The sequence below is a fragment of the Lepidochelys kempii genome, chromosome 11 (assembly GCF_965140285.1).
Source record: "Lepidochelys kempii isolate rLepKem1 chromosome 11, rLepKem1.hap1, whole genome shotgun sequence".
Lineage (NCBI taxonomy): Eukaryota > Metazoa > Chordata > Testudines > Cheloniidae > Lepidochelys > Lepidochelys kempii.
Window position 1 is genome coordinate 81,031,024 of NC_136390.1, and position 69,303 is coordinate 81,100,326.

Here is a 69,303-nt window from a genome sequence, read left to right on the forward strand (position 1 = left end):
TGACTCCTGACTCCAGCTCCAACCCTTGGCTCCCCTCGGCTCGACCTCCACCACTCTGAGCACGCGGCCCCAGCGCCCTTGCTCCAACCACTGGGCCCAGCCAGCCGTGCTTTGGCTTCTGAACCCAGCGACATGGAGGAGTCGTTCACCGCACTGCTTTCCATGTGTATGGCCCTGCCCTGGTCAGCGCTGGTTTTCATCCACCATGGTGCTGCCCAGTCACATGGCTTGATTAGATCCCTTTGAACTTCTTCAAAGTCTCCTCTAGGCTGATTAATCTGCATAATCTTGTGTCATCTGCCAATATCCACCTCGTTGTTCAGCCCCAGTTCCAAACATAAGAACATGAGAAAGGCCAGACTGGGTCAGAGCAAAGGTCCATCTAGCCCAGTATCCTGTCTTCCGACAGTGGCCACTGCCAGGTGCCCCAGAGGGAGTGAACAGACAGGAATCCTCCAGTGCTCTATGCCCTGTCACCCATTCCTAGCTGCTGGCAAACAGAGGCTAGGGACACCAAAAAGTTGATAAGCGCCTGGTGTACGTACCATAGCAGGACAAAGAGCTCTTCTGTGTCGGTCCCGGTTCCCTAGTCAAATGCAGAACCCGACACGAGATTTACAAGCTTCTGCAACCATTTATAATGTCTGTTGAGGATGTACCACGTGGTCCTGTCAGATTTCAAAGGCACTTCCTGAAAAGCTGAAACCAAGAGGAAACGGGTTGAAAAGCCTCTGGTGCTGATGTGCCTGGTGCCTAGGAAATCTCCACTCCCGATGGCCATCGCCCCCTGCTATTAGCTCCCCAAGAGTCTAAGGGCACAAGAACAACAACTCCGCTCCTCCCAAAATAGCCCTGCACAGAGAGGAGACCCCGTTCTTGTCACTTCCCCCTCCGCCGGCCTACACCCGTACACACACCCCTACACACAGATGGTTGGGGGCACTTGTTCTTTCGATGGAACAGGAAAGTGACAGCCGCAGCGACATTAAACCATCCAACATTTAGGCCGAGATCCACAAAGGGATTTAGGCTCCTAATGTCTACTGAAATCTTTTGTGGCCCTGTGCCTTCATTCCTCAAGAGGTCACAGGGAGAAGTGTTTCCCATGTGCCCTCATGGGATTTCCTGTGAGCTGATGACCAATCTCGGAGGGAATCTCCCTGGCCTGCAATCACTCCATTACAGGGAGGGCAGGTGATGAGGGTAATTGTCATCATCATCATCATCCTTAATAACTACGGCTCTTTTCAATACTGTCAGGCCTTCCATTACAGACTTTCAGACCTTTATGAAGACACTTTCCCCACACAGCTTTAAGGCAACGTCTAGACTAGGAGCTAGAGATGGAATTCCCCTGCTCCCATACACATATTGTGGTAGCTCGATGACGCTCGCATGACCATCCTTCTTCCTTAAATGCTGTTCTCAGACAGAGAGGGACCTGTGTCCACATTCAAACCTGTGTTCGGGCCCTGTGCTGCACCCCTGTACTTCCCACAGAGGCACAAACACACAGAGATCTTTCCTTACCTTCATACAGGCGGAAGATGCCATCTTCATTCACTGTTTCAGACAACAAATCACAGTAATGGTGGATAGTATTTCCTAGACATACAATGAATACAATGGATCTCATTACTTTTCAAATCCTTCGCTGAAAACTGCTGAAGATGCAGCCATTTCCCCAAGACAGCCCTTCGGAAAATTAAATACATTCCTTACATCTCTTCACAAAGCACATTAGATAAAGCATCAGATGCCCAGCAGTTACTGAGAAGCTGATTTCTAAAGGAGACTGAATTCACATCAAACCAGCATGATGTGAATTCAATCTCCCCTAGGTGCAGCCAAAGAGCTGTTGTGGGCAGGGGAAGTTGGTGCAGTCGATACAGCTAAGTTGCTCCCTTCATCTTGGAATACATGTTAATTCTCTCTCTCTCTCTCACACACACACACACACACACACACACCGTTTTAGGATTCTGGTGCTGTCGGAGGGAACAGAGCAGCTGTCTAGAAAAGGGCTTTGAAGGAAACATTTAAGAAAGCTGAAGTGAATTTGCTCTGCTTACCAATGAACAAGGCTGCAGAGTGTCGTATTGTTGTCTGTGAGCTTTCCAGGTAGTCTAGGGCCTGGAACAGGAATTTGGGGATGTGGCTCTCGTTGTTCTGCATCTGGAAAGAAAGAAGGAAGAAATGCACAATATACAAATGGCATATTCTCCCCACAGCGAATAGTCCAGGAAAGCCAAAGCATATAGCCAGGGCATGGCAACCGCCAATACGAACCCATACACCAGAGCAGCACCTCTCTGAAGTCACTGTTGTGTTCTCCAGAACCTCCGCTTTCATTTGAAAAGACAAAAGTTTGGAGGTCTGACAGTTGTGGAGGAAACTGTCAACAATGGGAACGGATTGTAACTCCTGCAGAAATGAACCAGCAGAGAGCCTGGAACAGAGTCTTGCAACCCGACCGAAGCGGATGGGTCCTCAGGCTGTGGGGTTAGAAAGGTCTCTCTCAAGTCCCCATTCACCCCTCTCAAGGCACAAGGAATTCACCTACCAGGCACTTCCCGACACTCTTCAAGAGCTGTGAGGAGCCATCCCAGGCCATGCTGCGGAACAGCGTCTTCAAATGAGCCCAGCCGAGAAACACTGCGCAGCGGAAGAGCGTCAGTTTACATCGCTGCAAGAGAAGGGGAGACCAAGAGGGTTCTCACTGAGAGAGGGATAGTGTGGGGGACACTGGACCTTCTCCACCCCTTGTGCTGTGTGCTGTGAGGATGGATGAGGCACGAGGCTCCAGCATGGAGTGAAGCCGGGAGGAGAAGACTCTGCTTGGGCAAGGGGCTCTGGCGATGACTGGAGTGGGGGCCCCAGGGGATTCTGGCTCTTTGCTCTGAAGGAAATAATGTCCGTGGCACTTACCAGTGTCACACTCTCCTCCTGGTCTGCAAGATGCAGCAGCAGCGGGAGCAAGCAGTGGATGATTTCCTGCTGCACGAGGGCTTTGTCCGGGTCCTGCACCCTGCTCACCACGTTGCCAAGCAGTGAAATGGCAGCTGAGCGCACACTGCCCCTCTCCTGGCAATGACACACGGGGGGTGGGGACGCCCGGTTAAAGCCAGGCAGTATCAGAGCAGAACGCGACAGAGTCATAATCCGCCCGCTGCTCCGGTTCCCCCGTGTGAACTGACTTGGGTGGGGGGAGCAGGGCGGACACCAGGCCAGCGCCATAGACATCTTGTGCAGGGCCTGAGACCCTGGGCAGGACAGCGCAGCCCCAGGGTGTCCCAGAGGCAGTTTCTGTCTGGAGAGCCTAGAATCCTAGATAGGGAATTGGTTAAAGGGGAGACTACAACGGGTCCTACTGAAAGGTGAACTGTCAAGTTGGAGGGAGGTTACCAGTGGAGTTCCTCAAGGATCAGTTTTGGGACCAATCTTATTTAATCTTTTTATTACTGACCTGGGCACAAAAAGTGGGAGTGTGCTAATAAAGTTTGCAGATGATACAAAGCTGGGAGGTATTGCTAATTTAGAGAAGGACAGGGATACCCTACAGGAGGATCTGGATGACCTTGTAAACTGGAGTAATAGGAATAGGATGAAATTTAATAGTGAGAAGTGTAAGGTCATGCATTTAGGGATTAATAACAAGAATTTTAGTTATAAGCTAGGGACGCATCAACTAGAAGTAACGGAGGAGGAAAAGGACCTTGGAGTATTGGTTGATCATAGGATGACTATGAGCTGCCAATGTGATATGGCTGTGAAAAAAGCTAATGTCGTCTTGGGATGCATCAGGAGAGGTATTTCCAGTAGGGATAAGGAGGTTTTAGTACCGTTATATAAGGCACTGGTGAGACCTCACCTGGAATACTGTGTGCCGTTCTGGTCTCCCATGTTTAAGAAGGATGAATTCAAACTGGAACAGGTACAGAGAAGGGCTACTAGGATGATCCGAGGAATGGAAAACTTGTCTTATGAAAGGAGACTCAGGGAGCTTGGCTTGTTTAGCCTAACTAAAAGAAGGTTGAGGGGAGATATGATTGCTCTCTATAAATATATCAGAGGGATAAATACCAGAGAGGGAGAGGAATTATTTAAACTCAGTACCAATGTGGACACAAGAACAAATGGATATAAACTGGCCACTAGGAAATTTAGATTAGAAATTAGACGAAGGTTTCTAACCATCAGAGGAGTGAAGTTTTGGAATAGCCTTCCGAGGGAAGTAGTGGGGGCAAAAGATCTATCTTGCTTTAAGATTAAACTCGATAAGTTTATGGAGGAGATGGTATGATGGGATAACATGGTTTTGGTAATTAAATATTCATGGTAAATAGGCCCAATGGCCTGTGATGGGTTTTTAGATGGGGTAAGATCCAAGTTACCCGGGAAAGAATTTTCTGTAGTATCTGGCTGATGAATCTTGCCCATATGCTCAGGGTTTAGCTGATCGCCATATTTGGGGTCGGGAAGGAATTTTCCTCCAGGGCAGATTGGAAGGCCCTGGAGGTTTTTCGCCTTCCTCTGTAGCATGGGGCACGGGTCACTTGCTGGAGGATTCTCTGCTCCTTGAGGTCTTCAAACTACAATTTGAGGACTTCAATAGCACAGATATAGGTGTGAGGTCTTTTTTAGGAGTGGTGGGTGAAATTCTGTGGCCTGCATTGTGCAGGAGGTCAGACTAGATGATCATAATGGTCCCTTCTGACCTAAATATCTATGAATCTATGAATCTATGAATCCCAGAACCCGAGAAGATTTGGGGAGAGGGAGGGAAGTCTGCTGGAGACTGGTCTGGGGAAGGGGAGAAGCCGCTGCTGGAGCCTTGCAGGGATTCGCTGCTACAAAACACAGCATTTCTTTTGCTCTTCGGTGCCCCTGAGAGCTGGGCCATTCCCGACCCACCTCTTTCCTGCTGAGAATCTCCACCTCTTTGGGGGCCTGTGTTCTCCAGACAGCTGGGTATCTGCCCAGGGCCAGGCCCCCTCTCCCCCAGGCCAGGCTGCAGCAGGGGCTAGGAGCATGGCGCTGAGACTGAGCTTTGGCGAGAAGAGCTCTGACAGGGAGGTGGCTAAGCAGGACATTCCCCACCCATGGCGGGGGAGCTCCTTGGAGGCTCCATGGCAGGCCTGAGGGGCGGGAGCCAAGGAGATGGGGAGAGAGAGACAAGGGCATCAGAGACAGGTGGAGGGGGGGGAACGGGCTTCTCCTGGGGTTCCAAGCCTTACGTCATCAATGAAGGGGCGAAGGCTGACTGCAATGTCCTGGGAGATGGAGCCAAGCCCCTCCCTCTTGAGGAGGTAGATGATGTCTTGAGCTTTGTGCATGGCCTCCTTGACACACCCTCCATCCCGGTCACAAAACCTGGCAACGGTTCCTGGCAGCTGGGCCTGTAACCATCTCACCTGCAGGAATGAAGAAGGCAACTCATTACTTTCCGGGGTGACAGCCTGGAGCACGTGCTGCACCACTCCCGCCTAGGAGAAACCACGGATGGCAGAGCCCCCCAACGGGGCAGAAAGTCGTTCTCCTGTCACTCTGTGCCAGCTGCTCACTGTAACCTTTGTCGTTGCTCACCCCACCTCCCCCATTGCATCCCATCTGCAATCAGGGCTCCGCTCATGGGAGCAGGGAGCACGTCATGCCTTGATTTGCTCAGGAAAGCACCTCCACCATTTGAGGGCTGTGTGTTAAACAACAAGGGTTATGTGGGGATCTGGCTCTCGTTTCCGAGCTATTTGAGAGACATCGGCTTCCTTGGTCCCCTGGGCAATCCACGCCTCTTACCTTTTCTGGCTGGAACACAATACTGCCAAGGCCTCGCAGACTGAGCTTACATATGACGGGATTTGTGTCCTTGGTCCATTCCATGAGCTGCGCCCGGAGCTCTGATTTTGTCAGCACTGTGTCAATGGAAGGACTCTGGAGAAACTGCAAAGAGGCAAATCAACATCAGGTTGAGGAGCAGAGGTCTTCCTGGGGGGTCTGTTCCCTGGACAGTCGTCTTTACCAAAGGGCCACTTACTCCCACCCAAAGTCTCTGGTGCGTAGGGAGCCAGTTGCTGCTGTTTCAGTTGGTTCATTCCCAAAAGTTGGACCCATGCACAGCTCACAAATCAGCCCCCAGGGAAAGGGGCATCTCCAGGCCTCATTGAGCGCCATGCAGAGACCCCTGGGACAGAAGAAAAGCAGAACCTCAGAAAAAGGTGAGGAGAGAAGCATGGTCTTGGGGCACTGGAGAAACCTCTCCTCTTGTCCCATAATCCCATCGAGGCACATCCAGCCAGGAGCAATCTCACCCTGTCTCTCCCTCCCTCTCTTTGCCATGCCCCACAACCATCCTTGTGCAGAGAGGAGCTAGCTGGCGGTAAGGCTGCTGAGCTGCTGACAATGTGCCCCAGAGCTTACTGGCCTGAGCTGCTCTCCAGAAAGCCCCCTTGTGCCTATCAACTAATGTATCTCACCTCAATACAGAAAGCCATGGCAATTGTTCTCTGCTCCTCCTCCCTCTCACTCTGGACGATGGTGATTGCCTCTCTGAAAACTGCAGGGAGCTGAGGGTTCTCACACTCGATCATGGCTCTGGAACATGGAACAGAAAGTCCCTTGTGATTTTCAAGGGGGAGAGAGAGTTCCTCTCCAGTTGCTGGGCTGAGCTGGCAGCCTGGAACAGAGAAATATTTCACACGGAAATCCCATTCCCAAGAGAGACCCAGTGAGGAGGAAACTTTGGGCTCCTACCTTGCAATCAGGCCAACACCCTGTGAGTAGTAATATCGGGAGGCTATCGTGTCCCAACCCTGCTGAAACTGGATGATGGCAAATTCCTTCCAGTAGCCGGGCATGGAGAAAAGAGTCTTCACAGCCTCCACTGACGTGCTAAAGAGAAAAACCAGTCTCAGGCAACGAGATCAGCCCCAGGCATGGAAAATCTGCACAAGCCCTGGGAAACACAGCATGGTCAGCAGTAGCTAGCCTCCCCGAGGATAGATCCAGTGTGATATCATGGTGCTTCCCTGCCCAATGGGCCCTGTCTACACTGCAGTTTCGTTGAGTTTCTAACCAATTAGTGACAATGTAGCTTCTTAAGATGATTGGTGTCATCACTCCCTATGGCTGAATACTTGACTCTTTACTGTGACAGGTAACAGGACTCAAGCTGGCATGTGGGGTCGGGTCCTCAGTTGGTGTAAGCGAGCAAAGCGATGTCAGTTTACACCACCTGAGGTGTCTTCCGGCGCTCTGGTTTTCCCGTGTAGATGGAAGCCCCTCACTGTGCCCACAGAACCAGATGAACTGGTCCCTCTTCCTCCTGCCTGCCTGTGAGGCTGAGATCCTGCAGGGTCTGGCCCCATGTGCTGACGGTGTGGCTCTGTCTGCGTTCGGGGACGGAGGCCCCCAGATTTGCTCAGCAGACAGTGATGAAAGCACTGACCCTTTGGCGGGTGGCACAGGTGGATGGATGCACAAACATGGCTGCTGCCTGAGTGTGTGGGGAAAGCAGCTGGCCTGTGGACGGCGTCAGATGAGCGAGTGTGACTCACAAGAACACACGGCTCTCAACCCTTTTCCTCAAGAGAGAGCTGCACCCAACTGAGCCTGGGCCAACGACAGCACCCGAACCACCGATGGCCATGAACGGACCCCAGGTGTTTAGCAGAACAAAACTGTTCTTCCTTTTCCTTTCAGTCATTACCTTAGGAGACTGAGGCAGCTGGATCCCTCCTCGGGGCTGGATGTCTCGCTGGCCATGTAGGTCCCTGGCAAGCGCAGATCCATCACAAACTGCACTTGCCTGACACAGAGGATGAGCAGCTGGGGATACATTTCCAGGATGGCTTCTCGGTATCCCCAAAGGAAAAGGACCTCGTAAATGGTCTTCATGGCCTGGAGGGGGGAAAGAATTTCACTCAACTATCCCAATCTGCCCCCTGCCCCCATTGCCATTTGCGACTGTCCTTTTGTCATGTCTCATTTCCTCTCCAGCATGTTACAAAAGAGGATTGGCTCCTGAGAGGGGAGGAGACATTTGGAAGCTCCTAAACCTTCCCCCATTGCTGGAACGGAAGCAGGATGGAACCCTATGGAAAGATCAGAAGAGTCTGGGTGACGTTATTCCCCGTTATTTCTCTTAATGGTGCAGACCCTGCGCTTTGGCTTTCCAGCCGTGACTGGACGGGCTGAAATCATCCTGAGGAGATGCGTTCTCATAGGCCCAGTGTTTCTGGCCCAGTCAAACGTACTGGACATCTCAAGATCCCATGCTGGGAAGGTTTCTAGCCACAGTTTACAAAGCCAGAAACCTGGATACTTCCAATAGACGCCCAAACTGCACCTGCTCACTAAAGGGCCATCTAAAGCAGAAGACGACGGAGCCAGGGTACCAACAGAGAAACCACTTAAGATCTGTAACTTTTACCTGGGGGAAACTTTATTTACACCTCTTTGGTTTGATTGGAAGTGGCCAGGACACACGAAGGTCTGATCTACACGACAGAGTTAGGTCAACACAAGGCCACTTACCCAGCATCACCCTAACTATGGAATTTCCTTCCCATTGGCAGAACTGCCCCTGGGGGCCAAGTTCATAACTCCACGTCCACAAGGGGCAGAGAGTCCAAGTCAATGCAGTTCGGTCGATGCAGTGTCAGCGTGGACACCGCGTCGTTTATGTCAACTGACCCTCAGGAGCCTTCCCGCAATGCCCCACCCTGACCGAGGAATCGCGACAAGCGCTTCTGGTGAGGACGTGCGCTGCTGGCACCAGGGCTGGCTCCAGCTTTTTGGCGGCCCCAAGCGGAGAAGAGAAAGAAAAGAAAAACCCGATTGAGCTGCCCCCGAAGTGGCGCTGAAGAGGAAGAGAGGGAATGAAGGACCCGCTGCCGAATTACCGCCAAAGACCCGGACGTGCCGCCCCAACTTTCTATTGGCTGCCCCAGGTCCCTGCTTCCTTTGCTGGCACCTGGAGCCGGCCCTGGCTGACACAAGCAGCAAAGTGCAGCCGCACCCAAGGGATGGGCTTGCTGTGGCGGCTGTGAGCCGAGGGAGGTTAGGTCAGCTGAGCTGTGGAGTGGAGCTGTGGCCTGAAGCTCAGAAGGGGCGAAGCTCACACACAGACACACACACACACACACACACAAAGATGCACCATCCTCCCTGCGGTGGTGCGTTCGCAAAGTGACATCTCAAATCTCACTTACAGCCAGGGACACATAGCCGCTCTTCTCCTCCCGGCGTCTCTGCTGGAGCTTGTCCAGCAGCTGCCGCAGCACCTCCCTGGTGAGCTGGGGTTCTTCACCCAAGGCCTTCCACAGCTCAAGGGCACATCTGCAGAGTCCGAAACAGAAGTCAGACCTTCCCTGCCTGGCCACCTCTCGCCCTCCCCAGGGAGAGGCTTGCAATGTAGGCAGGAAAGGCATCTCTCACTGGAAACACCGATTGGTGTGGGGAGGCTGAGGCTGGGCAAGTCCCTTCAGAGAATGTTGTATTTATTCAACGCTGAGGCTGAGGCTCGGCAAGAAATTCAATTTCTTTCATGCTGCTCTTCAATTTGCTCTCCCATGTGACACAGATTTGTCTCTGGGCAGTGCAGAACAGCATTGCAGAAGATGCCGAGGAAAGCCGGAGTTGTGACCTCTGGCTAGGGTCCAAGTTGGGTTTCACGGCCCCTCGGGACATGGGGATTGTGTTCTAAACACCTCAGATGGATGACTCTGCAAAGTGACCAGCAATAACCAGCAGGACTCAGAGTTTACACCATATTGAGATGAAAAGAGGCACTCACCCCTCTCAGAGCTATTACTGCCGGCTGTCTGCAGACTCAGGCAGGATGCACTGCATTTACGCTCTGGTCATGTGTGGATGATGTTTTGTCTTTTTTGCAACAATAAGCCCTGGAAATTTCTGTCTTCAGAGATTTACCTCTGCTGCACAGCTCCAGAAGAATGAGTGTATTTTTTGACCTATTCCTCAGCCATGGAATAACTAGGGATCTGACGACAGGTAACAATCCTGCCCTGGTCTGCAGAGGATAGACAGATGGGGCTCATGGGCCATTTCCATCTCTGCCTTCTCTCATGCACTAAGGAGCAGCCAGACTTCATGAGCGAGGGATGTTGAGTGAGCCCCAAAGTCATTTATTGGCCCTGTACTGGATCTGAGAGGAAGTGGGTGACCCATAGAAATCAGGACAATGCTGGAATTCTCCAGAAAACTGGCACGTCTCCATCCCGGGGAGTGCAGGAGGAGGGGTTGGCTCCTCAGCGGCTGGGTTTGGCCATCTCCTCTTAGTAAGCATGGACAGCTCTCCGCACAGCAGGAAACTCCCTCCAACTGTGTGAGCCCCACGGACCCTTCCCGGCCTGTGGCCTGTCAGTGGGAGCAGGAAGAGAAATAACAGACTGAGGTGATAACAGAGCAGCTTCCTACCTGTGCGATGACAGCGTGTGAGCCACACAGGTCAGAACCACGACCTGGGGGTGGGAGCGAGCCAGCAAGGCCGTGGCCCTCAGCGCTGCTTTTCTGGCTCTGGGATCACACACGTTGTCGAGCCAGATTAAGATCCCTCCCACGACGTCTCCAACCTGAAAGAATGCCAGGAAGTTGAGGGATGGATTAATCAAAGAGTGGCCTCCTCCCAGAGAACCCCTCCTGGCAGCCCTGCAAGCCGCCTCTGACCTCAGTTTCCCATCTTGGCTCCTCCCTAATCTGAAGAAAGAGGCTTTGACAAGTCCAGGAACCCCAGTCTTCCGCAGGTCTGGTTTAGCACCTTAAAGCTCAGAAACACACACAAAAGCCTTCCCCAAAACCTAACAGGGGGCACAGCCGAAACTCCCCTGATGTCCCAGGGCCTTCCCTGCCATGGCAAACTGCTCTCAGCCCTGCTCTCAAAGGCTTCCCTGCAGGAGCCTTTCCTCAGTCTCTGCAGCTTCCTGTTGCTCTTTCTAGCACAATCAGTTCCTCCAGACCAGGGGTCTCAACCTAGTTTCCATTGTGGGCCACATCCAATCCTACCTGTTTGGCCCTGAGGATGTCCCATGGGGCGCAGCTCTGTGCTGATTGGGCCGCAGGCTGAGAACCACTGCTCCAGACCCCAGAGCCCATCCTAGAGATGGCAGGCCGGGCTAGTTGGATGGGGCGAGCCAGCTCCAGGCCCCAGCCCTAAGGAGAACCTCTGTGCTGCGGGATTGTAAAACCTGCCGTAACAAATCTTAAAGCCGGCTCTCTACCCTCGGGCTCAGGCTCTGGCACCAAGAACAGCAGTGTAGACGTGGTGACTTGGGCTGGAGCCCAGGCTCTGAAGCTCCCCTCCTCCCTGGGCTTCAGAGATCAAGGTCCAGCCCACACCCAGAAGAGTCTGCATTCCTGTTTTGGTCCCACAGTGCCAGCCCTGGGAGCCCAAGTCCATAGGGCCAGGAGGCTTTCAGGCTCCTGCTGCAGAGTTTGCAGCACAGGCTAGACAGACCCTAAAGGGACAAGGCCCCCCCGAGGGCTCTTCCATGAGGAATTGGTCATGGCTCTTGCCTCTCTCGAACAAGGAGCAGGAGTTACAGCCCTGGGTGGAGGATTCTGGTGACCTGTTCTGCTAGCGGGGTGGGAAACGGGATCAGAGCTTGGGAGAGACAGAGAGAGACGTGCAAAGCCAAATTCTTCCTGATACTTCAGCTGGAAAACAAGGCCCTGCAGCATGTCTGAGGAAACCATGTCTGCTCCTGGAGCCTAATGTGGAGGCTCGTCAGCAGACTAGGTGAGTGCTGCCTTGCCAGGGCTGGGGCTGTCACTCACCTTCAGTGTGGCTGGGCGTCCTCAGGGAAGTGTCAGAGCTCCTTCGGGCAGAGAACACTTCAAAACCTGACGCCGCGGATCCCCGCGGCCAAGCGCTGAATGGCAAGGGGCTGAGCCAACTTTCAAAGCACCATGCCAGTGTGTCCCAGGAACGGTTTCCTAGGAGAGGCGATTCTCCCGTCCCCCACTCTGCCCAGCATCCCCCTGCCCCACTGCAGGCGTCTCTTACTCTCTCCATCTTGTCTCCGTGGAGAGATACGATGGCCCTCAGCTCTTCCTCTGCGGCTCTAAATCTCTGCAGGGTGGGTGTTGTCAGACCCTGCACGGCTGTCATCAGCAGGGCGTGGAGCGGGTCTGAGGAAGGGTGCTCCTCGAGGGTCTGCAATGAACAGGGACAAAGCCTGTGGGGACTGAGTTTTTCCCTCGGGCAGCTGCCCTGGAACAGTCTGTCCCCGGGGGAGGCTGCCAGCGCCGAGGGAGCCTGGAGACTCCGGCTGAGCCCATTTCTTAAAAAGCCTCCCCAGGTGCCAAGGTTTCCTCAGCCTTTCGTCCACACTCTGTCCCCCTCTCCTGAGAAGAGACGGGAGGTTCTCGGGCAGTGCGGGGACCCCAAGGGCCACCCCATTTCCTCCCTCTCTAGCCCCTCCTCCCAGGATGCCCAGCTTTTGCTGAGAAAGCCTCAATGTCCTGCAAAGCCCATTCGAGTTGCTCCTTGAGTGTCGCCGAGGGGTCACTGGAGAACCTGCCCCATGTCCCATCCCACCCCGAGCGCCTGAGGAGATTGGCTCAGCAACTCTGGCAGCCCACAGTGTCTGCGAGGAAAGGAGTGAGAATAGGGCCCAAAGGGAAACGCCCTCTTCCTTCCCCACCCCGCAGCGTGAGGCGCTGCCAGAAAACAGGCAGGAATCGCCGGCAGGAGAGAAAGTAGCTGAGACTGAAGGAGCGAGTCTGCCTGGCTGAGGAGAACCCCAAACCGTGGGCCTCCGGGGCCAGGCTCCTGTGGGTCAGAACTCACTGGGCACAATGTTACTCCTGGGGGCCCGGTTCCAGGGTCACCTCACCCCAGGGCCTGGGGTGCTGGAGGCCTTTGCCTGGGTGTCCCAGGGCAGCCCCTGGGGATTGCTGCGGCTGGCCTGCGTGGCGCTGGATTAGCACCGTCTGTCCTGGATGCCCGCAGCTGAGGACGCAGCAGAGCACACCGGAGTGGCCGACTCGCCTCCACACTCCAGCCCCCCGGCACCTCAGGAGCTCCCAGAATTGCAGACTTTTGTACGCGCTGCAGGGTGCTCTGTCCCTGACAGCAAGAGTCACAAGGGCGTCGAGGTGCCTTTGTGACTCGGACGGAGCCCAGATGTCAGCAGGCGGGGTCGAACCTGGGATCTCAATGCAGGAGCCCCTGCCACAGGAGCTAAAACCCATGCGGCTGTTAGCTCAGGCTGGAGAGCAGACTCATCGGTTCTGTCTCGAAGTGGTCCTGGTGCCACGAGATGGGCCAGAACCCCACAGCCAGGAGATATGCGGGTCACCCCGACAAGGGCAGGGATGGGCCTGGTCTGACTTTCAGCCGTGCCTGTGGGCCATGGGAAGTGCCTCAGAATCAGGCACCTGAGCCAGGCACGTCTGCCAATCCCACGAAGCACCCCTGGGCTTCTTGAGGTGCCTAAACCCCCTTGTCAAACTGGGCCTCCTTCGACAACCCAGAGAAACTCGTAAAGACTGGCTGGAGTTGATCACACTTCAAGAGTGTTCCTTTTCAGCCCCCTGAGCAAGGGGCAGGTCGTTCTCCTGTCAGAGATCCCAGCTCCGGGAGATATGAACACACACAGCAAGGGGTGCTTTCCATGAGCACAGCCACACAGCGTCATTACCATCGTCCTAGGGGAGATGCTCGTTAATGAGGAGACGGGAGCGTGCTCTTCTTCCTGCTCTTCTGGGCTCCCTTTTTCCCACTTCTCCTTCGTCTCCGACGGCTCCTTCTTCGTCCCTGCAGCAGAAAGAAACATTCTTAACGTTAAAAGAAAAGGAGGACTTGTGGCACCTTAGAGACTAACCAATTTATTGGTGCCACAAGTCCTCCTTTTCTTTTTGCGAATAGAGACTAACACGGCTGTTACTCTGAAACCATTCTTAACGTTTTGCTTTTCCATGTCTTCTCCCTGGTTTCCAGAGGGTGGAAGCTGGGCACAGAGCCCTGAAGCGAATTGCCCCGGCTCAGACTGAAGGTTGTTGGCAGAGCTGAGCAGAGAACTCCGATCTCATGCCTCTTAGCCGGGGGCTTTTACCAAACAAGACTTCTTCTTACCTCGGGGCCGGTTTCTTTTCTTTTCTACTCTTCCTCTCCCCTTGCCCACCTTTCCCGTCAGTGACGGGCAACAGGCCTGGTTTTGCATTTAACCCCCCAAGAAGGAATGACTCAGCTCTGGTACAGTTCCCAGCTGTGACCTGCTGAGACCACGGGAGCATTTTCCTGATGAAAGGGACCCGATCCAGTGTTAGGATATAGATATTCAGGCCTGTCTGTGAAGGCCTAGACTCTAAGAATTTAGGTGTATTCTTATCGCTTGGCTAGTTCTAGAGGTATAAAAGAAAGAAATCACTGTAAGGTGTAAGGGCCTTCTCTTACTGTGACAGTTTGTGGCCCTGTGCTTAGGTTCAGGCCTTTGGCTAAGCAGCAGAGGCAGCCATAAGCTGGGAAGCGACCGGTCACATCCTCACATTCCAACCTAGTCACATTGAAATAAGGTGCTATTGGGCTGTTAGGCACTATTAGGACAGGATTGTATTCCTATCACCTCCAGAGAAAGGGAAGTGCCTAGAAAATGTAAAAGGAAACTTAGTTTGATAGCATCCTGTCTGGCAAGAACTCACTTATCAATAGCTGGGATGTGAAATCCTCACTTCTGTATTGTTTTGTCATTATAGTTCCCACTTTGCTATTGTTTGTCTGTATAATCTCTCTGGTTCTGTGATTGTTCCTGTCTGCTGTATAATTAATTTTGCTGGGTGTAAACTAATTAAGGTGGTGGGATATAATTGGTTACATAATCATGTTACAATATGTTAGGATTGGTTAGTTAAATTTCAGGAAAATGATTGGTTAAGGTATAGCGAAGCAGAACTCAAGTTTTACTATATAATCTGTAGTCAATGAGGAAGTGAGTGGGTGTGGGTGGGGGTGGGCATGTGGGTGTGTGAGATGGGAACGGGGAATGGGGGTAAGAAAATTGGAATCATGTTTTGCTAAAGGGGGAGATGGGAAAAGGGAATGGGGGTAAGAAAATTGGAATCATGTTTGGCTAAGGGTAGGAATGGGAACAGGGACACAGGTGTAAGGCTCTGTGGTGTCAGAGTTGGGAAGGAGGATACTAAGGAAGGAAACTGGAATCATGCTTGCTGGAAGTTCACCCCAATAAACATCGAATTGTTTGCACCTTTGGACTTCGGGTATTGTTGCTCTCTGTTCATGTGAGAAGGACCAGGGAAGTAAGTGGGTGAAGGAATAAGCCCCCTATCATCCAGGAGAAAAGAAATGATTTCCTACAACGTCCAGCCTCTCTGTTCCCCTTACAGCCTGGAGTAATGTTAGTACTCCCCACCCCACAGGGCCAGACCCCCAGAGGGGGGTGACCTGACATTGTCAGCTCTCCCCACCTCAGCGATGGACCTCTGCCACCCTCTCCAAGAGGATCCGGCACTAAATGGATTCCAGAGTCTGTGGTACCCATCACTGTCCCATGAGACGGCCCTGATGTGGAAGTGTAAGGGGACTGTTGGCCCCTTACTCAAACTCAGTGGGGTTTTTGGTTGGCTAGGTTCCAGTCCCAAAAGGAAGGGGAAGGGTGGATGGGAAACCAGGACTCTGATACTGACAGTCCTCAGGGGCCATGGGGCGAGGCCAACGCTCCAGGTCAGCCTGATTGACAGGGCGGGCAGGCTAATGACGGAGTCAGGGGGTCAGAAAGGTCCCCGTCCTCCGCGTGAGCTGGAATTGCCTGGCTCAGGCAGCGTGGGGCCGAGCTAACGCGAGAGCAGGGGCCCGAGCTGAGCTGGGGAGCAGAGGCAGGCCAGCCAGCGGGGCAGAGAGACAGCCCAGGGAGAGCAGACCCTGGGCTGGGAGCAGGGCTGCAGCCACAGAGCCAGCGGGGCCGGAGAAGCAGCCCCGGGGGCTGGAGGCAGAGCAGCAGCATCCGTGCTGAGGCAGGGTGGAGCCGGAGCTCGAACAGTGGGGCTGGGGCTGGGGCTGGAGCTGGGTGCGGAGAGCAACTGGGGCCAGCCAAGGGGGGACCCTGGCAAAGGGCCCAGCGCAGAGAGACACCCCCAGCCGAGGGTCCTTGCAGGCCAGACTGGGAGGGGGATCTGAACCCGGGGGGAAGGAGGGACCCACTCCCCAAAGCCCGGAGGGGTGTGGTCACCACCAGAGCAAGTGTCCGACCCGCTGCATCCCTGCGGCACAGCCAGGGCCGGAGAAGGGGCCTGGGACCTACAAGGAACCAACTGTGAATGGCCCTGACGTTCCAGAGACATGGTTTGTGACGTTCCCTGCCACAGAGCGGGGTGATGTGTTTTCCTTTCATCTTTCCCATTTTTCCTTATTCTTTTTTAAATTAATTGCTGATTAAATAAACTGTATTTGCTTTAAATCGTATGTAATGATCAGTGGGTCAGGGAAGCGCCCAGTGCAGAGAGAGCACCCCGGAGTCGGGACTCCCGAGCCTCTGTCCTAGGTGGCCACAGCAAGGTTGGGGGTCGAGCCCCCCAGGAATCCTGGGCCCAGCCTTGTTGGGGTTACGAGGACTCTGCCAGACAGGAGAGTGGAAGGGGAGTCCTCCAGGGCAGGGAGGCCTCTGGGGAAAGGAAGTGGGAGCGAGGACTCAGATCCTTCCTCTAGCCCATTTCACCGGAGAAGTGCAGAAGCCAGGAAAGTTCCCCACAATAGCGGGACCGTTCCCCCGCTTCCATAAGGCTTGTAGACTGACTGGTGAGAGTATTCCTCACATGCTCCTTGCTAACCATGTGATTTGTATCCTCACCTGTAAGATCCAGTTCAACTTGGTCTTGCTTCTCTTGCAGCTTCTCCTCCTCTGACGCCACCTGGTTCTTGGCTGCTTTCTTCTTCTTCTTCTTCTTCTTCTTCTTCTTCTTCTTCTTCTTCTTCTCCTTCTTCAGGGAAAAGCACGTCCACCTTCTTGGAGAGGAAACTGTTCTCTCCTCATCGCTATCTGCCATTGAGTTGTCAGACTGGCTACAGACACAGAGTCTTTTCATGCCTGATAGGATCTTCCACGAGCATTTGCTTCTCGTGGGCTTCTCTGGCAAGGCCTGTTCTTGCTGGCTGATGGCAGAGCATGCCTCCATGGCTGCCGGTTGGACGAACACCGTGTGCACATGGCTCTCTCTGTGCTCCCGAGAGGTGAGTCTTTGAAAAAAGGAACGAAGCCTGGAATAGAAAGACGGAGGAAATGGGTTTTTCTGTCCTACTCTAAAGGAAGGGAATTAGTCTGCCCAGGATTCCCAGATCCAAGAGAGTGGTCTTTTGAAGCCATCTGCTCCTCTAATAGCCACGACTGGTTCATACAACAAAAGAATATAAACAACAAAAGACTGGCCACACTGGGTCAAACGAAAGGTTCATCTAGCCCTGTAGCCTGTCTTTCGACAGTGGCCAGTGCCAGGTGCCCCAGAGGGAATGAACAGAGAATCATCAAGTGATCCATTCCTGTTGCTCACTCCTGGCTTCTGGCAAACAGAGGCTAGGAACACCATCCCTTCCCATCTTGGCTAACAGCGATTGATGGACCGATCCTCCATGAATTTATCTAGTTCATTTTTGAATCCTTTGTTTCTTTGAAATTTGCTGCCCCTTATTAACAAAGGCTTCAATGGGGGCACTTCGATTTGAACCAAGGACCACTTAATGTGCAGTCAAACACTCTATCACTGAGCTCTACCCGCATGACTAGACCCAGCCCCAGGTGAAGACACTTGGGACCATGGTGAAAGAGGAATTCTTCTGGGAAAGTTCCAGGGCCCGTGTTATGCAGGAGGTCAGACTTGATGATCAGGCCTGGCCTTAGAGCCGTTGAAACTGAATTTATGAACCTAAAGTTGCCTTTAACGGCTAGGATGAAAATTGCTGCTCCTGTCCAAGAGGAGATGCACTGAGGTTTCCTTGGGGAGAGGCACCAGGATCCCCGTTCCACCTTTGTCACAGCCTTTCTTGGAAACAGCACATCACAGCTTCTCCCCTTTTGCTCTATAACAAGAAACCTCCACGCACCAGATCTGTAATCCCGTCCTAGCCCAGTCACTGGCTCCAGTTCCTAGCCTGACTCTCACCCCATGGAGCTCACGCCCCCTCTGCCAATGGACAGACATGGAAACAGCCAAGGTCAATTTCTGTTTTCTTTGCTCATTGCCGGGGCCTAGTTGCAAAAATGCTTCATTATTAACCCCACTCCTTTGCACACAGAATGTTGGGACTCTGGGAACAGACAGGGCCAAGCCGAAAACCAAGACACCTCTGTTCCCAGAGAAGCCAGGAAAAGGAACAAAGGATTGTCACCTAGAAGGCTTGAGGGTCTGGGAGGATGGATTAGCAACTGCAAATATGTTGACTTATTCTCAACTATTCCAAAATCTGGACTGTATTAGCAGGGGGAAAATAACCAGTAAACTTTAAGTGAAGAATTTCCCATACGATTTATAACGTCCAATCAGAACAATAGGCCACCCAAACAATGACAAAGAAATCACAGCGAGACCCATGACAAATTTAGGCTGCAGTTTATTTAAACCCCTTTTCTGGAAAGGGATTGCAGGGGGGATTTAACACGTCTGTTTTATGTAGCCCAATGGGGGAATAGTAGAATTTGTAGAGAGTTTTGAAGTCTCTCTCCATGAGATTATTTCTGAGAGAACTACCAAGATGGCAGCCAGGGGATGGGAGTGGAGCTGGGTCACTTTCAATAGCTTCAGATTTATTTCTTCAGCATATTTGAGCTCATTTATGTGCCTTTCAATCATGTAAATTCTGAGACCGATCTTGTCTCAATACACATACATTAGACAATCATGACATGAGACAGACGGTTTCTATTCACTACTTGAAGGCAAGGAGTGCATTAGGGGCAACTCCGAGGGAAATATTATTGATGGAGCTATCAGTCTAAATTCTACACCAGTTTTTTATCTTCCCTTTAGGTTATAGCCATGGAAATTCACCCATGCTAGTCTGCTGAAAGATAAAAGCATCGAAATCTGCCTCCAAAGACCGTGACAGGCTGAAGCAGACGGAGAAGGGAGAGATGCCCACATTCAAATCAAAACGGAACGCTGAGACCTGACTGTTGCAACGCTGGCCCCCACCCGTCCCTGCACCGGGGGGGGGCCAAGCTGAGCCTGAGAAGAGCCAGAATTGACCAATGAACATTGCCAAAGAGCCCCAGTAACACGCCAGCAGCCCCCCATCCACCACCCCTTCCAGCCCCCTGCACCTCCCGCCCAGCGGCAGCCCCCCCTGTCAGCGCCTCCCCCTCCCTCCCCACTCCTCCCGCCCGCCGCAATCGGCTGTTCTGCAGTGCGCAGGAGGCTCTGGTGGGGAAGGGGCAGGAGCGAGGGCATGGCAGGCTCGGGGGAAGGGGCAGGAGACTAGGGGGAAGGGGTGGAGAGGTGGCAGGACCTGGGGCAGAGCAGGGGGTTGAGCAGTGAGCACCCCACAGCGTATTGGAAAGTTGGCATCTGTATCTCCAGCCTCGGAGTCAGCGCTGTGCAAGGAGCCGCGTATTAACCTCTGACGAGCCGCATGCGGCCCCGGAGCCCCAGGTCGGCCACCCCTGCCCGAGGGGAAGGAGGCACCAACCCATCATGTGCGATCGAAGGAGCAGGAAAAGAATCTGGGAATTACCTTCTGTAAAAACTCATCTTTTGTCGAAAACCTGTGGAAAAAGCTGATGCAAGAAGTTGTTGACAGAGGGATAGTCCGCGTCTCTCAGCAGCTCCTTGGGTCACCAGCCATTGTCAACCAAGGCAGTTGGCAGACTGAAGGCAGGGCAAGAATGCTGAGGCCGAACAGTCTTTGGTGTTGGCATCCGTGACCTCACAATCAACTTAAGCATCAACACACACAGACCCCCCACCCAGAGAGACACACACACACAGGAGCTGGTAACATTTACAACATGGAGAGATGCACCCAAAATCTCGAGGACTTTTGATTTGGGGGAGGGCATCATCGGCGCTGACTGCATGGGTGTCCCGGGGCTGGAGCACCCATGGGGAAAAATTAGTGGGTGCTTTGCACCCACCGGCAGCCAAGCTCTGCCATCCCCCAGAGCATCTCCCGCTGACCAACTCCTCCCCCACCCTTCCAGGGCCTTCTGCCCACCACAAAACAGCTGTTTGGCTGCATTCAGGATGCTCCCATTTGGTGGGGGAGGAGCAAAGCCATAACTCACCCAGAGATGTGATTTTATTAAATGGTTCAGAGGCTCAGAAACACGTAGAAAATGTTCCAAGGCCCTGAGCTAGTGAAAGTGCCAATCACCCAGAGAGCAGTGGGAGCGGGTCCAAGATGTAGCAAAGAGGGTTTCCTGCAGGGAGAAGGGAAGCAGAGAGATTGCAGCTCTTTGGGACAGAGACTGTCTGTTTGTTCTGTATGTATGCAGCACCTGGCACAATGGGGCCTGATACCTGAGTAGGGCCTGGACACAGTGCTAATAAAGCAAGGGCATTTGTTGAATTACTGAAGTGCCCTGAGTCCCCTGAGTGGAAAGGTGGCAGGTGAAGCGGGGCAAACCCTAGACAGATGGGATCTGCCCAGCCTGGGGCAGCATGTGCGGGAAGGGGGAGGGGAAAGGCCATTGGGAGTGTTTCCACAGAAGCCAAGAAATCAGGGCACCAGCCCTAGCATGGCTGAGTGAGGCTGTTTCCTGGGATAGATCTCCACAGACAGCATTCGTGGGCAGGCTGGGAGGGATGGCCTGGATTCACTTTGGAGTGGATCCAGTGTAAATGAGACTAGACTTGTCCCAGAAGGGCCCAGATACAACAGTGACAGACAGACACTGTGGGTGGAGCCTGTGAATAAATAAATGAGGTGCATTATAAAACAGTAGTAAAATAATCCCCCTGCTCTGTGACCCCAAGTCTGACCTTGTACCTGTCAATGGGGCATCATCACTGAATGGGGGAGCTGTTAATGAGGCCCCACAGGGATTGGCTGTAGCCCCCTCACGTCTCAACTTTTTAGTTAACGATCTGGAAGGAAGTATAAAATCACTGTGGCTAACACAGCTTGGAGGAGTGGTAAATAATGCTGATGATGGGGCCGTTGTATGGAGCAGCCTGGAGAGTTTGGTAAACTGGGATTAGTAAAACAAATGCAGCCAAAAGCGAGGCCCTATAGCTGGGAATGGAGACGGGTGGCCGCACCTAGAGCCTCGGGAACGGTAGCCTGGAAAGCAGTGACTAGGAGAAGGATTTACGTGTCACAGAGGACAAAGAGCTGAACACCGATTCCCATTGCTAATGTGATCCTCGGACGTAGAAACAGGGGAGCAGCGTTGGCTTCTTTGTGTATGTAATTAAATCACCTCTTCATTTCTTTAAGTAGCTGGTTGCTTGTTTGGGGGCTTTTCTGGGGGCGCGGCTTCTGCTTTGGTTTTGGTTTTGTTTAAATTTCCCGCCGGTGAGGGTGATTGGCTCCTGGTTGTGCAATCGACTCAAAAAAAAAGATTTCAAGGGCTGCTGGCTAGTTCCTCTGCTCAGGAAAGTGCAGCTGGACCATGGCTGCCGGGGACCTAGCTGGGAGCTTGCAGGACGAAGTGACTTGCTCCATCTGCCTGGAGTATTTCACAGACCCGGTGACCATTGAGTGTGGGCAGAACTTCTGCCGGGCCTGCCTCAGCCAGTGCTGGGGGGAGCCGGAGCCAAACTTCTCCTGCCCCCAGTGCAGAGAAAGCGCCCTGCAGAGAGACCTGCGTCCCCACGGGCAGCTGGGGAACCTGGCGGAGCTAGTGAAATGCCTGAGGCTGCAGGCGGGGCCAGAGCCCGAGGGGCAGAGAGTGGGTGACAGGCACCAGGAGGCTCTGAAACTCTCCTGCGAGGAGGATCAAACCCCCCTTTGCTTGGTGTGTGACTGATCCTGGGCGCACCGCACTCGCACGGTGGTTCCCATGGAGGAGGCTGCCCAGGAGCACAGGGTAGGGAACAGTTATCTGCATGGTTGGAGTTACAGGGGCAGCTTCTCTGCAGCTACAGAGCCCCCCCCGTGTGTCTGACCAGCCCTGGGTTAGAGCCAGGGAGCTGCGTAATAATGGGATTGTTGTGCAGTGGGAATTTTTCATAATAGTTTGGATGAATATTGTGTGTGCCTCAGTGTCCCCTATGTGGTGCATGTTTAACACCCACAGACCCCCGTTGTCGTCAGCTGGGATCAAAGAGGGGGACCTGTGGAGCTTAATGGACGAGCCTCTACTGCGTGAGCTAAAAGACCTGTTCTCCTGTCCAAGACTGTAGGAGGTTCACACATCTTTAGTTGGTCTAGGTGCTGCTGAAGGGGGACAGAGTGCCACACCAAGCAGGCATGGGTTACACATGGTTAAGGCTATGAGTTTTTCACAGAGGTTGCAGAAGTCACGGAATCCGTGACTTCCAGAGACCTCTGTGACTTCAGCTTGTAGCTCCAAGCGAGCCCCCACAGCTGCCCAGCCACTGTGAGAGGTGTGGGGACCCCGCAGCTGAACTCCCCGTGGACAGGTCACGGGCTTCTGTGAATTTTTCTTTATTGCCCGTGACCTGCCGTGACTTTTACTAAAAATATCCCTGACAAAATCTTAGCCTTACCCATGGTTAAGTAGGTGAGGGGAGGGGGGAAAGGTGTTACTTGTAGAGACCCAGAGATACAGGCATTAGGGACAGCTGGCTGCCTGGGGCCCCATGCCCATGGAGTGTCCCAGAAGACAATGGCCATTCCAATTGTCTGGACATTTGGCACCAAACAATAAATGACCATGGACGGCCCACCCTCCATGGGAAGCCAGCCAAGTGTGCCCAGCTGGAGGACAAAGGACTAGGCTGGGGTTCTAAGTGTGGGCAGCTGGAGGCAGGAGAGGAGCTTGTGGGCTCGGACGACAGAGGGGACAGAGGGCTCTGGGACTGACCCAGATGGACCTTTCCCTTCTCTGTCTTCACTAAGCACTGTCTGCGTTGTGTTCCAGACATGTCAAAAAACAGGGAGAGTCAATTATTTTTTATAAAGGTCCAAATTTCTTGGTCAAGGCATAGTCAAGGTCCAGATTTCAGAGAAAATAATAAAAAATGATAACAATCTTGATCATAATAAAATAATAAAAAGATTTCAGGATCTGCTGGAAAGCAGCTGGTGGTCCAGACTTGGCCCACGGTCTGCCTGTTGACTGCCCCTGTAATAACCCCCCCTGCTTTTACAGTGCAGGTTGAGAGTCACTCCAGGGTAAGGAAGTGGGGGTACATGGCTCCCTGGGGGCCTGCAAGTCTCCCTTGGGTGTCCAACTCAGGTGGACTTGCTGATGTGAAGCAGGGGTGTTGAAGGCTCTGAGATTCAGAGTCAGGAGGCGGTGAAGCCAAGTGACTTTCCTCATTGGAAAAAGTGTGACCTTAAGGGGGTTGCCACACTAAAGAGCTCCTCCCAGGGACTGTTCAAGAGCACCAGACCTATGGCAGGAAAACAGCCTGGAGATGATGGTGCTGGGCCGGAGCGGGCCAGGCCCAGCAGCTCTGCCGGGGAGCTACCTTGGAGCTGAGGTCACTTTTTCAGAGGGTTGGAGAAGGGGGACCTGCTCCCACAGCCTCACTCTGCTCAGTGACGATGTTATCGCTGGGCCCAAACCAGTGACCCCAAACCAGCCCCCAGAGCCATTGTTTGTTTGCAGGAGCAAATCCTGACCCGCCTGCAGCATCTGTGGGAGGAGACAGAAGAGCTCCTGGGCCTGAAATCCGACTGGGACAAGGAGAGGGAGAGGCTCCTGGTAGGTGCCCTGCCCTGCCCGGCCACTTTGCACAGGGGTGTCAGCAACAGCAGCAGGGGGTCTCTGCGCTGCTTGGGGTCTGGGTCATTCAGAAGGTTAAAGGGTTTCCAGGGTCGCTACAGGGAGACAGGTCAGGGCCATTTTAACCAGTGCAGGGCAGACTCTGCTCTCAGGTACCTGGTGTACATCAGGAGTGAGCCCACCGAAGTCAGTGGGGTCAGGTCAGACTCCTCTGGGACCCTGCTGTTAGTTCCCACTGGGGTCAATGGGTTTACACCAGGGTAGCTGGGAGCAGCCTCTGGCTCTGTCTCTCTCGCGCTGGGAGGGGGAAAGGGGGGGCGGAGGGAGAGGCCAGTAAAACACTGAACAGGCGCAGATGTGGCAGGGGTCAGGGCAGAGCAGGGGGAGACTTTTGCTGATCCCAGGGTTCGAGTGTCAGACGTCCCAGTGATGCCATTGGGCAGTTTGGGAAGCACCATTTGCCACGGCCTGGTCTGCACTTCACTCTGGTGCTGGGACAGTGGTGGGGACGGGCTGGGGGCTGGTGATTTTGGGTCACGTTTTTATACTAGCAAAAGCTCTCGTGTAGCCACGGTTACTCTGGCAAAGAGATGGAATGAAACGCTCTGGGGAGCCCGGACAAGGCTTTGTACCATTTCCCAAGACACCCGCTCTCCCCGGGTCCCTGCCCTGCCCCTGCGTCTCTCTGTGCACCCCAGAGGCAGACGGAAGTGGAGCGGCCGCTGGTGGTGTCCAAGTGCGAGGGGCTGCACCAGTTTCTGGCCGAACAGGAGCGCCTCCTCCTGGCCCGGCTGGGAGAGCTGGGCGAGGAGATTGGGAGGAGGAGGGAGGACAATGCCACCCACCTGGGTGAGGAGATTTCCCGGCTCAGCGCCCTGATCACGGAGCTGGAGGGGAAGCGTCAGCAGCCGGTGCTGGAATTGCTGCAGGTGAGACAGTGTCGGATGCACCCAGAGCCCAGTGCAGGGAGGGGACGGCCCCTGAGTCACTCGGGCTGACAGGGTAACTCAGTGCAGGGCGCACGGCCCGGGGCGTCTGCAGGGCCAGGGGCCCAGGGCTGCAGAGAGACAGGAGTTTGGGCTGTCGGGGAGGTGGGGGAGGCTGGTGAAAGGCTGTTCCAGCCCTGGGCTCAGCACAGAGGACCCGGCCGTCCCGTCCCTGCGGAACATCTGGTGTGAACGGGGCTCTGCTCCCTCTAGCACAGCCCTTCAGAGTCTCCACCCCACTGGGGGAGCAGCCTGTGGGGCCGGGCTGGGGTAGCAGAGTGACCCGTCTGGGGCAGGGGGCCGGCTGGGCCATGGCCACTGACTCTCTGCTCTGTCTCTCCTTCCCCTCTGGGGTGTCAGAAGTGCTGTGAGCAGATACACCCGGGCTCCGTCTGCCCCCACAGTCAGGGTATGTCTACACTATGGAATTAGGTCGAATTTATAGAAGCGGTGTTTTGGAAATCGGTTTTATATAGTCGAGTGTGTGCGTCCCCACAGAAAATGCTCTAAGTGCATTAAGTGCATTCACTCGGTGGAGTGCTTCCACAGGACCAAGGCAAGCGTCGACTTCCGGAGCGTTGCACTGTGGGTAGCTACCCCACAGTTCCCGCAGTCTCCGCTGCCCATTGGAATTCTGGGTTGAGATCCCAATGCCTGATGGGGCTAAAACATTGTCGCGGGTGGTTCTGGGCACATATCGTCAGGCCTCCGTTCCCTCCCTCCCTCCCTCCGTGAAAGGAAGGGCAGACAATGGTTTTGCGCCTTTTTTCGTGAGTTACCTGTGCAGACGCCATACCACGGCAAGCCTGGAGCCGCTCAGCTCACCGTCACCCTATGTCTCCTGGGTGCTGGCAGACGTGGTACTGCATTGCTACACAGCAGCAGCAACCCATTGCCTTGTGGCAGCGGACGGTGCAATAGGACTGGTAGCAGTCATCGTCATGTCCGAGGTGCTCCTGGTGGCCTGTGTGAGGTCGATCAGGAGCGCCTGGGCAGACATGGGCGCAGGGACTAAATTTGGAGTGACTTGATCCGGTCATTCTCTTTAGTCCTGCAGTCAGTCCTATAGAACCATCTTATGGTGAGCAGGCAAGCGATACGGATTGCTCGCAGTCCTATTGCATCATCTTCTGCCGGGCAGGCAAGCGATGAGGATGGCATGCAGTCCTATTGTACCATCTTCTGCCAAACAGCCATGAGAAGTGGATGGCATGCAGTCCTTCTGCACCGTCTGCTGCCAGCCAAAGATGTAAAAGATAGATGGAGTGGATCAAAACAAGAAATAAACCAGATTTGTTTTATACTCATTTGCAAACACCCCCCCCCACCCCGTCTAGGGGACTCATTCCTCTAGGTCACACTGCAGTCACTCACAGAGAAGGTGCAGCAAGGTAAATCTAGCCATGTATCAATCAGAGGCCAGACTAACCTCCTTGTTCCAATAAGAACAATAACTTAGGTGCACCATTTCTTATTGGAACCCTCCGTGAAGTCCTGCCTGAAATACTCCTTCATGTAAAGCCACCCCCTTTGTTGATTTTAGCTCCCTGAAGCCAACCCTGTAAGCCGTGTCCTCAGTCGCCCCTCCCTCCGTCAGAGCAACAGCAAACAATCATGCATCTGAGTTGAGAGTGCTGTCCAGAGCAGTCACAATGGAGCACTCTGGGATAGCTCCCGGAGGCCAATACCGTCGAATTGTGTCCACAGTACCCCAAATTCAACCCAGCAAGGCTGATTTAAGCGCTAATCCACTTGTCAGGGGTGGAGTAAGGAAATCAATTTTAAGAGCCCTTTAAGTCGAAATAAAGGGCTTCATCGTGTGGACAGGTGCAGGTTTACATCGATTTAAAGCTGCTAAATTCGACCTAAAGTCCTAGTGTTGACCAGGGCTCAGAGCCCAGGAAGCAGACCCAGCATCCCGACCGTGGGACGGTCTCACCCTCTGGATCCAGCCCCCCTCCATCCCCATAGCCCTGGGGCTGCTGCCGCTGTGTCTGTGTGACCCACCCTGGGAAGGGGAGTGCCCCACAGCTCTGGGCTGGAGAACCCTCCCTGGGACCAGGCTGGCTTGGGGGATCATTAATGGGGCTGAGAGCCTGTCACCCCGAGGGCCCAGCTGGGACCTGGCCCCAGCTCTGACATGGCGCAAAGCCTGTCCCGTGTGAGGGGGGCCCAAGGGCTTGTGGGGAAAGAGCTCAGTGTCCCAGCCCAGGCCCTCGTGGGGCAGTGTCCCGGTCCCAGAACCCCCACCCCACGGGGAGTGACCAGGCCCCTTGGAGGCTGAGAGGAGAAGCTGAGAAGAAGCTGGGCCTGGAGAATGAGCCCCTCGCTCATCCCTGGGAGAAGCCCCTCCAGGCCCTTGAAGGGAACGTGGGGCTGGGCCAGGTGTGAGGGGAGCTGGCCCTGCCTGGGCTGGGTTTTCTTTCTGGATGGAGAGAGGCCCCCAGTCTCCAGGCCGGCCCCGGCAGATCATGCAGGCAGTAAATTCCCTGGGCAGCAGAGGTCACGGCCCCGTTAGCCCTGCCTGTGGCCCAGCTCCCACCCACTCCCCATCTGGCTCTGGGGGGCAGGAACTTAGAGCAAAGGAGGGGGAGGAATAAACACGCTCATGTCTCTGCAGGGATGAGAAGGCCATGTCTCCGCATCCGGTGCCCGAGTCCCGAGCTGGAAAAGAGAATCCGGGATTTCCCTCGAGAGAACAATCTCCAGGAGGCTGTGACGGGATTCCTGGGTAAGGGGCGCTGCTGGGGGTTTCTCTCATTGTATTTGAGCAGGGCAGGGGGAGGGATTTGGCCCAGCAGGTTGGGTTATTATCAGTTCCTGTGTGCCCCTATTACTCGTGGATCAGAGCTTCATTCAGAGCACTGTGACTGCCCAGCCCAGAGGGGCCCAGATCCTGGGAGAGCCCTTGGGGTCCCAGCTTCCCTGGCTGCTCAGAGCAGAGCCCAAAGGGGAAGATTTCAGGAGAGCAGATAATTCATAATCATGAATCTGTGCGCCCAGTGCTGTCTCCTGCTCTCTCCCTGGCTATCTGAGCGCAGGGGCGGGTGCTCTTGGTTAACAGGAGACGTTATCACGGATTCTCAGCCTCCCTGACTGACACCAGCTGAGCCTCAGGGCCCTAGTGTTTAAGCACTTTGGGCCACACTTTCAATGGTATTTAGGTGTCTGGTGGGAACCTCCAAAGCACCTAACTCCTATGGACTTGCCTAACCTGCTTCAGCCCTTTTGAAAATCCCATTCTCCAGGCTGTTTCCCTGCCATAGGTCTGGTGCTCTTGAACAGTCCCTGGGAGGAGCTCTTTAGTGTGGCAACCCCTTAAGGTCACACTTTTTCCAGTTTTCAGAGTAACAGCCGTGTTAGTCTGTATTCGTTAAAAGAAAAGGAGGACTTGTGGCACCTTAGAGACTAACCAATTTATTTGAGGATGAGCTTTCGTGAGCTACAGCTCACTTCATCGGATGCATACCGTGGAAACTGCAGAAGACATTATATACACACAGAGAATATGAAACAATACCTCCTCCCACCCCACTGTCCTGCTGGTAATAGCTTATCTAAAGTGATCATCAAGTTGGGCCATTTCCAGCACAAATCCAGGTTCTCTCACCCCCTCACCCCCCTCCCAAAAACCACACACACAAACTCACTCTCCTGCTGGTAATAGCTCATCCAAACTGACCACTCTCCAAGTTTAAATCCAAGTTAAACCAGAACATCTGGGGGGGAGGGGGATAGGAAAAAACTAGGGGAAATAGGCTACCTTGCATAATGACTTAGCCACTCCCAGTCTCTATTTAAGCCTAAATTAATAGTATCCAATTTGCAAATGAATTCCAATTCAGCAGTTTATCGCTGGAGTCTGGATTTGAAGTTTTTTTGTTTTAAGATAGCGACCTTCATGTCTGTGATTGCGTGACCAGAGAGATTGAAGTGTTCTCCGACTGGTTTATGAATGTTATAATTCTTGACATCTGATTTGTGTCCATATATTCTTTTATGTAGAGGCTGTCCAGTTTGACCAATGTACATGGCAGAGGGGCCTTGCTGGCACATGATGGCATAGATCACATTGGTGGATGTGCAGGTGAACGAGCCTCTGATAGTGTGGCTGATGTGATTAGGCCGTGGGATGGTGTCCCCTGAATAGATATGTGGGCACAGTTGGCAACGGGCTTTGTTGCAAGGATAGGTTCCTGGGTTAGTGTTTCTGTTGTGTGGTATGTGGTTGTTGGTGAGTATTTGCTTCAGGTTGGGGGGCTGTCTGTAGGCAAGGACTGGCCTGTCTCCCAAGATTTGTGAGAGTGTTGGGTCGTCCTTTAGGATAGGTTGTAGATCCTTAATAATGCATTGGAGGGGTTTTAGTTGGGGGCTGAAGGTGACGGCTGGTGGCGTTCTGTTATTTTCTTTGTTCGGCCTGTCCTGTAATAGGTGACTTTTGGGTGCTCTTCTGGCTCTGTCAATCTGTTTCTTCACTTCCGCAGGTGGGTATTGTAGTTGTAAGAAGGCTTGATAGAGATCTTGTTGGTGTTTGTCTCTGTCTGAGGGGTTGGAGCAAATGCGGTTGTATCGCAGAGCTTGGCTGTGGACGATGGATCGTGTGGTGTGGTCAGGGTGAAAGCTGGAGGCATGCAGGTAGGAATAGCGGTCAGTAGGTTTCCAGTATAGGGTGGTGTTTATGTGACCATCGTTTATTAGCACAGTAGTGTCCAGGAAGTGGATCTTAATCGCGTCTCTGCTAAGGCTGCGTCTACACTCCCCCTTGTGTCGGTAGAACGTATGTGGCTCAGGGGTGTGAATAAGCCACCCCCCGAGTGACACAAGTTACACGGACCTAAGCGCCGGTGTGGACAGTGCTATGGTGCTGGGAGAGCTTCTCCTGCCAACATGGCTACGGCTGCTCGTTGAGGGTGGAGAGCTCCCTCCCGTCGGCTTCCAGCCGCTCCAGTAGAGACTGCCACTGGAGGCCACGTCACTCACAGCTGTGAGGGCCGAGCGGTTAAGGCGTTGGACTCGAAATCCATTCAGGTTTCCCTGTGCAGGTTCAAATCCTGCTCACAGCGAGGCCTGTGTTTTAGCCACACTTGCTCACCAGGGCAATACATCTCCACCGGCCCTGAGACACTCTCCATACACTCCCCACCCCAGGTAAACCCTGTTCTGCTCCTTTCATGGGGATGCCTGGGATGGTGCCTCACGCTGTGTCCCTGCGGTCTCAGCTCCCGAGGCCTCTGCCCCTCACCCAGCGCCTCCCGGCTCAGCCCCACCCCTGGGTGCTGCTCCTCTCCAGAGCGTGGAAGGAGCTGAGCATGGGCAGCCCGTATCAGAGGCCAGGGGAGCCTGAGCCTTCCCCAAAAGGCCGTCCATGCGGGGCGGAAACACTGGGGATGTGGGGCGGGTCTCCCATCCGGAGGCCCGTGGGCCCATGGTCATCTTTCGAGTGCTGGAAGCGAAGCTCCAGAGAAGTGGGGGCCCCGCCTGCACCCCGCTCCCCTCTGCCTCTTAGCCCGATGCCCTGCTCTTGCTCTGCCTCTTCCCATCCCCCCTCCGCCTCCTCCCCCAAAACCTGCACCCCAACCCCCCTCGGCCTTTTCCCCCGCGGCCCCATCTTCTTGTGCCTCTTCCTGTCCTGCTCCACCTCCTTCCCCAAGGACCCCCCTGCCCCCCGCTCACCAGAGACAGAGAAAAGGGACGGGTGCCTGGCCCCATGGCCCCCCGGTAGCCCCCCTTCGGGGAAAGGGGCGGAGAGGAGCAAGCAGGGGGTGAGTGGAGTCCTGGGGGAAGAGGCGGAGAGGAGCGAGGGGCAGGTAGGGGGACCTCGGGGGCCAGAGGAGTGAACAGTGGGGGGGCGGGGCCTCGGGGGAAGAGGATGACCGGGGGCGGGGCCGCTCTGGCAGGGCCATGCTCTAGGCCCCGGTGGCCCCCCAACTTCTCGGGGTCATCTGAAACCCAGGATGAAGGTGACACAGGGCCTGGTTCCTGTTTGGGCTAAGATTCCATAACACCTCTCCCTTCCTGGCAGTGTGAAGGGGCTGCACAGGGGCATAAAGCCCTCCAGACACGGCCGGAGACAGGGAAAGGGCCGTCAATGCGGAAGAGAATCAGGCCCAGAGTTAGACAAGGGGTGCAGAGAATATTCTGGATTCTGGTTATTGCACTTTGCCCTTGCTCGAAATGCTTCCTGTATTTTCTCCATTTCACTCCCTGACTCTCGATCTCTGCCCCTTTCCCCGTTTCGTCCTCAGAATTAGCACATTCAGCCAGTTAATCGCAGCAATCCCGCCATAAGACGGCAGCCTGAAATCTCAGCTCTCCCCCGCCCCTCGCACGAGACCTGCTGCCAGCTGAACTGGAGAAAGAATGGGGAACGTCTCTGGCAGAGGGTGTGAAACAGACACCCGGAAAAGGTGAGCTTTCACAGGGACTGCTGGGCACGCATGGACTGTGGCTGGGGAGGGGGCTGCCAGACCTCCCGCAGGTGACCAGACAGCAAGTGTGAAAAATCGGGACGGGGGTGGGAGGTAATTGGAGCCTATATAAGAAAAAGACCCAAAAATCGGGACTGTCCCTCTAAAATCGGGACACCTGGCCACCCTAGACCTCCCCCACAGACTGCCACTGAGTGAGTGGGGGGCAGTTGCACAGACCTGCAGTGACCACACAGATTGTGAGGTTTGCTCCCCTCCTGTCTCCAGTGGGGCTGAGGTTTCTCCCTGAGCCTGCTGAGCCCTGTGGCCCTTCCCAGCCACGCCCGTGGGAGCAGAAAACACTGAGAGACCAGGCCGGGGAGGTCATATGGTTTATTGGACCCGGTTCTGTTGGGGAGAGTGTAGCCAGACAGCCAGCCCCCCCCTGCTCAGACCAGCATTGCTGGAAACACAGGAGGAAGCCGGAACAGGGCACTTAACATATATTCCAGCACAGCCTTTGAAGCTGTGAAAGCACAGGTGTGCTGCTACAATGTGCCTCTGGGAACAGATACAAGGATTAAGCTCACAGTAGGCAGAGGCCCTGTGACAGACATGGCTCTTCGCCCCTACTAAATAGAGTGATGCACTCACACCAACATCCTAGGTGGGATAATATTTACCCTGATAAAAGAAATGTCCAGTAGTCGACACTTATTGTTTCTCTCCCTTGCAAGTGTAAACTACTCTTGCGAAAGCTGGCGTCACCCCGACAGACCAGCCTCAATTTGGCATAAGAAAGGAGAAAGAGAATAAAGGAGTACAGAGGTATAAGTAGGGGACCTACAGCACCCTGATTTTTGAGTGCTTTTCACTATCTATCTGCTGGTCAGATAAGTGACAGCCTCCCAAGGCTTCTGCAGCTAAGAGGGTCCCTACGCCTTGTCCCTTATTCATCTTTCCGCGGAATTGAGTGACCGATCCTGGCTTGGCACCGCTGGAATCGAGAGATGCAAGGAGGGTAAGAAGCACCCACACCTGATCTCCTATCTTTAGTGTACACATATTTTGAAATAGAGCTCTATACTTTGTTTTCTTTCTTTGGGATTGTGGCTTCAGTTTTGTAACTTGTTTGTGTGTGTAACATCTCTACATTTAAATAAGTAGGCACTAGCAATTTTGTAACCACATGATTAGAATGTAGCTTAATAAATTTTGGTAACCATTTATGCATAAGCCTGACTTGTTTTCTCTGGTTTACTGTAAAGCAGCCAACACAATTAAAGAACCTCAGCCGTTTTGGCTCTAAAGCCTGGCCATTAGATGAGAGTACTAAGAGCCTAGCGTTGAGTTGTGCCGCCTCCACGGGGCAAACTCTTGGGGCACCTGTCAGTCAATCCTGGCTGCCCGCTGCGAAGGAGCTCTGAGCTCTAGCAGTTAAAGTCACGGGTGTGGAGAGGCTCTTAGTGCTGCCATTGGGGCACCTGTCAGTCAGTATTGACTGCCCGCTGCGAAGGAGCTCTGAGCTCTAGCAGTTAAAGTCACGGGTGGTTAGGACCTTGGGGCATCCGTCAGCCTAGCCCGGGCTGCCCGCCGCGAAGGGACAGTGCGTCCTAGCAGTTAAAGTCACGGATGGTATAAACGGGCATAGCTGGCACCTCACCAAACATCCTTGGCCGTCGGCTAACAGAGAGAGACAGGGCCTGAGGACGAGATCTGCGGAGCTCGAAGGCTTGTCTCTCCCCAGCAGAAGTTGGAGAATGAAAGAGATCCCCTCCCTGCCTTGTCTCTCTAATCTCCTGGCACCGACCTTGCAAACAGAGAACTCTGAGGCAGTTCAGTGCTTCCCACCGAGCCCCAGGAGCCCGTATGTAACACGGACGTTGCACTCATTCAAACAGTGCCTAGCGCAGCTGGGGGACGGGCTTCAAGCTGCTGCCAGCCGCAGCCCCTTCTGTGCCCCAAACCGGGGGCGACTGCGCCTACCGGCCAGACCCCTCTGTTCCAGAACAGAGGTGCCCTTTGGTCTCTCAGCCCAGCGCTCTCACACAACCACAGCAGCTCCAGTCACCAGGTCCCCTCTTGGCGCAGTGGGAGGGGGCAGCAGGACAGAGCAGGCAGGCCTCCGAGGGGGAACTGTACTCCGGGAAGCCGTGACTCTGTCAAGGATTTAGGTGTCATACCGGGCAAGCCACTCAACATCCACTCCCGGTGCGATGCTGTGGGGAACAGGGCCAAAGCCATCGGTGATGACGGGGGGATTTTCTTGGTTTTTCAGTGGTTTGCATGCCTCAGTTTCCCTGGGTGCTGTTTGTTTAACGAGGTGGCACTGGTGGGAGAGGTAGTTTGTTGTTACAGAGGACCAGCGGTGATCTCTCCTGTCAGTTGGGCCCTCAGGCAAAGGCCTGGAGAACGGATACCCCAGCGACTGGTGAGCGGGAGGCCCAGCTTGGAAGTCACAGCCAGGTCGGGCCAGTAGTAGGACAATGGGCTGAGGAGAGAAGACCCGGTGACTGCTTCCAGCCAGGGGGAAAGAAAAGAGGGAGGAGAGGAGAGGCTGAGATAGAGGAGACCCAGGCAGCCTGTTCACCTGGGACAGAAGACAAAGGACACAGGCTTGTGGGAAGGTGATATCGGACGCTTAGCTGGAAGGAGGGGGCTTCTGGACTGGGGAGAGAAAACAGCCAGAGCCCACACGGGTGCAGGAGAGACCTAGATGGACTGTGCAGAGGGAGATTAGGCCTGAGGCCCTGAGAGTTTCCTGTGCTGTGTTCAGATGCTCAGTAAACCCCTCTCTTTTACGCTGTCTGAGAGTCACGGCAGTCTCGGGATCGGGGTTGCGTTCTTCCCTCTGGGAGTAGAGGCCCCAGGGGTCCAGAGTGAGGGGACTCCCTGAGGGGGCCCACGGCAGACAGGCATGCTCAAGGCTCAGAGAAGAGGGGTTGCAGGAGGCGGAAGGGCCTACGGCTTAACCCTTGAGAGAGTGGATCTCCAAGAAGGGCTGTCACACTGAAGGGGGTTCCTCCCAAGGACTGTACGAGGCTGAGAGAGAGCACAAGTCCTGTGAGTCCGTGACGCCATCCATGGATAGATAAAGAGAGGATGGAAAGGGAGGTGATTCAGCAGTGGGGAGACTGACACTGGAATACTGCATCCCATTCTGGTGTCCACATTTCAAAAATAACGTTAAAAAAACTGGAGAGGGTGCAGAAAAGAGCCATATTTGAGGGATGGAGAAGACTTATAAGAAGGCATTGAAAAACTCAGTCTGTTTAGTTTTTAAAAAGATGGAGAGGTGAGCTGATGGCAGCCTGCAAGTGCCTTCGCTGAGAGAAAACACCAAGTATTCAAAGGGCTCTTTAGTCTTGCAAAGAAAGGCAGAACAAGAACCAATGGCTGGAAGCAGAAATCAGAAAAATTCTCCTTAGAACAAGGCAGAGATTTGTAAGAGGGAGGGCAACTCATCACTGGAACAAACTGGCAAGAGAAGTGATGGATTCTCCATCTCTTGATGTCTTCCAGTGAAGACTAGATGCCTTTCGGGAAAGTGCTTTCATCAAAAAGCAGCTCTTGTGACACACGGGAGGGCTGGGAGATGCAGGGCATCATATTAGATGCTCCAATGGTCCCTTCTGGCCTTAAGTCGACTAATTTATGAAAAACTGGTGGTTTATTGTATAGCCGGCTCCATCCCCCGACTCACCAGTCATTGAGTGCGGAGATCCGGGGGCAACAACTCCAAGCTCCAAGAGGCTGGGCAGGGGCAGGACATCAGCTGGGAGGGGAGGGGTGGGGGGGCAGTGACATCACAAAGGCCTTTTGCAGGACCTCAGCCCATTGGGCAAAGGTGGTGGGGAGGGGGTGACCTCACAGAGAGACCCCGACATCAGCGGGGCAGGGCCGAGGGGCAGGGCCAGGGCAGTCGCTGAGACCCCCCCGGCTTTGCTGCCGCACGTCTCCTTCTCCCGGTCTCCCCTCGAGGACGGGGAGAGAATTAGGATTCACGTCGTAGCATGAGGAGGAGCCTCTGTGGAGTTTTCTCCTTTCCGACCCCTGGTTGTGCCAGAAAACGAACGTCCCTTGGACAAGGTCGGAGGCTGCGAGAGGTTTGGAACCTGTTGGGTCTGATGCACCTGCTGCAGGCAGAATTCTCGGCACAGAAAACACTGGCTTAAGGGGGCAGAATGTGATTTCCTACCGAGCGCTTTGACGCTTGGAATCACTGGGGACCTTGGGGCTTATCGTTTTTGGTTTCCCTTTTCCTCTTTCCTCCCTCCTTTCTCCTCTTCTCTTGCTTCTTTTTCCCCTGTTTCCCTCTCTCTCCCAAGGAGGGGTGTCTGTGGAGGGTGGGCAAGGGGGGGTTGCTCTCATCGCGGGAGGTCCTCACAAAGAGGTGGGTCTGGATCTGAGAGCGATCCGCTCTGATGGTGACCTGGCCGTCCTGTGGGACCTCTGGTGAGACCTCTCAGCCGCCCGCCCCTCAGAGTCTCAGGGCTGGTTGGCCGAGCGGGGGGCTATCGACAGCGAGGAGACTCAGGTCCTTTTGGTCTCGTTTCAAATCAGGCAAATAAGTCACAATCAATGCAACGTATGGGATTAATCTTGCTGCTTCAGGGGCGGAAGGAGGCAGGGTCTTGGGGGAAGGGGTGGAGCGGGGCGGGGTCTGGGGAGGAGTGGGGGTTGCCCCGAGCCCGCACCCCCCTCTGGGCGGCCTTGGCAGCAGTATTGGTCCCACCCCGCGGCAGGGCTGGGCTGGAACCAGGTATGGCCGGGGCAGGGCAGGGCAGGGGGTGGGGGAAAGCTGGGCGGGCGGGAGCTGGGGGAGGTACCTCTCTCCAAGCCAGACCTCGTAACCTGAGATCCAGAGAGGCAGGGGGGGCTCAGGACACACCCCTCCATCGGCCTTTCCCGTTGGTTGGCGTCGGTGTGGAGATGTCTCGCACACTGGGTTTTGTGGGTCCTACTTTCAGGCACCTCCTTCTTCCTGTAAGCGGGGGAATAGTCCCGCTCTTGTAGGGAACTGTCCTGGCTTCTGCATGACCCCGGTGAAGTGGGCTAGCGAAAGGATCTGAGTCCTCGCTCCCACTCCCTTTACCCAGTGGCCTCCCTGCCCTGGAGGACTCCCCTTCCACTCTCCTGTCTGGCAGAGTCCTCATAACCCCGAGAAGGCTGGACCCAGGATTCCTAGGGGGCTCGACCCCCAACCCTGCGGTGGTCACCTAGGACAGGGGCTCGGGTGTCCCCACTCCGGGGTACTCTCTCTGCACTGGGCATTTCTCTGACCCACTGACCATTCCATACAATTTAAAGCAAATGCAAGTTATTTAATCAACAATTAATTTAAAAAAGAATAAGGGAAAATGGGAAAGGTGAAAGGAAACACATCACCCCGCTCTGTGGCAGGGAACATCACAAACAGGGTCTCTGGAACGTCAGGGCAGTTCACAGTCTGCTCCTTGTGAGTCCCAGGCCCCTTCTCCGGCCCTGGCCGTGCTGCGGGGATGCTGCTGGTCGGACACTCGCTCTGGTGGTGGCCACACGCTCTCAGGCTCGAAGTGGCAGGACCCTTCTTCCCAGTGTGGCCCCCGCCCTGTTGGGGTTATGATCCAAGCCTGGCCTGCAGAGCCCCTTGGCTGAGGCGTCTCCCTGTGCGGGGCCCGCTGCCCAGGGTCCCCCTCGCTCTCCCCAGCTGCTCACCGCACCCAGCTCCGGACTGCTCCAGCCCCAGCCCCAGCCCCACCACTCGGTCTCTGCACGGCTGCTGCTCTGCCCCCAGCTCCCTGGGCTGCTTCTCTGGCCCCTCTGGCTCTGGTTGCTCCCACGACAGGTCTGCTCTCTCTGGGCTGCTTTACTGGTCCCTCTGGATCGGCACAGCTCCGCTCCCCAGCTCAGCTCGGGCCCCTGCTTTCTCCTTAGCTCGGCCCCACTCTGTCTGTCTGACCCAGGCAAATCCAGCTCTCACAGAGGACGGGACCCCCCTGGCCTCCTGACTCCCTCATTAGCCTTCTCGCCCTGACATTCAGGCTGACCTGGAGCGTTGGCCTCTCCCCATTGTTCCTGGGGACTATCAGTCTCAGGGTCCTGGTTTCCCATCGACCCTTCCCCTTTTAGTACTGGGAGCGAGCCAACCAAAACACCCCCACTGACTGTTAGTAAGGGGGCAACAGTCCCCTTACATTTAGGCTGTAGCTGTGGGGGGGGTTGAGAATCGGCAGCATCTCAGTGTCAGATTTAGGGAGCTAAAGTGAAAGTAGCAGCCAAGCCCAGCTCAGTATTTTTGTGGAGCTAGCCCCTGGTGCCTAACCTGTTTGGAACAGCCCCCTAGGCCCCCATCTGTGTGGTCAGGTGCCCGATCCCAGACCTACATTATTTTAAACAGATGCTTTTGAAAAACGTACCAAAAGTCTAACGGGCTCTAAAAATCAGCTGAATGCATTCCGGGCCTACAAGCGCTAAAATACTTTCATCAAAACAGTGTCTTGTGCTTTGAACGGTATCACGACATGGCAGGGGCTGACAGTCAGTGCTAAATGTGTGAAGACCCATTTTTCATGATTCTTGCTAAAGCCAGTCAGCAAATGTCGTCTAGGAGTAAGTGCTGTAATTATGGGGAAGAAAAATCTGCATTTTTCACACGTAACAGAAGTGGAATAACTGCATTCAAAAATAAAACGATGGAAAACTTGAAAGGCCACAAGCCCTCTCAGTCCTACTGCTTGTTCAGCCAATCGCTCAGACAAACAGGGGTTTGTTGACATTTGCAGGAGCTAATGTTGCCCACTTCTCGTTGACGTGTCACCTAAAAGGGAGACCAGGCATTCACAGGGCACTGTTGTAGCTGGCATCGCAGGATATTGACAGGCCAGATGTGCTGAAGAATCATACGTCCCTTCGCGTTTCAGGCACCGTTCCAGAGCTCATGCGTCCATGTTGATGACAGATTGAGATGTCACCAGCGGAAGGTTCATTTCCTTGTTCGGTGGTTGGGATCTTGTCGTTTCCACATTGGCGTGTTGCTCTTTTCAGACTTCTGAAACCGCGCGCCACGCCTCATCCCGCTCAAATTTTGGAGTCCAATTTCAGACTCTTAACTCTTGGGTCAAGTCCTGTGGCTGTCTCTAGAAATCTCACATTGGTCCTTCTTCGCCTTTTGTCAGATCTGCAGTGAAAGTGTTCTTAAAACGAACACCACGTGTTGGGTCATCCTCCGAGATGGCTAGGAGATGAAATCTGTGGCAGAGTGCAGGTAAAAGAGACCAGGAGAAGACAATTCTCCCCCAAGGAGCTGAGTCACCGATTTAATTCACACATTACTTTTTTTTAACGAGTATCATCAGCATGGAAGCATGTCCTCTGGACTGGTGGCAAAAGCATGCAGGGGCATACGAATGTTTAGCATGCCTGGCACATAACTACCATGCAATGCTGGCTGCAAAAGTGCCATGCGAACGCCTCTTCTCAACGTCCGGTGGCCTTGTAGGCGCGAAACGTTGACACTGTTTTCCTTTTGGGTGCAGTTCTGAACAAAACAAAAAATCTACATTTGTAAGTTGCACTTTCACGGCCAAGAGCTTGCACTGCTGCACTTTTATGAGGGGAACTGAAAAATGCTCTTTTGAAAAATGCGGTTCTCCCTGCCCCAGCCCAGAGCCTGCACCCCCACCCTCTTCCCACACCCCCTCTCCTGCACCCAAACTCCCTCCTACACCCCCACCCCTTCCCCCAGCCCAGAGCCTACAACCAAACTCCGTTCCACAGCCTGCAGCCCCTCCCTCCGCAGCCCCTCCCATCCCCAAACTCCCGTCCAGAGCCTGCACCCCTCCACCCATCCTGCACCCCCACCCTGTGCCCCAGCCCGGAGCCTGCACCCAGCACCCAAACTCCATCCCAGAGCCTGCATCCCAGACTCCATCCTAGAGTGGTGAATAGGACAGATTACTAACTCATCACGGTGGGTTTCAGCCCCCTAGGATCACCTGTCAGGATTTTTCCTTCCTTTAAAGAGGGCAGAACCCAAACCCCATTCAGAAGATGCGGGAAATCTTACAGTAAAGTCTTCCCACATAGTCCCCTCTGTAATCCCATCTGTCAGAGCTTGCCTTAGCACACGAAAATAAGGCCACAGAGTGGTAACCACACAAACAAGACTTTATTTACGATGGGGGAAAGGACTAGGACAGGCTAGAGAAGGGGTGGAGTAACAAAACTTTAACTCTGGAAATGCTCCACTCTCACAAACAATTACACCCACGAGGAAATGTTGATGTGCTTTCTACCTTCTCTTGCAGGGAGAGAGCGATGGACAGCTTCTGCTCTCTTGACATTGGACGTCAGGGACAGACTTCGATGATGGACACAGGACCGGGTGAGTAGACCTAACTAAAAACCCTCCCTATCCCTCTTTGCGTCGTCTCTGCCTGGATGTTAGACCCTATCTACGCGGATTCAATCCATGCGTGGGAGTGTGCTTCCCAACCCAAATGAATCTAGCCAATGGCAAAAGGTCACCAGATTCTTTTGCCAAGTCCAAGATGGCCACCTAATAGATAACACAAAACGTACATGCCTTTCTTCCCTTCTTTTACGAAAATTTGGCAGGGGCAAACACCATTTTACACACCCAGAGAATGCATTTGACCAATCAGGGGACGTTGCGGGGCAGGGTGACCCATCCAGAAGGGGGTTGTGTCTCCCCTCTGAGAACTCCTCCCTCTGTCCTCTACAACTGAAGTGGACGTCAGCTCTGTAGGACCACCCCGAGAGGGGATTTGACCAAATAGGGGAAGTGCCATAGTGGAGTGAGCTGCCCGCAACAGGATCCTGTGGTCCCTAAAAAGTCCTCACACCGCCCTTTACCAATTGGCGAGGGTTTCTCTCCCACCTTAGGCCATCTCAGAAGGTAAACGTGTACCAATCCAGAACAGGTTTAGCCCGCAGGCCTAGGCCACGATTTCTGCAAAAGACATCCTTGGAACGAGACGGGCTCTTCCACGCAGTGTTGTGTTGCGACTTCCAGGAGGATGCTGCCAGCCACGCAAACATGGAGCTCCAGAGATCGGCGGCTTCTGGCCTAGACCTTCGGGCACTGCCTATTCTGATCGGTACGTTACCCTTCTGGGATGGCCTATGGGGTGTGTGAAACCCTGACCGATTAGTAGAGGATAGTGGGGGGATTTCATGGAGCGGTGATGGGCCCCTCTTGCGGGCAGGTCACCCCACCACAGCACTTACCTGATTTGGTGAAATCCCCTCTCTGGCTGGTCCTAAGGGGCTGAGGCTCACCCCAACTGGGAAGAGTTCTCGGAGGGGTCACGTGACCCACTTCCGGATGGGTCACTCTGCCCCAGAACTTTCCCCCATTGGTCAAATCCATTCCTGAGGCACATGGATGGAGATAAAACACCCCCATATTGGTAGAGGAGTGGCAGGAGCTCTTAGAGAGGTCACATGCTACTCCTTGCTTCTACTCATATTTGCATCCTGATCCCGAAAGTCTTATATCATGGTGTGGGTCTTATGGTGACAGATGGGCGATGCCTTAGGGGTGAAGGGGCGAGGTCCCATGGGTGAAACTAAATAACTGTCCTTAGCCTCAGGGTGGTTTGGCCTTATGGCCAGAGCCAAAATGGCAGCCCTCCCACTCAGGGCTGTGTGGCCCAACGCCCAGAGTCCGTGCGGCCGCCCGCTCCGTCGGGGCTGTGTGGCCCAACGACCAGAGTCCGTGCGGCCGCCCGCTCCGTCGGGGCTGTGTGGCCCAACGACCAGAGTCCGTGCGGCCGCCCGCTCCATCGGGGCTGTGTGGCCCAACGACCAGAGTCCGTGTGGCCGCCCTCTCCATCTGGGGCTGTGTGGTCCAATGGCCAGAGTCCGTGCGGCTGTCCTCTCCATCCAGGGCTGTGTGGCCCAACGACCAGAGTCCGTGCGGCCGTCCTCTCCGTCGGGGCTGTGTGGCCCAACGACCAGAGTCCGTGCGGCCATACTCTCTGTCGGGGCTGTGTGGCCCAACGACCAGAGTCCGTGCGGCTGTCCTCTCCATCCAGGGCTGTGTGGCCCAACGGCCAGAGTCCGTGCGGCCGCCCTCTCCGTCGGGGCTGTGTGGCCCAACGCCCAGAGTCCGTGCGGCTGTCCTCTCCATCCAGGGCTGTGTGGCCCAACGGCCAGAGTCCGTGCGGCCGCCCTCTCCGTCGGGGCTGTATGGCCCAACGGCCAGAGTCCGTGCGGCCATACTCTCCGTCGGGGCTGTGTGGCCCAACAACCAGAGTCCGTGCGGCCGCCCTCTCCGTCGGGGCTGTGTGGCCCAACGACCAGAGTCCGTGCGGCCGCCCTCTCATCTGGGGCTGTGTGGTCCAATGGCCAGAGTCCGTGCGGCTGTCCTCTCCATCCAGGGCTGTGTGGCCCAACGGCCAGAGTCCATGTGGCCGCCCTCTCCGACCGGGGCTGTGTGGCCCAACGGCCAGAGTCCGTGCGGCCGCCCTCTCATCTGGGGCTGTGTGGCCCAATGCCCAGAGTCCGTGCGGCCGCCCTCTCCGTCGGGGCTGTGTGGCCCAACGACCAGAGTTCGTGCGGCCGCCCTCTCCGTCGGGGCTGTGTGGCCCAACGACCAGAGTCCGTGTGGCTGTCCTCTCCGTCGGGGCTGTGTGGCCCAACGACCAGAGTCAACGGCTGTGCAGTCTAGTGGCGCAATGGGGACGTGGGCAGCCACCCGAGGATGAATGGCAGCCAGGGCAGGGGGACCCAGACTCTCCTTACTCCCCCTTGCCCTAGCCCAGGGCCTTGTCCGTGGCCAATGTGTTTGCCGTTGAGTCAGTGGGGATCCAACCAGAACATGCTGACGTCACTCAGCATGACAATGGCTCGTTCACCCAGGTTACTTCAGAGGAGAAGTCTCTCGGCCACGGGCTGGGGGTCTCTGGGCTCCCGGCGTGGGAAACTCCCAGACACTCCGATCTCCCTTGCACGTCTGCAGGCACCCGGGGGTGCGGCTGGGTCTCGGCGCCTCGGGGCTTCAGCTGCTTCTGGACTGGAGCCTCCAAGGTGCATCCTCCATTTTCGGTGCTCTGCCTAGCGTGAGCTGAGCTGCTCCCTTTCACACTGGTGCTCCAGTTGTAGCGTGTCCGGCAGGGCTGGGGAGGGGCTTGGCTTCCTCCGCCTAGACTGTGGGGTTACGTGGGGCTGGTACACCCCGGCACACGCTGCTCGGCCTCTTCTGTCTCCTCCTTCCCGTGCAACAGCTGCTTTGCCATCTCACAAGAGATGGGATCAGTGGTGGGCTCAGTTGGCTCCTGTTGGCCTCTAGATGTCTGGAAGAGGGAGAAAGGGCAGGAGCACAAATTAGAAAAACAAAACCTTCAAGCACGGTGGTTTTCCACTGCACAAAACCACCCCACTTTGCTAATGTTCATTTGCAGCTTCCCGGAGAGCTGGCATTTCTTAAAGAGAGCACCCAACCCCCGGCAACCGCTACTACCCTGGGGACTGGCAATGGTTAAAGGGAGTCTGGGAGAATTTCTCCTCTCTCCGCCTGGCACTGATGAGTGAGGGAACCACATGCGAGAAGCTGTGTGAATGTCGGGCTCTGTGCGGTGGGGTGAGATGTCCTACATGGTGCCCAAAGGTGGGGTTGTGCTGACTCTGCAGTGACTTCATTCCAGGGAGAGAGATGTCAGAGATCAGCTCCAGGGTGCTGCCCTGTAACAGAGGGTGGCAATGGGGCAGAAGTGGGGCAATGGTGCACTCAGGAAAGGAGCAGGGCTAAGGGGGGCCCGAGCTGCAGCCCCTAAAGCCCCTGTGTGCTGCGTTCCAGCCGGGCCGGCTCTGCCTGGCTGGGGTGGGGGCGAGGCGGCTCCGCGCGCTGCTCTTCCTGTCCCCCCACAGCCACGTCGCCGCGATGAGCACTGCACCGGGAACCTCTGTCCCGGGGGCTGCTCTTGCCTGTCGGCTCTGCCCTCCCTCCGCGCGTTCCCCCGCAGCTCCCATGGGCCGGGAATTGTTAATCCGGCCCTGGCCCTACTCCCCAGCCTGTTCCAATCCTGCTCTTGACTCCTGACTCCAGCTCCAACCCTTGGCTCCCCTTGGCTCGACCTCCACCACTCTGAGCACGCGGCCCCAGCGCCCTTGCTCCAACCACTGGGCCCAGCCAGCCATGCTTTGGCTTCTGACCCCAGCGACATGGAGGAGTCGTTCACCGCACTGCTTTCCATGTGTATGGCCCTGCCCTGATCAGCGCTGGTTTTCATCCACCATGGTGCTGCCCAGTCACATGGCTTGATTAGATCCCTTTGAACTTCTTCAAAGTCTCCTCTAGGCTGATTAATCTGCATAATCTTGTGTCATCTGCCAATATCCACCTCGTTGTTCAGCCCCGGTTCCAAACATAAGAACATGAGAAAGGCCAGACTGGGTCAGAGCAAAGGTCCATCTAGCCCAGTATCCTGTCTTCCGACAGTGGCCACTGCCAGGTGCCCCAGAGGGAGTGAACAGACAGGAATCCTCCAGTGCTCTATGCCCTGTCACCCATTCCTAGCTGCTGGCAAACAGAGGCTAGGGACACCAAAAAGTTGATAAGCGCCTGGTGTACGTACCATAGCAGGACAAAGAGCTCTTCTGTGTCGGTCCCGGTTCCCTAGTCAAATGCAGAACCCGACACGAGATTTACAAGCTTCTGCAACCATTTATAATGTCTGTTGAGGATGTACCACGTGGTCCTGTCAGATTTCAAAGGCACTTCCTGAAAAGCTGAAACCAAGAGGAAACGGGTTGAAAAGCCTCTGGTGCTGATGTGCCTGGTGCCTAGGAAATCTCCACTCCCGATGGCCATCGCCCCCTGCTATTAGCTCCCCAAGAGTCTAAGGGCACAAGAACAACAACTCCGCTCCTCCCAAAATAGCCCTGCACAGAGAGGAGACCCCGTTCTTGTCACTTCCCCCTCCGCCGGCCTACACCCGTACACACACCCCTACACACAGATGGTTGGGGGCACTTGTTCTTTCGATGGAACAGGAAAGTGACAGCCGCAGCGACATTAAACCATCCAACATTTAGGCCGAGATCCACAAAGGGATTTAGGCTCCTAATGTCTACTGAAATCTTTTGTGGCCCTGTGCCTTCATTCCTCAAGAGGTCACAGGGAGAAGTGTTTCCCATGTGCCCTCATGGGATTTCCTATGAGCTGATGACCAATCTCGGAGGGAATCTCCCTGGCCTGCAATCACTCCATTACAGGGAGGGCAGGTGATGAGGGTAATTGTCATCATCATCATCATCCTTAATAACTACGGCTCTTTTCAATACTGTCAGGCCTTCCATTACAGACTTTCAGACCTTTATGAAGACACTTTCCCCACACAGCTTTAAGGCAACGTCTAGACTAGGAGCTAGAGATGGAATTCCCCTGCTCCCATACACATATTGTGGTAGCTCGATGACGCTCGCATGACCATCCTTCTTCCTTAAATGCTGTTCTCAGACAGAGAGGGACCTGTGTCCACATTCAAACCTGTGTTCGGGCCCTGTGCTGCACCCCTGTACTTCCCACAGAGGCACAAACACACAGAGATCTTTCCTTACCTTCATACAGGCGGAAGATGCCATCTTCATTCACTGTTTCAGACAACAAATCACAGTAATGGTGGATAGTATTTCCTAGACATACAATGAATACAATGGATCTCATTACTTTTCAAATCCTTCGCTGAAAACTGCTGAAGATGCAGCCATTTCCCCAAGACAGCCCTTCGGAAAATTAAATACATTCCTTACATCTCTTCACAAAGCACATTAGATAAAGCATCAGATGCCCAGCAGTTACTGAGAAGCTGATTTCTAAAGGAGACTGAATTCACATCAAACCAGCATGATGTGAATTCAATCTCCCCTAGGTGCAGCCAAAGAGCTGTTGTGGGCAGGGGAAGTTGGTGCAGTCGATACAGCTAAGTTGCTCCCTTCATCTTGGAATACATGTTAATTCTCTCTCTCTCACACACACACACACACACACACACCGTTTTAGGATTCTGGTGCTGTCGGAGGGAACAGAGCAGCTGTCTAGAAAAGGGCTTTGAAGGAAACATTTAAGAAAGCTGAAGTGAATTTGCTCTGCTTACCAATGAACAAGGCTGCAGAGTGTCGTATTGTTGTCTGTGAGCTTTCCAGGTAGTCTAGGGCCTGGAACAGGAATTTGGGGATGTGGCTCTCGTTGTTCTGCATCTGGAAAGAAAGAAGGAAGAAATGCACAATATACAAATGGCATATTCTCCCCACAGCGAATAGTCCAGGAAAGCCAAAGCATATAGCCAGGGCATGGCAACCGCCAATACGAACCCATACACCAGAGCAGCACCTCTCTGAAGTCACTGTTCTGTTCTCCAGAACCTCCGCTTTCATTTGAAAAGACAAAAGTTTGGAGGTCTGACAGTTGTGGAGGAAACTGTCAACAATGGGAACGGATTGTAACTCCTGCAGAAATGAACCAGCAGAGAGCCTGGAACAGAGTCTTGCAACCCGACCGAAGCGGATGGGTCCTCAGGCTGTGGGGTTAGAAAGGTCTCTCTCAAGTCCCCATTCACCCCTCTCAAGGCACAAGGAATTCACCTACCAGGCACTTCCCGACACTCTTCAAGAGCTGTGAGGAGCCATCCCAGGCCATGCTGCGGAACAGCCTCTTCAAATGAGCCCAGCCGAGAAACACTGCGCAGCGGAAGAGCGTCAGTTTACATCGCTGCAAGAGAAGGGGAGACCAAGAGGGTTCTCACTGAGAGAGGGATAGTGTGGGGGACACTGGACCTTCTCCACCCCTTGTGCTGTGTGCTGTGAGGATGGATGAGGCACGAGGCTCCAGCAGGGAGTGAAGCCGGGAGGAGAAGACTCTGCTTGGGCAAGGGGCTCTGGCGATGACTGGAGTGGGGGCCCCAGGGGATTCTGGCTCTTTGCTCTGAAGGAAATAATGTCCGTGGCACTTACCAGTGTCACACTCTCCTCCTGGTCTGCAAGATGCAGCAGCAGCGGGAGCAAGCAGTGGATGATTTCCTGCTGCACGAGGGCTTTGTCCGGGTCCTGCACCCTGCTCACCACGTTGCCAAGCAGTGAAATGGCAGCTGAGCGCACACTGCCCCTCTCCTGGCAATGACACACGGGGGGTGGGGACGCCCGGTTAAAGCCAGGCAGTATCAGAGCAGAACGCGACAGAGTCATAATCCGCCCGCTGCTCCGGTTCCCCCGTGTGAACTGACTTGGGTGGGGGGAGCAGGGCGGACACCAGGCCAGCGCCATAGACATCTTGTGCAGGGCCTGAGACCCTGGGCAGGACAGCGCAGCCCCAGGGTGTCCCAGAGGCAGTTTCTGTCTGGAGAGCCTAGAATCCTAGATAGGGAATTGGTTAAAGGGGAGACTACAACGGGTCCTACTGAAAGGTGAACTGTCAAGTTGGAGGGAGGTTACCAGTGGAGTTCCTCAAGGATCAGTTTTGGGACCAATCTTATTTAATCTTTTTATTACTGACCTGGGCACAAAAAGTGGGAGTGTGCTAATAAAGTTTGCAGATGATACAAAGCTGGGAGGTATTGCTAATTTAGAGAAGGACAGGGATACCCTACAGGAGGATCTGGATGACCTTGTAAACTGGAGTAATAGGAATAGGATGAAATTTAATAGTGAGAAGTGTAAGGTCATGCATTTAGGGATTAATAACAAGAATTTTAGTTATAAGCTAGGGACGCATCAACTAGAAGTAACGGAGGAGGAAAAGGACCTTGGAGTATTGGTTGATCATAGGATGACTATGAGCTGCCAATGTGATATGGCTGTGAAAAAAGCTAATGTGGTCTTGGGATGCATCAGGAGAGGTATTTCCAGTAGGGATAAGGAGGTTTTAGTACCGTTATATAAGGCACTGGTGAGACCTCACCTGGAATACTGTGTGCAGTTCTGGTCTCCCATGTTTAAGAAGGATGAATTCAAACTGGAACAGGTACAGAGAAGGGCTACTAGGATGATCCGAGGAATGGAAAACTTGTCTTATGAAAGGAGACTCAGGGAGCTTGGCTTGTTTAGCCTAACTAAAAGAAGGTTGAGGGGAGATATGATTGCTCTCTATAAATATATCAGAGGGATAAATACCAGAGAGGGAGAGGAATTATTTAAACTCAGTACCAATGTGGACACAAGAACAAATGGATATAAACTGGCCACTAGGAAATTTAGATTAGAAATTAGACGAAGGTTTCTAACCATCAGAGGAGTGAAGTTTTGGAATAGCCTTCCGAGGGAAGTAGTGGGGGCAAAAGATCTATCTTGCTTTAAGATTAAACTCGATAAGTTTATGGAGGAGATGGTATGATGGGATAACATGGTTTTGGTAATTAAATATTCATGGTAAATAGGCCCAATGGCCTGTGATGGGTTTTTAGATGGGGTAAGATCCAAGTTACCCGGGAAAGAATTTTCTGTAGTATCTGGCTGATGAATCTTGCCCATATGCTCAGGGTTTAGCTGATCGCCATATTTGGGGTCGGGAAGGAATTTTCCTCCAGGGCAGATTGGAAGGCCCTGGAGGTTTTTCGCCTTCCTCTGTAGCATGGGGCACAGGTCACTTGCTGGAGGATTCTCTGCTCCTTGAGGTCTTCAAACTACAATTTGAGGACTTCAATAGCACAGATATAGGTGTGAGGTCTTTTTTAGGAGTGGTGGGTGAAATTCTGTGGCCTGCATTGTGCAGGAGGTCAGACTAGATGATCAAAATGGTCCCTTCTGACCTAAATATCTATGAATCTATGAATCCCAGAACCCGAGAAGATTTGGGGAGAGGGAGGGAAGTCTGCTGGAGACTGGTCTGGGGAAGGGGAGAAGCCGCTGCTGGAGCCTTGCAGGGATTCGCTGCTACAAAACACAGCATTTCTTTTGCTCTTCGGTGCCCCCGAGAGCTGGGCCATTCCCGACCCACCTCTTTCCTGCTGAGAATCTCCACCTCTTTGGGGGCCTGTGTTCTCCAGACAGCTGGGTATCTGCCCAGGGCCAGGCCCCCTCTCCCCCAGGCCAGGCTGCAGCAGGGGCTGGGAGCATGGCGCTGAGACTGAGCTTTGGCGAGAAGAGCTCTGACAGAGAGGTGGCTAAGCAGGACATTCCCCACCCATGGCGGGGGAGCTCCTTGGAGGCTCCATGGCAGGCCTGAGGGGCGGGAGCCAAGGAGATGGGGAGAGAGAGACAAGGGCATCAGAGACAGCTGGAGGGGGGGAACGGGCTTCTCCTGGGGTTCCAAGCCTTACGTCATCAATGAAGGGGCGAAGGCTGACTGCAATGTCCTGGGAGATGGAGCCAAGCCCCTCCCTCTTGAGGAGGTAGATGATGTCTTGAGCTTTGTGCATGGCCTCCTTGACACACCCTCCATCCCGGTCACAAAACCTGGCAACGGTTCCTGGCAGCTGGGCCTGTAACCATCTCACCTGCAGGAATGAAGAAGGCAACTCATTACTTTCCGGGGTGACAGCCTGGAGCACGTGCTGCACCACTCCCGCCTAGGAGAAACCACGGATGGCAGAGCCCCCCAACGGGGCAGAAAGTCGTTCTCCTGTCACTCTGTGCCAGCTGCTCACTGTAACCTTTGTCGTTGCTCACCCCACCTCCCCCATTGCATCCCATCTGCAATCAGGGCTCCACTCATGGGAGCAGGGAGCACGTCATGCCTTGATTTGCTCAGGAAAGCACCTCCACCATTTGAGGGCTGTGTGTTAAACAACAAGGTTTATGTGGGGATCTGGCTCTCGTTTCCGAGCTATTTGAGAGACATCGGCGTCCTTGGTCCCCTGGGCAATCCACGCCTCTTACCTTTTCTGGCTGGAACACAATACTGCCAAGGCCTCGCAGACTGAGCTTACATATGACGGGATTTGTGTCCTTGGTCCATTCCATGAGCTGCGCCCGGAGCTCTGATTTTGTCAGCACTGTGTCAATGGAAGGACTCTGGAGAAACTGGAAAGAGGCAAATCAACATCAGGTTGAGGAACAGAGGTCTTCCTGTGGGGTCTCTTCCCTGGACAGTCGTCTTTACCAAAGGGCCACTTACTCCCACCCAAAGTCTCTGGTGCGTAGGGAGCCAGTTGCTGCTGTTTCAGTTGGTTCATTCCCAAAAGTTGGACCCATGCACAGCTCACAAATCAGCCCCCAGGGAAAGGGGCATCTCCAGGCCTCATTGAGCGCCATGCAGAGACCCCTGGGACAGAAGAAAAGCAGAACCTCAGGAAAAGGTGAGGAGAGAAGCATGGTCTTGGGGCACTGGAGAAACCTCTCCTCTTGTCCCATAATCCCATCGAGGCACATCCAGCCAGGAGCAATCTCACCCTGTCTCTCCCTCCCTCTCTTTGCCATGCCCCACAACCATCCTTGTGCAGAGAGGAGCTAGCTGGCGGTAAGGCTGCTGAGCTGCTGACAATGTGCCCCAGAGCTTACTGGCCTGAGCTCCTCTCCAGAAAGCCCCCTTGTGCCTATCAACTAATGTATCTCACCTCAATACAGAAAGCCATGGCAATTGTTCTCTGCTTCTCCTCCCTCTCACTCTGGACGATGGTGATTGCCTCTCTGAAAACTGCAGGGAGCTGAGGGTTCTCACACTCGATCATGGCTCTGGAACATGGAACAGAAAGTCCCTTGTGATTTTCAAGGGGGAGAGAGAGTTCCTCTCCAGTTGCTGGGCTGAGCTGGCAGCCTGGAACAGAGAAATATTTCACACGGAAATCCCATTCCCAAGAGAGACCCAGTGAGGAGGAAACTTTGGGCTCCTACCTTGCAATCAGGCCAACACCCTGTGAGTAGTAATATCGGGAGGCTATCGTGTCCCAACCCTGCTGAAACTGGATGATGGCAAATTCCTTCCAGTAGCCGGGCATGGAGAAAAGAGTCTTCACAGCCTCCACTGACGTGCTAAAGAGAAAAACCAGTCTCAGGCAACGAGATCAGCCCCAGGCATGGAAAATCTGCACAAGCCCTGGGAAACACAGCATGGTCAGCAGTAGCTAGCCTCCCCGAGGATAGATCCAGTGTGATATCATGGTGCTTCCCTGCCCAATGGGCCCTGTCTACACTGCAGTTTCGTTGAGTTTCTAACCAATTAGTGACAATGTAGCTTCTTAAGATGATTGGTGTCATCACTCCCTATGGCTGAATACTTGACTCTTTACTGTGACAGGTAACAGGACTCAAGCTGGCATGTGGGGTCGGGTCCTCAGTTGGTGTAAGCGAGCAAAGCGATGTCAGTTTACACCACCTGAGGTGTCTTCCGGCGCTCTGGTTTTCCCGTGTAGATGGAAGCCCCTCACTGTGCCCACAGAACCAGATGAACTGGTCCCTCTTCCTCCTGCCTGCCTGTGAGGCTGAGATCCTGCAGGGTCTGGCCCCATGTGCTGACGGTGTGGCTCTGTCTGCGTTCGGGGACGGAGGCCCCCAGATTTGCTCAGCAGACAGTGATGAAAGCACTGACCCTTTGGCGGGTGGCACAGGTGGATGGATGCACAAACATGGCTGCTGCCTGAGTGTGTGGGGAAAGCAGCTGGCCTGTGGACGGCGTCAGATGAGCGAGTGTGACTCACAAGAACACACGGCTCTCAACCCTTTTCCTCAAGAGAGAGCTGCACCCAACTGAGCCTGGGCCAACGACAGCACCCGAACCACCGATGGCCATGAACGGACCCCAGGTGTTTAGCAGAACAAATCTGTTCTTCCTTTTCCTTTCAGTCATTACCTTAGGAGACTGAGGCAGCTGGATCCCTCCTCGGGGCTGGATGTCTCGCTGGCCATGTAGGTCCCTGGCAAGCGCAGATCCATCACAAACTGCACTTGCCTGACACAGAGGATGAGCAGCTGGGGATACATTTCCAGGATGGCTTCTCGGTATCCCCAAAGGAAAAGGACCTCGTAAATGGTCTTCATGGCCTGGAGGGGGGAAAGAATTTCACTCAACTATCCCAATCTGCCCCCTGCCCCCATTGCCATTTGCGACTGTCCTTTTGTCATGTCTCATTTCCTCTCCAGCATGTTACAAAAGAGGATTGGCTCCTGAGAGGGGAGGAGACATTTGGAAGCTCCTAAACCTTCCCCCATTGCTGGAACGGAAGCAGGATGGAACCCTATGGAAAGATCAGAAGAGTCTGGGTGACGTTATTCCCCGTTATTTCTCTTAATGGTGCAGACCCTGCGCTTTGGCTTTCCAGCCGTGACTGGACGGGCTGAAATCATCCTGAGGAGATGCGTTCTCATAGGCCCAGTGTTTCTGGCCCAGTCAAACGTACTGGACATCTCAAGATCCCATGCTGGGAAGGTTTCTAGCCACAGTTTACAAAGCCAGAAACCTGGATACTTCCAATAGACGCCCAAACTGCACCTGCTCACTAAAGGGCCATCTAAAGCAGAAGACGACGGAGCCAGGGTACCAACAGAGAAACCACTTAAGATCTGTAACTTTTACCTGGGGGAAACTTTATTTACACCTCTTTGGTTTGATTGGAAGTGGCCAGGACACACGAAGGTCTGATCTACACGACAGAGTTAGGTCAACACAAGGCCACTTACCCAGCATCACCCTAACTATGGAATTTCCTTCCCATTGGCAGAACTGCCCCTGGGGGCCAAGTTCATAACTCCACGTCCACAAGGGGCAGAGAGTCCAAGTCAATGCAGTTCGGTCGATGCAGTGTCAGCGTGGACACCGCGTCGTTTATGTCAACTGACCCTCAGGAGCCTTCCCGCAATGCCCCACCCTGACCGAGGAATCGCGACAAGCGCTTCTGGTGAGGACGTGCGCTGCTGGCACCAGGGCTGGCTCCAGCTTTTTGGCGGCCCCAAGCGGAGAAGAGAAAGAAAAGAAAAACCCGATTGAGCTGCCCCCGAAGTGGCGCTGAAGAGGAAGAGAGGGAATGAAGGACCCGCTGCCGAATTACCGCCAAAGACCCGGACGTGCCGCCCCAACTTTCTATTGGCTGCCCCAGGTCCCTGCTTCCTTTGCTGGCACCTGGAGCCGGCCCTGGCTGACACAAGCAGCAAAGTGCAGCCCCACCCAAGGGATGGGCTTGCTGTGGCGGCTGTGAGCCGAGGGAGGTTAGGTCAGCTGAGCTGTGTAGTGGAGCTGTGGCCTGAAGCTCAGAAGGGGCGAAGCTCACACACAGACACACACAGACACACACACACACACAAAGATGCACCATCCTCCCTGCGGTGGTGCGTTCGCAAAGTGACATCTCAAATCTCACTTACAGCCAGGGACACATAGCCGCTCTTCTCCTCCCGGCGTCTCTGCTGGAGCTTGTCCAGCAGCTGCCGCAGCACCTCCCTGGTGAGCTGGGGTTCTTCACCCAAGGCCTTCCACAGCTCAAGGGCACATCTGCAGAGTCCGAAACAGAAGTCAGACCTTCCCTGCCTGGCCACCTCTCGCCCTCCCCAGGGAGAGGCTTGCAATGTAGGCAGGAAAGGCATCTCTCAGTGGAAACACCGATTGGTGTGGGGAGGCTGAGGCTGGGCAAGTCCCTTCAGAGAATGTTGTATTTATTCAACGCTGAGGCTGAGGCTCGGCAAGAAATTCAATTTCTTTCATGCTGCTCTTCAATTTGCTCTCCCATGTGACACAGATTTGTCTCTGGGCAGTGCAGAACAGCATTGCAGAAGATGCCGAGGAAAGCCGGAGTTGTGACCTCTGGCTAGGGTCCAAGTTGGGTTTCACGGCCCCTCGGGACATGGGGATTGTGTTCTCAACACCTCAGATGGATGACTCTGCAAAGTGACCAGCACTAACCAGCAGGACTCAGAGTTTACACCATATTGAGATGAAAAGAGGCACTCACCCCTCTCAGAGCTATTACTGCCGGCTGTCTGCAGACTCAGGCAGGCTGCACTGCATTTACGCTCTGGTCATGTGTGGATGATTTTTTGTCTTTTTTGCAACAATAAGCCCTGGAAATTTCTGTCTTCAGAGATTTACCTCTGCTGCACAGCTCCAGAAGAATGAGTGTATTTTTTGACCTATTCCTCAGCCATGGAATAACTAGGGATCTGACGACAGGTAACAATCCTGCCCTGGTCTGCAGAGGATAGACAGATGGGGCTCATGGGCCATTTCCATCTCTGCCTTCTCTCATGCACTAAGGAGCAGCCAGACTTCATGAGCGAGGGATGTTGAGTGAGCCCCAAAGTCATTTATTGGCCCTGTACTGGATCTGAGAGGAAGTGGGTGACCCATAGAAATCAGGACAATGCTGGAATTCTCCAGAAAACTGGCACGTCTCCATCCCGGGGAGTGCAGGAGGAGGGGTTGGCTCCTCAGCGGCTGGGTTTGGCCATCTCCTCTTTGTAAGCATGGACAGCTCTCTGCACAGCAGGAAACTCGCTCCAACTGTGTGAGCCCCACGGACCCTTCCCGGCCTGTGGCCTGTCAGTGGGAGCAGGAAGAGAAATAACAGACTGAGGTGATAACAGAGCAGCTTCCTACCTGTGCGATGACAGCGTGTGAGCCACACAGGTCAGAACCACGACCTGGGGGTGGGAGCGAGCCAGCAAGGCCGTGGCCCTCAGCGCTGCTTTTCTGGCTCTGGGATCACACACGTTGTCGAGCCAGATTAAGATCCCTCCCACGACGTCTCCAACCTGAAAGAATGCCAGGAAGTTGAGGGATGGATTAATCAAAGAGTGGCCTCCTCCCAGAGAACCCCTCCTGGCAGCCCTGCAAGCTGCCTCTGACCTCAGTTTCCCATCTTGGCTCCTCCCTAATCTGAAGAAAGAGGCTTTGACAAGTCCAGGAACCCCAGTCTTCCGCAGGTCTGGTTTAGCACCTTAAAGCTCAGAAACACACACAAAAGCCTTCCCCAAAACCTAACAGGGGGCACAGCCGAAACTCCCCTGATGTCCCAGGGCCTTCCCTGCCATGGCAAACTGCTCTCAGCCCTGCTCTCAAAGGCTTCCCTGCAGGAGCCTTTCCTCAGTCTCTGCAGCTTCCTGTTGCTCTTTCTAGCACAATCAGTTCCTCCAGACCAGGGGTCTCAACCTAGTTTCCATTGTGGGCCACATCCAATCCTACCTGTTTGGCCCTGAGGATGTCCCATGGGGCGCAGCTCTGTGCTGATTGGGCCGCAGGCTGAGAACCACTGCTCCAGACCCCAGAGCCCATCCTAGAGATGGCAGGCCGGGCTAGTTGGATGGGGCGAGCCAGCTCCAGGCCCCAGCCCTAAGGAGACCCTTTGTGCTGCGGGATTGTAAAACCTGCCGTAACAAATCTTAAAGCCGGCTCTCTACCCTCGGGCTCAGGCTCTGGCACCAAGAACAGCAGTGTAGACGTGGTGACTTGGGCTGGAGCCCAGGCTCTGAAGCTCCCCTCCTCCCTGGGCTTCAGAGATCAAGGTCCAGCCCACACCCAGAAGAGTCTGCATTCCTGTTTTGGTCCCACAGTGCCAGCCCTGGGAGCCCAAGTCCATAGGGCCAGGAGGCTTTCAGGCTCCTGCTGCAGAGTTTGCAGCACAGGCTAGACAGACCCTAAAGGGACAAGGCCCCCCCGAGGGCTCTTCCATGAGGAATTGGTCATGGCTCTTGCCTCTCTCGAACAAGGAGCAGGAGTTACAGCCCTGGGTGGAGGATTCTGGTGACCTGTTCTGCTAGCGGGGTGGGAAACGGGATCAGAGCTTGGGAGAGACAGAGAGAGACGTGCAAAGCCAAATTCTTCCTGATACTTCAGCTGGAAAACAAGGCCCTGCAGCATGTCTGAGGAAACCATGTCTGCTCCTGGAGCCTAATGTGGAGGCTCGTCAGCAGACTAGGTGAGTGCTGCCTTGCCAGGGCTGGGGCTGTCACTCACCTTCAGTGTGGCTGGGCGTCCTCAGGGAAGTGTCAGAGCTCCTTCGGGCAGAGAACACTTCAAAACCTGACGCCGCGGATCCCCGCGGCCAAGCGCTGAATGGCAAGGGGCTGAGCCAACTTTCAAAGCACCATGCCAGTGTGTCCCAGGAACGGTTTCCTAGGAGAGGCGATTCTCCCGTCCCCCACTCTGCCCAGCATCCCCCTGCCCCACTGCAGGCGTCTCTTACTCTCTCCATCTTGTCTCCGTGGAGAGATACGATGGCCCTCAGCTCTTCCTCTGCGGCTCTAAATCTCTGCAGGGTGGGTGTTGTCAGACCCTGCACGGCTGTCATCAGCAGGGCGTGGAGCGGGTCTGAGGAAGGGTGCTCCTCGAGGGTCTGCAATGAACAGGGACAAAGCCTGTGGGGACTGAGTTTTTCCCTCGGGCAGCTGCCCTGGAACAGTCTGTCCCCGGGGGAGGCTGCCAGCGCCGAGGGAGCCTGGAGACTCCGGCTGAGCCCATTTCTTAAAAAGCCTCCCCAGGTGCCAAGGTTTCCTCAGCCTTTCGTCCACACTCTGTCCCCCTCTCCTGAGAAGAGACGGGAGGTTCTCGGGCAGTGCGGGGACCCCAAGGGCCACCCCATTTCCTCCCTCTCTAGCCCCTCCTCCCAGGATGCCCAGCTTTTGCTGAGAAAGCCTCAATGTCCTGCAAAGCCCATTCGAGTTGCTCCTTGAGTGTCGCCGAGGGGTCACTGGAGAACCTGCCCCATGTCCCATCCCACCCCGAGCGCCTGAGGAGATTGGCTCAGCAACTCTGGCAGCCCACAGTGTCTGCGAGGAAAGGAGTGAGAATAGGGCCCAAAGGGAAACGCCCTCTTCCTTCCCCACCCCGCAGCGTGAGGCGCTGCCAGAAAACAGGCAGGAATCGCCGGCAGGAGAGAAAGTAGCTGAGACTGAAGGAGCGAGTCTGCCTGGCTGAGGAGAACCCCAAACCGTGGGCCTCCGGGGCCAGGCTCCTGTGGGTCAGAACTCACTGGGCACAATGTTACTCCTGGGGGCCCGGTTCCAGGGTCACCTCACCCCAGGGCCTGGGGTGCTGGAGGCCTTTGCCTGGGTGTCCCAGGGCAGCCCCTGGGGATTGCTGCGGCTGGCCTGCGTGGCGCTGGATTAGCACCGTCTGTCCTGGATGCCCGCAGCTGAGGACGCAGCAGAGCACACCGGAGTGGCCGACTCGCCTCCACACTCCAGCCCCCCGGCACCTCAGGAGCTCCCAGAATTGCAGACTTTTGTACGCGCTGCAGGGTGCTCTGTCCCTGACAGCAAGAGTCACAAGGGCGTCGAGGTGCCTTTGTGACTCGGACGGAGCCCAGATGTCAGCAGGCGGGGTCGAACCTGGGATCTCAATGCAGGAGCCCCTGCCACAGGAGCTAAAACCCATGCGGCTGTTAGCTCAGGCTGGAGAGCAGACTCATCGGTTCTGTCTCGAAGTGGTCCTGGTGCCACGAGATGGGCCAGAACCCCACAGCCAGGAGATATGCGGGTCACCCCGACAAGGGCAGGGATGGGCCTGGTCTGACTTTCAGCCGTGCCTGTGGGCCATGGGAAGTGCCTCAGAATCAGGCACCTGAGCCAGGCACGTCTGCCAATCCCACGAAGCACCCCTGGGCTTCTTGAGGTGCCTAAACCCCCTTGTCAAACTGGGCCTCCTTCGACAACCCAGAGAAACTCGTAAAGACTGGCTGGAGTTGATCACACTTCAAGAGTGTTCCTTTTCAGCCCCCTGAGCAAGGGGCAGGTCGTTCTCCTGTCAGAGATCCCAGCTCCGGGAGATATGAACACACACAGCAAGGGGTGCTTTCCATGAGCACAGCCACACAGCGTCATTACCATCGTCCTAGGGGAGATGCTCGTTAATGAGGAGACGGGAGCGTGCTCTTCTTCCTGCTCTTCTGGGCTCCCTTTTTCCCACTTCTCCTTCGTCTCCGACGGCTCCTTCTTCGTCCCTGCAGCAGAAAGAAACATTCTTAACGTTAAAAGAAAAGGAGGACTTGTGGCACCTTAGAGACTAACCAATTTATTGGTGCCACAAGTCCTCCTTTTCTTTTTGCGAATAGAGACTAACACGGCTGTTACTCTGAAACCATTCTTAACGTTTTGCTTTTCCATGTCTTCTCCCTGGTTTCCAGAGGGTGGAAGCTGGGCACAGAGCCCTGAAGCGAATTGCCCCGGCTCAGACTGAAGGTTGTTGGCAGAGCTGAGCAGAGAACTCCGATCTCATGCCTCTTAGCCGGGGGCTTTTACCAAACAAGACTTCTTCTTACCTCAGGGCCGGTTTCTTTTCTTTTCTACTCTTCCTCTCCCCTTGCCCACCTTTCCCGTCAGTGACGGGCAACAGGCCTGGTTTTGCATTTAACCCCCCAAGAAGGAATGACTCAGCTCTGGTACAGTTCCCAGCTGTGACCTGCTGAGACCACGGGAGCATTTTCCTGATGAAAGGGACCCGATCCAGTGTTAGGATATAGATATTCAGGCCTGTCTGTGAAGGCCTAGACTCTAAGAATTTAGGTGTATTCTTATCGCTTGGCTAGTTCTAGAGGTATAAAAGAAAGAAATCACTGTCTGCCGGTGTAAGGGCCTTCTCTTACTGTGACAGTTTGTGGCCCTGTGCTTAGGTTCAGGCCTTTGGCTAAGCAGCAGAGGCAGCCATAAGCTGGGAAGCGACCGGTCACATCCTCACATTCCAACCTAGTCACATTGAAATAAGGTGCTATTGGGCTGTTAGGCACTATTAGGACAGGATTGTATTCCTATCACCTCCAGAGAAAGGGAAGTGCCTAGAAAATGTAAAAGGAAACTTAGTTTGATAGCATCCTGTCTGGCAAGAACTCACTTATCAATAGCTGGGATGTGAAATCCTCACTTCTGTATTGTTTTGTCATTATAGTTCCCACTTTGCTATTGTTTGTCTGTATAATCTCTCTGGTTCTGTGATTGTTCCTGTCTGCTGTATAATTAATTTTGCTGGGTGTAAACTAATTAAGGTGGTGGGATATAATTGGTTACATAATCATGTTACAATATGTTAGGATTGGTTAGTTAAATTTCAGGAAAATGATTGGTTAAGGTATAGCGAAGCAGAACTCAAGTTTTACGATATAATCTGTAGTCAATGAGGAAGTGAGTGGGTGTGGGTGGGGGTGGGCATGTGGGTGTGTGAGATGGGAACGGGGAATGGGGGTAAGAAAATTGGAATCATGTTTTGCTAAAGGGGGAGATGGGAAAAGGGAATGGGGGTAAGAAAATTGGAATCATGTTTGGCTAAGGGTAGGAATGGGAACAGGGACACAGGTGTAAGGCTCTGTGGTGTCAGAGTTGGGAAGGAGGATACTAAGGAAGGAAACTGGAATCATGCTTGCTGGAAGTTCACCCCAATAAACATCGAATTGTTTGCACCTTTGGACTTCGGGTATTGTTGCTCTCTGTTCATGTGAGAAGGACCAGGGAAGTAAGTGGGTGAAGGAATAAGCCCCCTAACATCCAGGAGAAAAGAAATGATTTCCTACAACGTCCAGCCTCTCTGTTCCCCTTACAGCCTGGAGCAATGTTAGTACTCCCCATCCCACAGAGCCAGAATCCAAGAGGGGGTGACGTGACATTGTCAGCTCTCCCCACCTCAGCGATGGACCTCTGCCACCCTCTCCAAGAGGATCCGGCACTAAATGGATTCCAGAGTCTGAGGTACCCATCACTGTCCCATGAGACGGCCCTGATGTGGAAGTGTAAGGGGACTGTTGGCCCCTTACTCAAACTCAGTGGGGTTTTTGGTTGGCTAGGTCCCAGTCCCAAAAGGAAGGGGAAGGGTGGATGGGAAACCAGGACTCTGATACTGACAGTCCTCAGGGGCCATGGGGAGAGGCCAACGCTCCAGGTCAGCCTGATTGACAGGGCGGGCAGGCTAATGACGGAGTCAGGGGGTCAGAAAGGTCCCCGTCCTCCGCGTGAGCTGGAATTGCCTGGCTCAGGCAGCGTGGGGCCGAGCTAAGGAGAGAGCAGGGGCCCGAGCTGAGCTGGGGAGCAGAGGCGGGCCAGCCAGCGGGGCAGAGAGACAGCCCAGGGAGAGCAGACCCTGGGCTGGGAGCAGGGCTGCAGCCACAGAGCCAGCGGGGCCGGAGAAGCAGCCCCGGGGGCTGGAGGCAGAGCAGCAGCATCCGTGCTGAGGCAGGGTGGAGCCAGAGCTCGAACAGTGGGGCTGGGGCTGGGGCTGGATCAGTCTGGAGCTGGGTACGAAGAGCAACGGGGGCCAGCCAAGGGGGGACCCTGGCAAAGGGCCCAGCGCAGAGGGACACCCCCAGCCGAGGGTCCTTGCAGGCCAGACTGGGAGGGGGATCTGAACCCGGGGGGAAGGAGGGACCCACTCCCCAAAGCCCGGAGGGGTGTGGTCACCACCAGAGCAAGCGTCCGACCCGCAGCATCCCTGCGGCACAGCCAGGGCCGGAGAAGGGGCCTGGGACTTACAAGGAACCAACTGTGAACGGCCCTGACGTTCCAGAGACATGGTTTGTGACGTTCCCTGCCACAGAGCGGGGTGATGTGTTTTCTTTCATCTTTCCCATTTTTCCTTATTCTTTTTTAAATTAATTGCTGTTTAAATAAACTGTATTTGCTTTAAATCGTATGTAATGATCAGTGGGTCAGGGAAGCGCCCAGTGCAGAGAGAGCACCCCGGAGTCGGGACTCCCGAGCCCCTGTCCTAGGTGGCCACAGCAAGGTTGGGGGTCGAGCCCCCCAGGAATCCTGGGCCCAGCCTTGTTGGGGTTACGAAGACTCTGCCAGACAGGAGAGTGGAAGGGGAGTCCTCCAGGGCAGGGAGGCCTCTGGGGAAAGGAAGTGGGAGCGAGGACTCAGATCCTTCCTCTAGCCCATTTCACCGGAGAAGTGCAGAAGCCAGGAAAGTTCCCCACAATAGCGGGACCGTTCCCCCGCTTCCATAAGGCTTGTAGACTGACTGGTGAGAGTATTCCTCACATGCTCCTTGCTAACCATGTGATTTGTATCCTCACCTGTAAGATCCAGTTCAACTTGGTCTTGCTTCTCCTGCAGCTTCTCCTCCTCTGACGCCACCTGGTTCTTGGCTGCTTTCTTCTTCTTCTTCTTCTTCTTCTTCTTCTTCTTCTCCTTCTTCAGGGAAAAGCACGTCCACCTTCTTGGAGAGGAAACTGTTCTCTCCTCATCGCTATCTGCCATTGAGTTGTCAGACTGGCTACAGACACAGAGTCTTTTCATGCCTGATAGGATCTTCCACGAGCATTTGCTTCTCGTGGGCTTCTCTGGCAAGGCCTGTTCTTGCTGGCTGATGGCAGAGCATGCCTCCATGGCTGCCGGTTGGACGAACACCGTGTGCACATGGCTCTCTCTGTGCTCCCGAGAGGTGAGTCTTTGAAAAAAGGAACGAAGCCTGGAATAGAAAGACGGAGGAAATGGGTTTTTCTGTCCTACTCAAAAGGAAGGGAATTAGTCTGCCCAGGATTCCCAGATCCAAGAGAGTGGTCTTTTGAAGCCATCTGCTCCTCTAATAGTCAGGAGTGGTTCATACAACAAAAGAATATAAACAACAAAAGACTGGCCACACTGGGTCAAACGAAAGGTTCATCTAGCCCTGTAGCCTGTCTTTCGACAGTGGCCAGTGCCAGGTGCCCCAGAGGGAATGAACAGAGAATCATCAAGTGATCCATTCCTGTTGCTCACTCCTGGCTTCTGGCAAACAGAGGCTAGGAACACCATCCCTTCCCATCTTGGCTAACAGCGATTGATGGACCGATCCTCCATGAATTTATCTAGTTCATTTTTGAATCCTTTGTTTCTTTGAAATTTGCTGCCCCTTATTAACAAAGGCTTCAATGGGGGCACTTCGATTTGAACCAAGGACCACTTAATGTGCAGTCAAACACTCTATCACTGAGCTCTACCCGCATGACTAGACCCAGCCCCAGGTGAAGACACTTGGGACCATGGTGAAAGAGGAATTCTTCTGGGAAAGTTCCAGGGCCCGTGTTATGCAGGAGGTCAGACTTGATGATCAGGCCTGGCCTTAGAGCCGTTGAAACTGAATTTATGAACCTAAAGTTGCCTTTAACGGCTAGGATGAAAATTGCTGCTCCTGTCCAAGAGGAGATGCACTGAGGTTTCCTTGGGGAGAGGCACCAGGATCCCCGTTCCACCTTTGTCACAGCCTTTCTTGGAAACAGCACATCACAGCTTCTCCCCTTTTGCTCTATAACAAGAAACCTCCACGCACCAGATCTGTAATCCCGTCCTAGCCCAGTCACTGGCTCCAGTTCCTAGCCTGACTCTCACCCCATGGAGCTCACGCCCCCTCTGCCAATGGACAGACATGGAAACAGCCAAGGTCAATTTCTGTTTTCTTTGCTCATTGCCGGGGCCTAGTTGCAAAAATGCTTCATTATTAACCCCACTCCTTTGCACACAGAATGTTGGGACTCTGGGAACAGACAGGGCCAAGCCGAAAACCAAGACACCTCTGTTCCCAGAGAAGCCAGGAAAAGGAACAAAGGATTGTCACCTAGAAGGCTTGAGGGTCTGGGAGGATGGATTAGCAACTGCAAATATGTTGACTTATTCTCAACTATTCCAAAATCTGGACTGTATTAGCAGGGGGAAAATAACCAGTAAACTTTAAGTGAAGAATTTCCCATACGATTTATAATGTCCAATCAGAACAATAGGCCACCCAAACAATGACAAAGAAATCACAGCGAGACCCATGACAAATTTAGGCTGCAGTTTATTTAAACCCCTTTTCTGGAAAGGGATTGCAGGGGGGATTTAACACGTCTGTTTTATGTAGCCCAATGGGGGAATAGTAGAATTTGTAGAGAGTTTTGAAGTCTCTCTCCATGAGATTATTTCTGAGAGAACTACCAAGATGGCAGCCAGGGGATGGGAGTGGAGCTGGGTCACTTTCAATAGCTTCAGATTTATTTCTTCTGCATATCTGAGCTCATTTATGTGTCTTTCAATCATGTAAATTCTGAGACCGATCTTGTCTCAATACACATACATTAGACAATCATGACATGAGACAGATGGTTTCTATTCACTACTTGAAGGCAAGGAGTGCATTAGGGGCAACTCCGAGGGAAATACTATTGATGGAGCTATCAGTCTAAATTCTACACCAGTTTTTTATCTTCCCTTTAGGTTATAGCCATGGAAATTCACCCATGCTAGTCTGCTGAAAGATAAAAGCATCGAAATCTGCCTCCAAAGACCGTGACAGGCTGAAGCAGACGGAGAAGGGAGAGATGCCCACATTCAAATCAAAACGGAACGCTGAGACCTGACTGTTGCAACGCTGGCCCCCACCCGTCCCTGCACCGGGGGGGGGCCAAGCTGAGCCTGAGAAGAGCCAGAATTGACCAATGAACATTGCCAAAGAGCCCCAGTAACACGCCAGCAGCCCCCCATCCACCACCCCCTCCAGCCCCCTGCACCTCCCGCCCAGCGGCAGCCCCCCCTGTCAGCGCCTCCCCCTCCCTCCCCACTCCTCCCGCCCGCCGCAATCGGCTGTTCTGCAGTGCGCAGGAGGCTCTGGTGGGGAAGGGGCATGAGCGAGGGCATGGCAGGCTCGGGGGAAGGGGCAGGGGACTAGGGGGAAGGGGTGGAGAGGTGGCAGGACCTGGGGCAGAGCAGGGGGTTGAGCAGTGAGCACCCCACAGCGTATTGGAAAGTTGGCATCTGTATCTCCAGCCTCGGAGTCAGCGCTGTGCAAGGAGCCGCGTATTAACGTCTGACGAGCCGCATGCGGCCCCGGAGCCCCAGGTCGGCCACCCCTGCCCGAGGGGAAGGAGGCACCAACCCATCATGTGCGATCGAAGGAGCAGGAAAAGAATCTGGGAATTACCTTCTGTAAAAACTCATCTTTTGTCGAAAACCTGTGGAAAAAGCTGATGCAAGAAGTTGTTGACAGAGGGATAGTCCGCGTCTCTCAGCAGCTCCTTGGGTCACCAGCCGTTGTCAACCAAGGCAGTTGGCAGACTGACGGCAGGGCAAGAATGCTGAGGCCGAACAGTCTTTGCTGTTGGCATCCGTGACCTCACAATCAACTTAAGCATCAACACACACAGACCCCCCCCACCCAGAGAGACACGCACACACAGAAGCTGGTAACATTTACAACATGGAGAGATGCACCCAAAATCTCGAGGACTTTTGATTTGGGGGAGGGCATCATCGGCGCTGACTGCATGGGTGTCCCGGGGCTGGAGCACCCATGGGGAAAAATTAGTGGGTGCTTTGCACCCACCGGGAGCCAAGCTCTGCCATCCCCCAGAGCATCTCCCGCTGACCAACTCCTCCCCCACCCTTCCAGGGCCTTCTGCCCACCACAAAACAGCTGTTTGGCTGCATTCAGGATGCTCCCATTTGGTGGGGGAGGAGCAAAGCCATAACTCACCCAGAGATGTGATTGTATTAAATGGTTCGGAGGCTCAGAAACACGTAGAAAATGTTCCAAGGCCCTGAGCTAGTGAAAGTGCCAATCACCCAGAGAGCAGTGGGAGCGGGTCCAAGATGTAGCAAAGAGGGTTTCCTGCAGGGAGAAGGGAAGCAGAGAGATTGCAGCTCTTTGGGACAGAGACTGTCTGTTTGTTCTGTATGTATGCAGCACCTGGCACAATGGGGCCTGATACCTGAGTAGGGCCTGGACACAGTGCTAATAAAGCAAGGGCATTTGTTGAATTACTGAAGTGCCCTGAGTCCCCTGAGTGGAAAGGTGGCAGGTGAAGCGGGGCAAACCCTAGACAGATGGGATCTGCCCAGCCTGGGGCAGCATGTGCGGGAAGGGGGAGGGGAAAGGCCATTGGGAGTGTTTCCACAGAAGCCAAGAAATCAGGGCACCAGCCCTAGCATGGCTGAGTGAGGCTGTTTCCTGGGATAGATCTCCACAGACAGCATTCGTGGGCAGGCTGGGAGGGATGGCCTGGATTCACTTTGGAGTGGATCCAGTGTAAATGAGACTAGACTTGTCCCAGAAGGGCCCAGATACAACAGTGACAGACAGACACTGTGGGTGGAGCCTGTGAATAAATAAATGAGGTGCATTATAAAACAGTAGGAAAATAATCCCCCTGCTCTGTGACCCCAAGTCTGACCTTGTACCTGTCAATGGGGCATCATCACTGAATGGGGGAGCTGTTAATGAGGCCCCACAGGGATTGGCTGTAGCCCCCTCACGTCTCAACTTTTTAGTTAACGATCTGGAAGGAAGTATAAAATCACTGTGGCTAACACAGCTTGGAGGAGTGGTAAATAATGCTGATGATGGGGCCGTTGTATGGAGCAGCCTGGAGAGTTTGGTAAACTGGGATTAGTAAAACAAATGCAGCCAAAAGCGAGGCCCTATAGCTGGGAATGGAGACGGGTGGCCGCACCTAGAGCCTCGGGAACGGTAGCCTGGAAAGCAGTGACTAGGAGAAGGATTTACGTGTCACAGAGGACAAAGAGCTGAAAACCAACTCCCATTGCTAATGTGATCCTGGGACGTAGAAACAGGGGAGCAGCCTTGGCTTCTTTGTGTATGTAATTAAATCACCTCTTCATTTCTTTAAGTAGCTGGTTGCTTGTTTGGGGGCTTTTCTGGGGGCGCGGCTTCTGCTTTGGTTTTGGTTTTGTTTAAATTTCCCGCCGGTGAGGGTGATTGGCTCCTGGTTGTGCAATCGACTCAAAAAAAAAGATTTCAAGGGCTGCTGGCTAGTTCCTCTGCTCAGGAAAGTGCAGCTGGACCATGGCTGCCGGGGACCTAGCTGGGAGCTTACAGGATGAAGTGACTTGCTCCATCTGCCTGGAGTATTTCACAGACCCGGTGACCATTGAGTGTGGGCAGAACTTCTGCCGGGCCTGCCTCAGCCAGTGCTGGGGGGAGCCGGAGCCAAACTTCTCCTGCCCCCAGTGCAGAGAAAGCGCCCTGCAGAGAGACCTGCGTCCCCACGGGCAGCTGGGGAACCTGGCGGAGCTAGTGAAATGCCTGAGGCTGCAGGCGGGGCCAGAGCCCGAGGGGCAGAGAGTGGGTGACAGGCACCAGGAGGCTCTGAAACTCTCCTGCGAGGAGGATCAAACCCCCCTTTGCTTGGTGTGTGACTGATCCTGGGCGCACCGCACTCGCACGGTGGTTCCCATGGAGGAGGCTGCCCAGGAGCACAGGGTAGGGAACAGTTATCTGCATGGTTGGAGTTACAGGGGCAGCTTCTCTGCAGCTACAGAGCCCCCCCGTGTGTCTGACCAGCCCTGGGTTAGAGCCAGGGAGCTGCGTAATAATGGGATTGTTGTGCAGTGGGAATTTTTCATAATAGTTTGGATGAATATTGTGTGTGCCTCAGTGTCCCCTATGTGGTGCATGTTTAACACCCACAGACCCCCGTTGTCGTCAGCTGGGATCAAAGAGGGGGACCTGTGGAGCTTAATGGACGAGCCTCTACTGCGTGAGCTAAAAGACCTGTTCTCCTGTCCAAGACTGTAGGAGGTTCACACATCTTTAGTTGGTCTAGGTGCTGCTGAAGGGGGACAGAGTGCCACACCAAGCAGGCATGGGTTACACATGGTTAAGGCTATGAGTTTTTCACAGAGGTTGCAGAAGTCACGGAATCCGTGACTTCCAGAGACCTCTGTGACTTCAGCTCGTAGCTCCAAGCGAGCCCCCACAGCTGCCCAGCCACTGTGAGAGGTGTGGGGACCCCGCAGCTGAACTCCCCGTGGACAGGTCACGGGCTTCTGTGAATTTTTCTTTATTGCCCGTGACCTGCCGTGACTTTTACTAAAAATATCCCTGACAAAATCTTAGCCTTACCCATGGTTAAGTAGGTGAGGGGAGGGGGGAAAGGTGTTACTTGTAGAGACCCAGAGATACAGGCATTAGGGACAGCTGGCTGCCTGGGGCCCCATGCCCATGGAGTGTCCCAGAAGACAATGGCCATTCCAATTGTCTGGACATTTGGCACCAAACAATAAATGACCATGGACGGCCCACCCTCCATGGGAAGCCAGCCAAGTGTGCCCAGCTGGAGGACAAAGGACTAGGCTGGGGTTCTAAGTGTGGGCAGCTGGAGGCAGGAGAGGACCTTGTGGGCTCGGACGACAGAGGGGACAGAGGGCTCTGGGACTGACCCAGATGGACCTTTCCCTTCTCTGTCTTCACTAAGCACTGTCTGCGTTGTGTTCCAGACATGTCAAAAAACAGGGAGAGTCAATTATTTTTTATAAAGGTCCAAATTTCTTGGTCAAGGCATAGTCAAGGTCCAGATTTCAGAGAAAATAATAAAAAATGATAACAATCTTGATCATAATAAAATAATAAAAAGATTTCAGGATCTGCTGGAAAGCAGCTGGTGGTCCAGACTTGGCCCACGGTCTGCCTGTTGACTGCCCCTGTAATAACCCCCCCTGCTTTTACAGTGCAGGTTGAGAGTCACTCCAGGGTAAGGAAGTGGGGGTACATGGCTCCCTGGGGGCCTGCAAGTCTCCCTTGGGTGTCCAACTCAGGTGGACTTGCTGATGTGAAGCAGGGGTGTTGAAGGCTCTGAGATTCAGAGTCAGGAGGCGGTGAAGCCAAGTGACTTTCCTCATTGGAAAAAGTGTGACCTTAAGGGGGTTGCCACACTAAAGAGCTCCTCCCAGGGACTGTTCAAGAGCACCAGACCTATGGCAGGGAAACAGCCTGGAGATGATGGTGCTGGGCCGGAGCGGGCCAGGCCCAGCAGCTCTGCCGGGGAGCTACCTTGGAGCTGAGGTCACTTTTTCAGAGGGTTGGAGAAGGGGGACCTGCTCCCACAGCCTCACTCTGCTCAGTGACGATGTTATCGCTGGGCCCAAACCAGTGACCCCAAACCAGCCCCCAGAGCCATTGTTTGTTTGCAGGAGCAAATCCTGACCCGCCTGCAGCATCTGTGGGAGGAGACAGAAGAGCTCCTGGGCCTGAAATCCGACTGGGACAAGGAGAGGGAGAGGCTCCTGGTAGGTGCCCTGCCCTGCCCGGCCGCTTTGCACAGGGGCGTCAGCAACAGCAGCAGGGGGTCTCTGCGCTGCTTGGGGTCTGGGTCATTCAGAAGGTTAAAGGGTTTCCAGGGTCGCTACAGGGAGACAGGTCAGGGCCATTTTAACCAGTGCAGGGCAGACTCTGCTCTCAGGTACCTGGTGTACATCAGGAGTGAGCCCACCGAAGTCAGTGGGGTCAGGGTCAGACTCCTCTGGGACCCTGCTGTTAGTTCCCACTGGGGTCAATGGGTTTACACCAGGGTAGCTGGGAGCAGCCTCTGGCTCTGTCTCTCTAGCACGGGGGAGGCGGAAAGGGGGGGCGGAGGGAGAGGCCAGTAAAACACCGAATAGGCACAGATGTGGCAGGGGTCGGGCGGAGCAGGGGGAGACTTTTGCTGATCCCAGGGTTCGAGTGTCAGACGTCCCAGTGATGCCATTGGGCAGTTTGGGAAGCACCATTTGCCACGGCCTGGTCTGCACTTCACTCTGGTGCTGGGACAGTGGTGGGGACGGGCTGGGGGCTGGTGATTTTGGGTCACGTTTTTATACTAGCAAAAGCTCTCGTGTAGCCACGGTTACTCTGGCAAAGAGATGGAATGAAACGCTCTGGGGAGCCCGGACAAGGCTTTGTACCATTTCCCAAGACACCCGCTCTCCCCGGGTCCCTGCCCTGCCCCTGCGTCTCTCTGTGCACCCCAGAGGCAGACGGAAGTGGAGCGGCCGCTGGTGGTGTCCAAGTGCGAGGGGCTGCACCAGTTGCTGGCCGAACAGGAGCGCCTCCTCCTGGCCCGGCTGGGAGAGCTGGGCGAGGAGATTGGGAGGAGGAGGGAGGACAATGCCACCCACCTGGGTGAGGAGATTTCCCGGCTCAGCGCCCTGATCACGGAGCTGGAGGGGAAGCGTCAGCAGCCGGTGCTGGAATTGCTGCAGGTGAGACAGTGTCGGATGCACCCAGAGCCCAGTGCAGGGAGGAGACGGCCCCTGAGTCACTCGGGCTGACAGGGTAACTCAGTGCAGGGCGCACGGCCCGGGGCGTCTGCAGGGCCAGGGGCCCAGGGCTGCAGAGAGACAGGAGTTTGGGCTGTTGGGGAGGTGGGGGAGGCTGGTGAAAGGCTGTTCCAGCCCTGGGCTCAGCACAGAGGACCCGGCCGTCCCGTCCCTGCGGAACATCTGGTGTGAACGGGGCTCTGCTCCCTCTAGCACAGCCCTTCAGAGTCTCCACCCCACTGGGGGAGCAGCCTGTGGGGCCGGGCTGGGGGAGCAGAGTGACCCGTCTGGGGCAGGGGGCCGGCTGGGCCATGGCCACTGACTCTCTGCTCTGTCTCTCCTTCCCCTCTGGGGTGTCAGAAGTGCTGTGAGCAGATACACCCGGGCTCCGTCTGCCCCCACAGTCAGGGTATGTCTACACTATGGAATTAGGTCGAATTTATAGAAGCGGTGTTTTGGAAATCGGTTTTATATAGTCGAGTGTGTGCATCCCCACAGAAAATGCTCTAAGTGCATTAAGTGCATTCACTCGGCGGAGCGCTTCCACAGGACCAAGGCAAGCGTCGACTTCCGGAGCGTTGCACTGTGGGTAGCTACCCCACAGTTCCCGCAGTCTCCGCTGCCCATTGGAATTCTGGGTTGAGATCCCAATGCCTGATGGGGCTAAAACATTGTCGCGGGTGGTTCTGGGCACATATCGTCAGGCCTCCGTTCCCTCTCTCCCTCCCTCCGTGAAAGGAAGGGCAGACAATGGTTTTGCGCCTTTTTTCATGAGTTACCTGTGCAGACGCCATACCACGGCAAGCCTGGAGCCGCTCAGCTCACCGTCACCCTATGTCTCCTGGGTGCTGGCAGACGTGGTACTGCATTGCTACACAGCAGCAGCAACCCATTGCCTTGTGGCAGCGGACGGTGCAATAGGACTGGTAGCAGTCATCGTCATGTCCGAGGTGCTCCTGGTGGTCTGTGTGAGGTCGATCAGGAGCGCCTGGGCAGACATGGGCGCAGGGACTAAATTTGGAGTGACTTGATCCGGTCATTCTCTTTAGTCCTGCAGTCAGTCCTATAGAACCATCTTATGGTGAGCAGGCAAGCGATACGGATTGCTAGCAGTCCTATTGCATCATCTTCTGCCGGGCAGGCAAGCGATGAGGATGGCATGCAGTCCTATTGTACCATCTTCTGCCAAACAGCCATGAGAAGTGGATGGCATGCAGTCCTTCTGCACCATCTGCTGTCAGCCAAAGATGTAAAAGATAG

The 69,303-nt window shown here is 54.4% G+C and overlaps 2 protein-coding genes, 1 long non-coding RNA gene and 1 other non-coding gene across 4 annotated transcripts in view; 1 reads left to right on the forward strand and 3 right to left on the reverse strand.

Moving 5' to 3' along the window:
• The window catches only part of LOC144929141 (uncharacterized), a 2,426-nt gene extending 820 nt beyond the window's left edge, over positions 1–1,606 (reverse strand). The window contains exons 1-2 of the long non-coding RNA XR_013634453.1: positions 1,531–1,606; positions 546–699 (exon numbers count right to left, since the gene is read on the reverse strand). This is a non-coding gene — a long non-coding RNA (uncharacterized LOC144929141). The remainder of the gene's footprint in view (positions 1–545; positions 700–1,530) is intronic.
• Positions 1,607–6,455: 4,849 nt separating this feature from the next.
• Positions 6,456–7,836, reverse strand: LOC144930940 (maestro heat-like repeat family member 5). Its single transcript, XM_078854719.1, has 3 exons — positions 7,706–7,836; positions 6,751–6,888; positions 6,456–6,591 (listed from the first exon to the last, which is right to left on the reverse strand). The coding sequence occupies exons 1-3, from the start codon at positions 7,834–7,836 to the stop codon at positions 6,456–6,458; spliced, it is 405 nt and encodes a 134-aa protein (XP_078710845.1).
• A 21,950-nt stretch (positions 7,837–29,786) lies between these two features.
• On the forward strand, positions 29,787–29,868 carry TRNAS-CGA (transfer RNA serine (anticodon CGA)). The gene has a single exon. It is a non-coding gene; the product is annotated as a tRNA-Ser (tRNA).
• A 14,792-nt stretch (positions 29,869–44,660) lies between these two features.
• Positions 44,661–51,069, reverse strand: LOC144930941 (maestro heat-like repeat family member 5). Its single transcript, XM_078854720.1, has 7 exons — positions 50,939–51,069; positions 49,984–50,121; positions 49,707–49,824; positions 46,171–46,326; positions 45,806–45,928; positions 45,315–45,417; positions 44,661–44,689 (listed from the first exon to the last, which is right to left on the reverse strand). Exons 1-7 carry the CDS (start codon positions 51,067–51,069, stop codon positions 44,661–44,663), a joined length of 798 nt encoding a protein of 265 aa, XP_078710846.1.
• Between the last annotated feature and the right edge of the window lie 18,234 nt (positions 51,070–69,303).

Bases quoted from the DNA above. Each gene is read 5' to 3' on its own strand.
- LOC144930940 (XM_078854719.1), bottom strand. From the start codon at position 7,836: ATGTATCCCCAGCTGCTCATCCTCTGTGTCAGGCAAGTGCAGTTTGTG. The intron at 6,889-7,705 runs GTAATGACTGAA...TTTTCTCTTTAG, and splicing joins AGCTGCCTCAGTCTCCTAAG to CACGTCAGTGGAGGCTGTGA. The intron at 6,592-6,750 runs GTAGGAGCCCAA...TCCATGTTCCAG, and splicing joins GGTGTTGGCCTGATTGCAAG to AGCCATGATCGAGTGTGAGA.
- LOC144930941 (XM_078854720.1), bottom strand. From the start codon at position 51,069: ATGTATCCCCAGCTGCTCATCCTCTGTGTCAGGCAAGTGCAGTTTGTG. The intron at 49,825-49,983 runs GTAGGAGCCCAA...TCCATGTTCCAG, and splicing joins GGTGTTGGCCTGATTGCAAG to AGCCATGATCGAGTGTGAGA. The intron at 45,418-45,805 runs GTAGGTGAATTC...CTTTCTTTCCAG, and splicing joins AGAGTGTCGGGAAGTGCCTG to ATGCAGAACAACGAGAGCCA.